The sequence below is a fragment of the Lupinus angustifolius genome, chromosome LG08 (assembly GCF_001865875.1).
Source record: "Lupinus angustifolius cultivar Tanjil chromosome LG08, LupAngTanjil_v1.0, whole genome shotgun sequence".
In the NCBI taxonomy this organism is placed as follows: Eukaryota; Viridiplantae; Streptophyta; class Magnoliopsida; order Fabales; family Fabaceae; genus Lupinus; species Lupinus angustifolius.
Genome location: NC_032016.1, coordinates 10,908,583 through 10,969,530, shown reverse-complemented (window position 1 = coordinate 10,969,530; position 60,948 = coordinate 10,908,583). Strand labels below are relative to the sequence as shown.

The 60,948-nt window shown below is 30.0% G+C and overlaps 8 protein-coding genes and 2 long non-coding RNA genes across 21 annotated transcripts; 7 read left to right on the top strand and 3 right to left on the bottom strand.

Moving 5' to 3' along the window:
- LOC109354731 (transcription factor TCP13-like) lies at positions 282 to 1,856 on the top strand. 3 transcript variants are annotated; one of them, XM_019597427.1, is made up of 3 exons: positions 282 to 377; positions 845 to 1,549; positions 1,586 to 1,856. In XM_019597427.1, the coding sequence occupies exons 1-3, from the start codon at positions 362 to 364 to the stop codon at positions 1,849 to 1,851; spliced, it is 987 nt and encodes a 328-aa protein (XP_019452972.1). In that variant the 5' UTR covers positions 282 to 361; the 3' UTR covers positions 1,852 to 1,856. The 3 variants fall into 3 exon arrangements, with proteins under 3 accessions (XP_019452972.1, XP_019452971.1, XP_019452973.1); XM_019597426.1 differs by having other exon boundaries at positions 845 to 1,856; XM_019597428.1 differs by having other exon boundaries at positions 310 to 377; positions 862 to 1,856.
- On the bottom strand, positions 18,027 to 21,390 carry LOC109354732 (biotin carboxyl carrier protein of acetyl-CoA carboxylase, chloroplastic-like). Its single transcript, XM_019597429.1, has 7 exons — positions 21,086 to 21,390; positions 19,804 to 19,857; positions 19,499 to 19,680; positions 19,057 to 19,381; positions 18,859 to 18,930; positions 18,541 to 18,606; positions 18,027 to 18,296 (listed from the first exon to the last, which is right to left on the bottom strand). Exons 1-7 carry the CDS (start codon positions 21,254 to 21,256, stop codon positions 18,273 to 18,275), a joined length of 894 nt encoding a protein of 297 aa, XP_019452974.1. The 5' UTR covers positions 21,257 to 21,390; the 3' UTR covers positions 18,027 to 18,272.
- LOC109354733 lies at positions 21,275 to 21,445 on the top strand. The gene is made up of 2 exons (XR_002108591.1): positions 21,275 to 21,357; positions 21,389 to 21,445. It is a non-coding gene; the product is annotated as an uncharacterized LOC109354733 (long non-coding RNA).
- LOC109353451 (40S ribosomal protein S19-1-like) lies at positions 24,107 to 26,117 on the top strand. Its single transcript, XM_019595734.1, has 4 exons — positions 24,107 to 24,264; positions 25,258 to 25,348; positions 25,451 to 25,634; positions 25,847 to 26,117. Exons 1-4 carry the CDS (start codon positions 24,181 to 24,183, stop codon positions 25,917 to 25,919), a joined length of 432 nt encoding a protein of 143 aa, XP_019451279.1. The 5' UTR covers positions 24,107 to 24,180; the 3' UTR covers positions 25,920 to 26,117.
- LOC109353896 (dof zinc finger protein DOF3.1-like) lies at positions 31,671 to 32,477 on the bottom strand. Its single transcript, XM_019596256.1, has one exon. It carries the CDS (start codon positions 32,475 to 32,477, stop codon positions 31,671 to 31,673), a length of 807 nt encoding a protein of 268 aa, XP_019451801.1.
- Positions 36,567 to 39,324, top strand: LOC109354730 (UDP-glucose 6-dehydrogenase 1-like). Of its 2 annotated transcripts, none has more exons than XM_019597425.1 (2): positions 36,567 to 36,726; positions 37,660 to 39,324. In XM_019597425.1, exon 2 carries the CDS (start codon positions 37,669 to 37,671, stop codon positions 39,109 to 39,111), a length of 1,443 nt encoding a protein of 480 aa, XP_019452970.1. In that variant the 5' UTR covers positions 36,567 to 36,726; positions 37,660 to 37,668; the 3' UTR covers positions 39,112 to 39,324. The 2 variants fall into 2 exon arrangements, with proteins under 2 accessions (XP_019452970.1, XP_019452969.1); XM_019597424.1 differs by having other exon boundaries at positions 36,568 to 36,726; positions 37,647 to 39,324.
- LOC109354725 (probable galacturonosyltransferase 14) lies at positions 41,562 to 47,415 on the top strand. The gene is made up of 6 exons (XM_019597412.1): positions 41,562 to 42,201; positions 43,338 to 43,393; positions 43,516 to 43,671; positions 44,647 to 45,237; positions 45,929 to 46,231; positions 46,464 to 47,415. Exons 1-6 carry the CDS (start codon positions 41,991 to 41,993, stop codon positions 46,746 to 46,748), a joined length of 1,602 nt encoding a protein of 533 aa, XP_019452957.1. The 5' UTR covers positions 41,562 to 41,990; the 3' UTR covers positions 46,749 to 47,415.
- On the top strand, positions 48,893 to 51,611 carry LOC109354728 (membrane-anchored ubiquitin-fold protein 2-like). Of its 4 annotated transcripts, none has more exons than XM_019597421.1 (5): positions 48,893 to 49,012; positions 49,714 to 49,993; positions 50,906 to 51,070; positions 51,288 to 51,370; positions 51,407 to 51,611. In XM_019597421.1, exons 2-4 carry the CDS (start codon positions 49,861 to 49,863, stop codon positions 51,341 to 51,343), a joined length of 354 nt encoding a protein of 117 aa, XP_019452966.1. In that variant the 5' UTR covers positions 48,893 to 49,012; positions 49,714 to 49,860; the 3' UTR covers positions 51,344 to 51,370; positions 51,407 to 51,611. The 4 variants fall into 4 exon arrangements, with proteins under 4 accessions (XP_019452966.1, XP_019452964.1, XP_019452965.1 ...); XM_019597419.1 differs by having other exon boundaries at positions 51,288 to 51,377; positions 51,415 to 51,611; XM_019597420.1 differs by lacking the exon at positions 48,893 to 49,012 and adding an exon at positions 49,060 to 49,239 and having other exon boundaries at positions 51,288 to 51,377; positions 51,415 to 51,611.
- Positions 52,936 to 56,446, bottom strand: LOC109354726 (EID1-like F-box protein 2). Of its 6 annotated transcripts, XM_019597413.1 has the most exons (4): positions 56,339 to 56,446; positions 53,790 to 54,566; positions 53,230 to 53,251; positions 52,936 to 53,129 (listed from the first exon to the last, which is right to left on the bottom strand). In XM_019597413.1, the coding sequence occupies exons 1-2, from the start codon at positions 56,411 to 56,413 to the stop codon at positions 53,811 to 53,813; spliced, it is 831 nt and encodes a 276-aa protein (XP_019452958.1). In that variant the 5' UTR covers positions 56,414 to 56,446; the 3' UTR covers positions 52,936 to 53,129; positions 53,230 to 53,251; positions 53,790 to 53,810. The 6 variants fall into 6 exon arrangements, with proteins under 6 accessions (XP_019452958.1, XP_019452959.1, XP_019452963.1 ...); XM_019597414.1 differs by lacking the exon at positions 56,339 to 56,446 and adding an exon at positions 56,089 to 56,316 and having other exon boundaries at positions 52,936 to 53,251; XM_019597418.1 differs by lacking the exon at positions 56,339 to 56,446 and adding an exon at positions 56,168 to 56,316 and having other exon boundaries at positions 52,936 to 53,251; positions 53,790 to 54,560.
- On the top strand, positions 54,562 to 55,972 carry LOC109354729. Its single transcript, XR_002108590.1, has 2 exons — positions 54,562 to 55,082; positions 55,788 to 55,972. It is a non-coding gene; the product is annotated as an uncharacterized LOC109354729 (long non-coding RNA).

Here is a 60,948-nt window from a genome sequence, read left to right as displayed (position 1 = left end):
GCTACTTATCTACCTTTGCTTTTTCTTTCAGTGCGGCTTGGTCGGTTCAATTCTAGCATCTTCTTTTACCAAATTTTATTCTATCAATCAAAGCACGCAAAGAAAGAAGAATGTAATATTGATGCACTGACAGTGTAAAGAATTATGTACAATTAGTGTATCATTCACCATTCATTTAGATTACTTTTTGTGAAAAGTCAAACATAATTAAAAATAAATAGTAGATAATGGAGTGACAGTGTAAAAAACTCTTACATTGTCGGTGTATACATTTTTTTTATCGGAAATTTGATATATAGATAGTTATTATAACTTTTTATCAAAAGCAAGGTGCATCTTCTTCCTTCTCTTCTTTTGGTGCATGGTATCAAACAGTGGTAAGTTCATGCATGTTTTTGGTAGATACTAATATCTTTTCATCCATAACTAGGGTTTAATATAAACCTCTTCTATTATACATGTTTATGGTGTTAAATTTACTGGAATAATAGTGTATATTTGTGTTTAATAGCTACATATCGTAGTCCTTGAACCCTTTTAATTTCTTTGACTTGCCTTAATTTCTTTTACTGAAACTATATTTCACTAAAACATTTCATATATATAATCTAATGTGAGTTTGATATCTTTTTCCTCTGATTCAAGTGTTATTATTATTATTTATTGTATATTATATTTTCTATAATTTATGCTTTTAATATTCTAGCTTATGTAGTTCCATCATAATATTCTAAATTTGAGGTTGCTTCCATCACCATTCATACATTTTTTATTATTTTTCTCTATCTTAATTACATAGTTTTCTGACAACATGAAAATTCATAGTGGAATTCATTCTAACTAGGAGTTTCATGGTTCAAGTTGGAAGAGAAGTTTGAAACCAAAATTCTACAGTGGGAAAGCATCAATGACACAAATAATATGACTAACACTCCAAAAGAAGCAGATTTTGCATTGAAAGAGGAAGGTCTAATTACAAGTGATCATGAAAAAGCAAAAGCTTCTGCCTCATCACAATGGTTAAGATTGAAAGATTCGAGGATCGTTCGTGTATCTCGCGCCTTCGGAGGTAAAGACAGGCATAGCAAGGTGTGCACAATAAGAGGACTAAGAGATAGGAGGGTGAGGCTTTCAGTCCCCACTGCCATTTACCTATATGATCTCCAACATAGGCTAGGGCTCAATCAACCTAGCAAGGTTTTTGATTGGTTGCTTAATGCAGCTAAGCATGAAATTGATGAACTCCCACCACTACCGATCCCTCCAGGGAACTTCACCCTCGGTTATCCATCTCTCGCTACTTCAAACGAAGTTACCAACTCCCGAAACAATACAAGTCAACTCAGTGCATCAGACTCTCACCTGATTAGTACTCGGGAGGATCATGAACAAGGAGGTGGCGATCGTGCTGGTGTACATGTTTCGCCGAATAATCTCTTATTACCAAGAGCAAACCATCCTTCATTCCTTGGCGTGCTGAACACTATGCCACTTGGTGGTTACCAATGGGAGCCTTCAAGTGATGTTGCTCAATTGGGAAACCATGGATTTGTAAACCAAATAGATCATATACATAGCATCAATGTTGTACCATTTCCATCAACATTGTCTTTATCAAATGGGAATAGTTCTTCTCAAATTTTGGTATGTCCTCATAGAGCAACTACACAATCATATTTCCCAGCTTCACAAATCAATCACTTTCAAATGCTGAGTTCAAGTTCTCATCAAAATCATCACTTGATGAATAATTCTCTCAATCCATCTCAACATTCTACTCCCAAACTTTTCCATTCATCTAACAGTAGTGAGAGCCAATCACATAAAGACCATGATTTTCCTTCAGAATGATTCATCTAAAAATATGCATGGATCATAAGGAAAGGTCATACGTTACAATTTACGGGATATCTTAACGGTCCGTTTGTGAGTTTGTTTTGGAGCAAAAGGAAGGAAAACGAAAAACTTAAAGTCATGAAATATACTTATGAGATGATTCTGAAGTTCTTCTCCTCCAAAACCTCGCAAATGGACCTAAGTGATAGGTTTGAGTAATCAATTTCTTTCATTTTTGTTGTTGTTGTGAATTTTGAATAACCATTTGGTTTTTGTTAATTTATGTTTCTTTTTCTTTTGTTTCCTGCGTTTAGTTATAGGTTAAGAAGTTACCCTTATGTTTTTACATTTTGTGTTGAAGAGTGGGGATCCATTTACTCCAAGACTTACTTTTTATCATAGTCATTAATTCTATGGATATCTAATGATTTAGATTACTCACTAATTGAAACCAATTGATTTCCGTGGAATTGATGGCTAAGATATAGAATAAATTTAAAAATCTTACTCTTGGAGTTGATGAATTTCTCCCTTGTTTGAATATATATTGCAAAGATCTCCAGCAATGAATTGTTATTAATTGCTGAACAATTATGTGTATGAACTATATTAAGTGTCATAAACTATCTCTTACTTTTTATTCATGATTCGATCTTTGTGTTTGAATTACATGAGATGAAATACATCGAAATAAACTTTACTTAGTTTCTCCTACAAATAATTTCTGCATATTACTTGTGTTAGAATATAATCTTTATTGTATTATAGAATAATTTGCAATACACCACAAGATTTTTTAAAGGTTTATTTGTTATTTATATTTCCTAATTTGGTGTAATGCTCCTTAACATCATCCCTTTGTACCAAGTAAAGGCCCATTTATATGGAATAAGACAGAAGTTCTATTTTTTCTTTTAATAGCAAAAATAAAAGTGTAATTTCACTATAAATAGAAAGGACATAAATGTCATTACATTTTTTTATTTTTATTTTTTAAGAATATTTGTTTCTCTATTACTAGAATATGAGTGTCACTCAATTTATATTTGTATGGAGGGATTGAGAGTTTACTTGACTTTTTAGAATAAAGTTTACTTAATTATGAAATTGTCTTTTATACATTGTGACCCTTTACTTGGTACAAATCGACCCTAAGAATCTACTAGTAATTTATACATAACTTTTATATAGTATATCTAAACAAAAATCAAATTTAAATCAACTTTTTAAACGGAATTTGGATTCCCTGATATTCATGGATGTTCTTAGAATAATAGTTCAATATAGTTGTGTTCATACAATCACACTATAAATAGGCTTAGTTCATGCTTTATATTTCGATTTCTGGATTCTTTATTAGAGAGCTGTATTATAAGTCATAGATATTGAAAAGATAAAAGAGATATTATTATAAAGAAATAGATTTAGGTAAGTCCAAATATTTGTACCGTGTCTTAATGGGTTTAAGTATTAACTTCTCTTGTTGATTTGAGGGTACGTAGGATCAAGATTTAATTTTCTGATGCTAAATTAAAGTTTTCTTGTAGATCGAGCCAAAAACATTGTGTCTTCATGAAGATTTTGGGCTCAAGGTTGACATTCTTTATTTTGGAGGATATATACAATGAAAGGAATTCATTGAATAGTTGGTTATATTAGAACATGTTTTATTACAAAAATATTCTTGAAGAAAAAAAGGTTATATTAATGACTATCAAATTCAGAAAAATACTCCAATTTGGTGAGAAGGAAAGAAGCGGATCTTGAAGTGGGAGAAGATGAAAAAGGAACTTAATAGTGTCCATAGAGCAATATATCTTAGTTTTAGCATCTTATATTGAAGTATGATGTCATGGAGCGGGGTGTATATCTGTTGTCCCACACTTAGTGTCACTTAATGTGTCGTGATCTTGTGTTTGGTTAAAAAAATTATTTTTGAGTTAAAATTTATTTTTTAAGTAACACTAAGTGTGGGATACCAGATATGCACCATGGAGCGGGGATAAGAATGAAGATATTCTCTGGTGATTGACTCTAAAGTACTAAAATGTGAGCATGATATAATTTTATAAAGTTTTGATTTTTTTTAATTTAAAAGTTTATCTATCTCTTGACTCGAAATTGAAGCAGGTTTGAAAAGGATCTTATAGTGTATAGAGTTGTGTTAGGTTAACGCCTTCTTTTTTTTCTTCTCATTGAAGTTATTTAACAAAGGTTTGCAATGATAAGGAAGAAGGAGAACAAGCACACCAACATTCTAATGGGTACACATCTGTTATCCCATACCACTACATGTGTCATCAATTGTGATTGGTCAAAAAAATAATTAATTATTAATTTTTTAACTTAAATAGATTTTTTCAATCAATGATAAGCTAGTAATACAACTTATGAGGCAACAGATGTGCTCCTCATTCTAATTGTTGAATAAATTGAGAAAATGTAGACCCTTTAAAAAATATTGATGCCATGAATAAATGATTGCTTGTTATGATCTGCAACCAAAAAATTAAGGATGAGTCCAATTAAAATCTTATTGGGCCTCTTCCCGCGAAACACAAAAACATGGAAATGGTTCTTATAACCCCACCTACTATTTAAAATTGTGGTTGCAAAGTTATCATTTTGAGACACTAACTCTGCTAAGAGTGGAAACAGTCAGACCGCATATCAGAATTTTTTGTGAATAAGCTAGACTCAGGATTTTTGAAAAGGCTATTTACTTTAATAGGCTAGGTTTTACGACATCCAAAAGGCTTATTAAGCCTAACAGGTTCACCTATATTATGCAATATATTTATATTATACAATTTTAATATATGTAATATTATAATATATATGTGATTTTAATATAAAAATGTATACAAAAATATAATTTAGTTATTAGGGTTAGAAAAGTCTAATTGAAAGTAAGAATATTAGCATATTTAAATGTATACATAATGACATATTTCAAGATTATATAGTATAATATGTCTTTAAACAGATTAACAGGTTTGGCTATGCTTTTAAATGGGTCAGAACTAGGCTTTGAATAAACAGGCTAACAGGTCAGGCTTAGACTCCTATATGCTATATAAGTTGGACATGTTTAATGCAAAGTCTGGCCTGATCTAGCCTGCTTTCACTCTTAAACTCCACTTACAAGCAATTCTTCAAGTGTCGATTTGGACATATTGTGATTGTGTTGTAATAGGAAATAATATTTGACAAATATGTATTTAATAAATAAGTCAATTTTTAATTTTATATTACTATATATGGCAATAATTAATTGATTTGATGATAACAAGGAATAATCTGTAACTTATGGTTACTTTAGTGTCTAAAACTCTATATAGAGATATAAAAGATTGGGATTTCCTTATTCTAAAGTGGGAATCCTTTAAAACCAGTAAGTAGAGCATATTCATATTTGCTTTCTTTGAGTGTAGCATAGTTTCTATTTCATTGAATCATATGAAGTTATTCTATATTACACAAAAGCAATTTAAATATAAACTTGAGGCACTCTAAGGATAAATCCTAGTCTTTTAAGTTTATACAAAAAATCTTTTTTAGCCAATAGTTAAAGATTACTCTCCTTCAAGATTAGAGATTATTTGTAAGTTTTGTCTCTAACTATAATTTTTTCATATACACTAGTACTCTATCGTTATAATCAAGCAACACAAGTATTTCTCAATTATATGGTAGGAGTTCCACATTGGTAACATAATAAATTTAATGTAATAATTAATCTATCGAGTTCTTCTACTTAATATACTAGTCCTTTGGTTTGAACTCTCTTTATGTGTTTAAACCCTAACAATTGATGTTTTTGATGAGATATGAGTCATGGAAACGTCCACCTATAGATGAGATTAAGGTCGGTGTCGGTCCTCACAATTTATAGCCCTAGTGCGTGCGAGAAAAATAATTGCACCCCTAATTTAACTATATAAAACTTGAATATTAAATAATTTAATTATGTACTATATTTACAATAAATTTTGAATAAAAGATGTTTCATACAAATGTGAGAATGCCATTTTTTTCCCCAAATTCAATTGTATTAGTTATTGAGGACTTGAGTCTAATATTTTTCTTATCTAGGTTAGATCCTTATTCCAATTATACATGAACTATATAATAATAAAACAATAATCATTACCATCAACAAATTTTTGATAATTGATAACTCAACAACTTTAAAAAAAAATTAATTACACAACAAATTTTAAAAAATTAAATAAAAATAATACCATAATTATGATATAGAGATAAAATTAGGTGTATGAGTAAAAAAATGTTTAGAGGCTCATTAATTATGGGTCTTGTGTGGCGCACTTACTGAATACCCATAAGGGTTGGTCCTAATTAAGGTATATTATTGAATAATAATATGTGAGTGAAGTCACTAAAAGAAATAGAGCTACCACAAGTCAATATCGATAAATTAAAAGTCATCATGGACGGTAACTGTTAAAAGACAACAATGTTATGAATTTCACTTTGAGTAGTATATCAAACTCAATATAGTATTTAAGTCATTAAACTTTGACCTATATTTGAAACTTTTGGGACCATTTTAGGTTTTTTAATTTTTGAGAGATTAAACTAATAAGATCGAAAAACATGAGACCAAAATAAGTATTTACTGATAAAGCAAAATAAAGTTCTTGCTTCACATCAGATAAACTTATAGTACTACTCATGCTAAGAGAGTTAAAAATTATTTCCCATGAGTGAATAGTTTCTCAAATAACAAAACATTATGTCAGTGGATCAAACATCAATAACTACAAAAATGAAAATATAAGATGCATAGGACAAAAGTACATAGTGAAAATAGGTACCCCACATGATGTTTGCAACATTTGGGGTTCAATTAGTTGAGGTTTCAAGGCCAAAATTCACAAGTGGACTTCGAAAAATTACACACACATGCTGATATATCATCAATACACATGCAAGCAACCCTTAAATCTTGGCTTTTGCACATGGGTTCATCCTCAACCTCGATCCTGTCTCCTAAAATGATTATGTCCTCGTATTTCTAATCAATCAACTTTCTCCAAGTAATATAAAATATTATTTTATAATTTTATAATTTTTCTTTTTAATTTCATCACTATATCGGTATAGGAAATTGGGACAGGTGATCTCTGTCGGGTTCATCATTGACTCCTTCAATGAACATGTCAAGATCATTACAACCCCATCATGTTTACCTATAGGGTCAGGAATGAGAGTGATGCTGTCCATATCACTAAGATATTATCTGAAAAATCAGCAACATGAGTGCATGCCCCCATTCTTTTGTAGAGTGAATGTCTTCTATGCCATGCTCTTGCACTGTCCAATTTGCTTGCATTATGTGCATAATTGCATTGCCATGAACTAGCCCATCCTCCTAAATGAACATCATAAACCTCAAAATCAACTTGAGATTACAATGAGTACCCATTGTACCCACTATTATTAATATTTGTGTGTTTTTAGACTCGTGGGTAATTGAGATTTAAAAGTTTGAAGTTTAATGTTGGATAGATATAATTATAGTGTTATATGATTAATTAATTCATAATTGTCGTAGTATTATATGTTAATCCATAAATGTGATGATGTATATTAAGTAGTGATATTATGTTATTAATCAATGTAATGTTATGTTGATTAAACTGTTCTTTCTAATTAAGATTTTCATCATAATGTTGAAATAGTGAATTTGTTCTATTTCTATGTTTTTAAATAAAAATATTTTCATTTAATGGACAATTTCAATTATGTTTAAATTTAACATACAAATTAGTCTATAAAGTATCAAACGAGTGTCACAAACAAGTATAAAAGTGGGTTATCGAATATGCTCAGACATAAAGAGAACTAGTCTTTCAACAAAATAATATTATTCTAAGTTGATTTTTAAAGGGTTTGTTTGATTGATTTTATTAACTAAATGAGAACTAACTATTAGATAAAAATGTTGGAATTAAGATGTTGGCATCAAACTTTAATTTACTACTTACTATCTATACACACTAGATAAATAATATAAATTCATTTAGCAATGATTCTTACACATTGAGGGACCTCAATAGTACTAAAAGATAATGTCTTAGTCAATTTAGTAGCTCGTGAAATAAAACTCTATGTCTAGCAACTTTACACACAAGATGAAGAATTATGACCCACAAAACATATCTTTACGCATAGTATGCATGTGAAATTGAGTTAAGTGCAACACCTCAAATGTAGTGATCGTCAATGTCTTGATCATATTAGTAGCTTATTAAACTAGCTTTATGTCTAGCATCTAAATTAACAAGATCAAGATATATGAACTGTTAAATATACCTATATGTCTATTAGTCTATGTTAACAAGTTTGACCGTTATTTGATGTTCATATTAATCTATGTCTAACAATCATATTAACACATACACACATTTAACATATTAGCACAAATCTACATCTAAAATTATATTAATAAGACGAGTTCATAATTTAGGCTCTTAGAACCAGAATTTCTTCATGAGTTCATACACTCAAAAATCATTACAAAGGATGTCGCCACTCTCCAAAGAAGCATTAAGCAAAATATAGTCAACTCATAAAAATCGATACATAATAATTAAGCATAAAGTGGAATCCAAATGTATAATCAAGTGAGTATCACATTCAATCTCAACAACTGAGAAGTCTAACTAAACATTTTCATAAAAATTGCTGTAGAGATAAAAGTGAAACAAGTACAATTTATTAATTTGCTTCTAATTTTTTATTAAACAAAAAGATGACTGTAATTCCAAATTTAGTATTGGCTTTCCTTGTTCTTCACACACTACTTGACATAAAAACTTGGTTTTGTTAACTCCTTAAATTAAGTTTCCCATTTTTGCTTGGAGATTGAAGAAGCAAAATTCAATGTAGATTGAATAATATGTTGTTATAAAGCATGTTTTAAACTATGCCTCACAATAATAATATTAAAGAAAAAAATAGAAAAATAATATATATTTTGAATTGACATAAGATGTTTTTATTGGTATGATATAAAATTTGAAATCTGATTTAAAACAATAAGTTCTTCTTAGTGCTCATACTATGGGAACCCAAAAAATTAAAATGATTACACATGCATTACATTTTCTATACAAATTTCCAACCTTTGCCATTTCTTTCCATTTTTTCCTCTACAAAACAAATTAGCTAGCCAAATCTAATAAAAGTCACAGAAGAATAAAAACTGCTAGAACAAGATCTACTATTTTTTTTCCATTTATCTTTTATTCTTCATCAATAAAAGGATAAAACAATAAAATAAAATAAAATAAAAGAGAGAGAAAGAAAAATAACCATGGACAAATATGAAGCTATAACAATATAGCATTTTCATTCTCATGGTTGTTCCCATAAAACTCAATCAGCTTCTGCATAACCACAACCCTTGTCCTCAACAAAACAATATAATCAGCAGTTTCCTTAAACAACTGATCAAGTTTCACTATGTCACCACTGTGAGAAGGGATTATTAGATTATTGAGTTCTTGCAGCTTTTGTGAGAGCTTAAACTTCATGGGTTTGAAGCTTCTTCTTCTTCTTCTTCTTCTTTGTTGTTGTTGTTTTCTAATTATTCTTGTGGCTTTTTTCACATATAGCTTGTAACTATGCTTTGTGTTTAAGTTCATAATGCTCATGGTAGTGAAAGAGAGAGAGAAAAGAAGACAAATATGTTTGTGTTTGATGTCTTGTTTTTCATAGGAGAGGGTTATAGGTTTAAGTAATATGGGATAAAAAGATTGGCTCTTGATTATGCTGGTTTACTACATAAATGCCACTGCACTTTTTTATTTTCCCTTTCCAAAAACAAAAGCTACATTTTTTTTCTGATTTAACATCAAATTTGTTTGGGTTGTTTGTCTAAGTGTTTCTTTGGATGAATTTGGAAAATTGAATTGGTTTGGGTTAGGATTGAGTTTAAAGTATTTGGTATAATTGATGTTATTTTTCTACTGCGTGGGTAAGTAATTAATCTTTTTTAGATGTGTGATTGATATTTTAACAAGTGTGACTCTTAGAAATTGAACTTTTAACAATTTTGCTTAATTTATGATCTAATAGGGCCTTATAACATTAGACAAAAGTCATATTGGTAGATTGAGTTTAAATTAAAGTTAAACCACTTCATGTTTAGATATTTTATTCTAAAATCAAATTTTGTAGAAAAATTCAGTTTAAGAGTTCAATAAGTCTTCCTCAATAGATCTAAGTAATTGGTAATAAGCACCTATGAAGCACATATACGGATACGTGTATCGGATACGATACGTATCCGATACGTCGACACGCATTTTTTCTAAAATGTAGGATATGATACGTTCAGGGATACGTGTATAAATTAATAAAAAATACATAAAATATGATAAAATTATAAGTGTAAATTAAAATATTCTCTCCTACCCTCTTTCTTCTCTTATCTGTTAAGAAATAAAGGTAAGCCCTTTATTTATCTTCTCTATTAATACGCACACATCCTCTTCTCTTCATAAACATACTAAGCGAAAAGAAACTAAGAAGAAAGGTAAGCCTTTTTCTATTTGTTCTTCACAACATACCTACGGCGGTAGAGGCAGTAACACTAAGCACCTGCCGACGACGTTATGGATCAGAAAGTACCAGCTATTCGAGGATCAATGTGGTGTGATGATAAGTTGGTATGATGTGACCTTTAAATAAGTGAGTGTCTATCGAAAACAAATCTATCTTATCATATAAACGAATCTATATATCCTATATTTATTGAAAACGAATCTATATATCCTACATTTTATTGAAAACGAATCCAATACGTGTCTTGATATTTATTTTTATTTTTTTATTTTTGGATACTCTATGGACACGTATCCTTCGCGAATCTGAGCTTATCCGTGTCGGATACGTGTCGGACACCGACACGTGATGATATTTGGCGAATCCGTACATCATAGATAAATACTACACGTATAGGAATGACATTTTTAAAAAAAATAGTATTATATAGTGAATCTAAAAATATATTTATTTATTTATTGTACTACCGAGAATATCTTTATATTATGACAAGAAATTAATCATTTTTAAGATCCTTTCCAACAAATATGATTCCCAAGAATTAAACATTTGATATTCTAGTCATTCTGAAAATTTAGCATGAACTTCATATAATTATTGTTATATGTTTTATGATGTTATTCTTGATGTGAACTTCAGAATAATATATTTTTCCAACAAGTTTTTAAAAAAACTCATTCCTTTTTTTAAGGAAATTTTTTATCCCTCTAGGTACATTTCTAGGGAAGTCTTAGAATTATGTGTAATTACAAAAATTTATATATAGTCTTTATAGTATCTACTATTAATTTTAATTATTTTGAAGAGTCAATGATAATTAAATATGAATGATGAATTATGCAGTAACAATATATAAAATTTTGTTAAAGTTATCCTTAATTGTAATTTTATTTCTACTTTATAAAGCGATTTAATTATATTTATTTTTAAATATTAGTATGCTATAAAATATGAAACTTATAGACAAAAAAATGAAATGGTTATTTGAATTATACGGTATAGTTATATGCAGGTCTTAACACCATTGTGTTTTTGGGAAATACTAAGAAACTTTCAAGGCATTATTTGAGCTAGACAAATATGAAGACAGCATTAATATATATTTTCTACAATTACTTTTAACAATAAATTAACCCATATTTCCATGAGGTAAGCTACTTATACAACATTCTCATTTAAAAAAAATAAAAAGGGTGAAATTTATGAAAAAGCTATTCAATAAAAGATATTTTATCAATTGAAATAGTATAGAATTTCCCCCGGTAAGTATGTGCAAGTTTGAACCATCTAAACTCAAGTTTGATTATATAAATGTGATTTAGAATTTGTACTAATATCTTTGAACATCCTATAATAAAATCAATTTTGCACTAAAATTGAAAGTGATAAAATATAATTTTACTTTAAGTTAAAACTTTTTTTAATAAGTTTGATAAAAACTCATTTTTAAAAAATATTGAAACATATATTTATTTATAAAAATTAATATGTTTACACAAACAAAATATAAGGTAATAATTTCTGTATATATATATATATATATATAATGCATTGTAGTGTAGAAAGTGAAATAGTGGGACCAAAGAAGATAAGGAATTATTTTTGTGTAAGAAGGTTATGATTGTAATTTGAATAGGCAGAGAATACAATTGAAAAAGAGAGACACAACTTGCAAGCCAGAGAGGCACTAAAGCCTGCACTTCTGTAACACCACATGAAGCTCCCACAACTTTATATTCATAATTACCATAATCTCATTCTAAAATAATAAGTCCCTAACATTTTGGTTTCAATTATTCACATCAACAATAATTAAATGTTTCAAACTACAAGGATAAGAGATTGTGGATCTCTTTATATTTTATATTTTAGTTATAAACTCTAATAACATTTCATTTTTTTCCAAAATATTTATAGCACCTCTCAAAATATTACTCTCAGAATTCTTACTAGAAATCGATATGATCCTTTTCCTTTTTTTGTATAAAATGCATTATGTTTTTTCGTATGGAAATAGTCGGGTAGGACATGTAAGATTTGAGCAAGAAATATTTTACATATCGCATGAGTTGGGAGCATTTAGGTTAGTACCTGAAAATATACTTTGACGCTCAAATTAGTATATGAGAGAAACACGTGTAGGGAATAGAATGCAATAGTAATAAAGAGAGCATTAGATGTTAACTTCCTTATGGGAGGCGTCACCTATTTATATGAGAGAATGACATGAAATATTCTCTAGTAGATGATATTGGTGTGGCCAAACATGCATCTTGTCTTATCGTGTCTGCCTCATACATGCATGAGTTGTTTTATCCGTGTTTGTCAACTCTAGTATGGCTATATTCTATAGATAGTTGACATATAGTATACTCTAGTTTTCATAGCCATATTCTAGTCATGTCTTTATCGCCTGACAGAAGGTGGCACATGGTGCAGGAGTTAGGCGGTATATCAATCATGTGCAAGCGGCGTGACAGGCAGATGACAGAAGATTGTGGTTCCCGATATTATCATTTGGGTCTTCCGATCAACTTTGTCCTTCCTCTGGATTGGTCGGTTGCCCAATCTTGATTGCGTGCCGTCCGGAACGGACTTATCCATGTCTGATACCTAGCTAAGGCTTGGCGGTTTAGTCGATAGAACATATTATATTTCAATATATAAAAATAATTAAAGTAACATATTTATTAAGTGTATTACATAAACGAGATATTCAATTATCTTGAATTGTGTTATTTGCACATGAATGAAAGCATGTAAATGATATGCATATACCAATAACTATAGATTTTACTATGAACTATAATTTTGCACTTAGGTTTGAGAAGGTTAAATAAAGAGTTACTTAAGCAGACTTAACATTACAAATTAAGAGTAATGGGGATGATAAAATTAAATAGGATAATGATTCTCAAATGCTATAAAAAAAGGACAAATTCTTAAACAAAAAGTGAAAAAAATCACATGATTCTCAAATCTTAGCAAGATGAAGCTTCAACTTTGAACACTAAATAATACAACAAAATTGAGGGTATTTGAGTCACTTAACTAGATAAAAAAGGGTGGCTTGGTAAGCTAGTTGTAGTATTGGGGTGTGGCTTCCCACAAAGGGTGCATGTGAAGATGATATGGGCCAGCAAAATTCCGTTACAAGAAGAGAGAAATAGTGCAAAAGAGAAAGTAGCACATGTGGAGCACATGAGGATGGAGAGTAGTCACGATCTTCTCTAATATCGAAGAGTCTAATATTGGATTTTTGACATGTGACACCAAAAAATAATTAAAGATCTAGATCTTTTATATTTTGCATTAAGTAAATTAAAGATTTAGAAGTTTATATTTTAAATAATTGTAGTCATAATTACATTTCGTTTAATTATCTATATTATATATAAAGTCAAAATTTGAAATAACTACTGTTATGAATCTATTTTCCTATTTTACTTTTAATATTTTTTATTTCTAAAGTTAAACCATATAATCATAGATGATTATAATTCATACATTTCACTTTAAATTGGATATTATAATAAATACAAAAATTATAAGATGAAGTACGTCCAATAAAAATATTCTATAATTCTCTAAAATAAAAAATACAAATTTAATATTTAATATCATAAAATACAGGTTGGCACACGAAATTTGTGTCGACACGCTATTTTGTGAAATGTGATTTAAAATATTGGAGAACATGTGAAAGGGGGGACAATGAGGCAGCATGAAATGTATATCATGTTCAGCACATTCCCTGCAAGGAACTGATCAAGTGACAGCCTCTAATTCTCTTTCTCTCACATCTTTTCCTTTCTTATATTTCAAAATTATAATAATAATAATGAGGATTAGTGAATTTGCTTCATAACATATATTATATATAAAGATTTATATAAAATTATTATATTATCCATCATTTATTTATATTATTTTTGAAGGATCAATTATGATTAAATATAAATAATGAATGATACAATAACAATATATAAAACTTTTACATTACTAATATATATCTTTCTTGTCATTGTATAATGAGGCACATGTTTATACTTTTTTCAAGCCACACCTAGTGGGTATGTGTGACTCAAATATTGCCTTTAGCATTATCCAATTGGATTTGGATTTCATAGGAAAACTGCTTCAAACCACTTTCTCCAAGAAAATTATATTTAATGAGATCTCTCCCTTTTACCAATATTCAAATTATCTTCTATTTATTTTATTGTAAGATCGATGTGTATTAGATCTATCACTAAAGTGTGCAACATTAAAAGGTAATATCCATGCCCAAGAACATGTTGTAAACAAAACTTGCATATATTGGAATTTAACTAGTTGGATTAATTTAGTTTTTAACTATTGTTACTTTTAGGAATATAATAAATCGAATCAAGCATAAAAATTCATTAAGTTAAACTATAGTTGTAGTATTAGTTTAATGGGACTAGTGTAGTTCTAATGTTCTATGAACTCATATTTTGACAAAAACAGATTTACAACTATTTCACTCATCTTAAAAGAGAGTAGTAAATAAAATTTTGTGGTTAATAGGTACTAATTAATGAATTGAAATAAGCATGGTAGTGCATTATTATTAGGCATGTCTAAGCACTTTTGCAGTGTAAGGAGCTTAAGTCATTGTCTATAGTGTACAAACATAGTTGGCTTTTGATGGATGTGAGCAACAAAGAGATATCACTTTTCGTCAAGTATGTCTCATTTTTTATTTCAGATCAATCAGATATTACTACATAAATGAAAACATAACTTCTAAAATAAAAAGTAATAAAAATCTGTTTGGTTCGGGTCATGGAATGAGACAACCTTAGAGATAAGTGGTCTCATCCGAGGAAATGCAAAGAGATGTGATGTAACATATTTTTTGTGTGTTCATTGTTCAGCATCCTTTAACTTGAATGTTTACAGTGTCATGTGCAGGTTCTTTGCTTTATTCCTTTTGTTTATGTGAAGAGAGACATTAGCTGCTATTGTATACATAAGGCATGAGCTACAATTACTGATCAGAATTCAGTGCTTCCCTTCATTTTTAGTTTAAGAGCCATGAGTCATGACCCACACACACCAACATGTTTTGTCTAACATGATACACTTTTGCTTTTGGTGCTTTCTTTTGCTGACCCTTATGACATTGTAATGATATATAGTAATCATATTGAAGCAAAATCAGAAAAAACGATAAATATTTAATTTTTTAATTGATATGACATATTTAACTGGGTACAACAGATCCTTATCTATGTGTGCAACACTAGGTCGGGTTGTATACTATTTTTGTATAACTAATGGTATCAAGCCTGAGTAAAAAACTTATTATTTTTTGAATGTGTAGTTATCTCTCTCAACAAGTATCATTAGAATCGAACATTTGATCTTTAACTTACACTAGTAGAAGAGCACATGATTGATAGGGTGTTAGAGTATTCATTCTCCTATTTGTATATAAGTAAAGGACCAATTTTCGTCCATATACCAAGATTTTAATTCGTATGTAAGGACAGTTTAAGAATTCTTACCCAATATATTATTCATTACTATTTATATGTTAATCAATCATTGTAACTTGACTCCTAAATAATACACATGATTAAGTGAATAATGTATAAAAAAATATTTCATACAGAGGATACATATATTTTCCATTTATTTGTATATCATTTTTGCCCTGGACAGGAAGCTATAACATTATTGCATCATCATTAGACATTTCATCTTCTATATGATTGAATGTTAACTAATAAAATGATGTTAACTAATAAAATGACGATATGAGAATAAATTTAGTGTAACAGAGACAAACGAAGTCTTAAATAAGTGGGTGATAAGATTCGTAGATATTTTGTTGAAGATGAATGTATAAATAGTTCAGAAAAATCCATTGATTATAATTGACAGTATGAATACCAATATTGTGTCCAACATGAAATTTTTAGTCGATAGTAAAAGATCTATTCTTATAAAGTAGGGGTGATAAAATTGGTGTAGTTGGATGATAGGATATTTTAAATAAGAAATACAAAATAAATTGTTATATTTTTATAAAAAACTTAAAAAAGTGAAATAAATATTTCCTCCAAAAAAAATTAAAAAAACTGAAATAAAAAAACGAAATAAAAGTGGTGGGCCACGTGTCATCATAGTACCGTGTCACCACTCTAACTAGTACCACATGTGTTGCTAGTTGGAGCAGTGACACTCTATCGCGGTGACACGTGACCATCTCCTTTTTCGTTTTTTTTAATTTTCAACTTTTTTTAAAACTTTTTTATGGGCCAGTTAGAAACCAACACATGTCATGACAAAAATAATTTAATAAATATTGATTGTCCCATTTTGATAAATAGTTTATTTTGACTGCCCAATTTTGATAAATATTTTTTGGACTATACACAAATTGGTAAATAATTTATGAACTGCTCTATTTATATAGTTATTTAAAAAAAATACATTATTGAGGTAAATTAGTCTTCCTTTTAGGTAGACGGCCGAGAATACATTAATTTAAATGTAAAACATCAAAATTATACATTTACTAGATTTCTTGTCTTACTAGGTCACTATTAATTTCAAGCCAAAATTTATTCTCTATAAGTCAAAGATTATTGACAATTGCAGTGACATTCTACATCTCTAAGTCGTTTAAAATATGAGCTTTTCAAGGTCCATATTAAACACTTGTACACTAACAATATTAAACTATTACATCTTATTTAAGAGATAATATTCTAACGGAGGAAATGAGAAATGGGTATTTGTTTTTATTATATTGTGTTTGTTTTAGAATTTAGATGAGTGATTGGAAAATAAATTTGAGAGTTAGAGTCTCACATACTAAAATACTAATATACTAACATTTGTTTATAAAAAGACTAACATATTGTCCTCTAAAATACTAATATAACAACATTTTCATCATCATTTATCATCCACAATTCATTTGTATTACTTTTATTGAAGAGTCAATAATTATTAAAAATGAATAGTAGATAATGCAATAACAATGTATAAAACTCAATCCTTAAAAAAAACACTTCTCATCATTCTTTTGAAGACTTATTTGAATGTAGGTATAATCGGCAAAACATGCCTTAAAATAAGTGAGGCCAAGGCTAAAGAACACATTATAAGTAAATAGTGCAATTATACCCCTATTTTTCATCATGAATTGCAATTAAAATAGTGCATCATCAAATATTGACTTAATCTTCCAAAAGTAATAATCATTTGAAAATGATATTTCATGTTTACCAAAAAAATGTTTTTATCATAAATCGTGCAAAATGAATTTTACAAATGTCTATAAAAAATGACATTTGATTATTTGTATATCTTGCTATACACATTAAAAAAAATTAGTTCTGCAACGAATTCATTTAGTTCACTATGTTCCAAACACAATGGTATTTTCATAAGAGTATAATATTTATGCACTATCGGCGTAAAGATTTATACACAATTAATATATCATCATCGTTCACTTGTATTATTTTTTTTGAAGAGTCAATAATGTTTAAACATGAATGATGTAATGACAATATATAAAACTCATAAATTCCAAATACTAAAAATATCAAAACTGATTAAAACTACAAATTCCAATGTTCATTTTGGCATGCTGAGGCTTTTTTATGTCTAAAATATCTGACAATAAATAAAGAGGGGATGGGGACAACATATTAATAAGCTAAGGATTTCTTAAAATGAGACAAACAACCATTGCAACTCATGATGTTTCTAAACAATAGAAAATCTAAATCAGAATTTTCATTGTATCCAAACAGAGGAGATTCTCATCAACTTGGAAGTAAGGTTTCTTCAGGTGCTCATGGAACTATTACAAAAAGTGGCTGCATGGTGCACAAGTATTTCAGTTAGAGAAATTAAGCTTGTAGTTTGTAGAAAGGAAGATACATAAAACATCGATAACAACCAATTCTTAATCAAACTAAGTGGAGTCTGCTACCTAGATCGAGCGACGTCGTAATGTTATAACATAAACAATGTTTATTGATAAAATATTGATATGTAAATCTTTTCTAATCGTTTCACGTATGATTGCATATATATAGAGAGAGGGGGGAGAGAGAATACCGTGTCTACGCTGACTGGTTTCCCATCCTCAACTAATACCTCAGCTATTGTTCCTGATTGATCAGCCTGCCACCACGCAATGAAAGGGAACCAAGATATTAGGATCTTTCGTTTTCGGCTAATTAGAGTTCATGCAGTTGAGAGAGATGAAAATACAGAAACAGAAATAGTTTTCTAACAGCTTCGTAAAGTCTATGCATTTGTGTTTGTTATATTATACAGATTTCTAATATATGGATGGACACGCGAACAAGATAGCAAAAAGAGAAAGTTAAACACAATATACAAAAGCAGGTAAAACAAATACAACACACATACCTCGATTTCATTCATCAGTTTCATAGCCTCAATAATGCAAATAACCTGGCCTTTCTGCACTTTGTCTCCCACCTGAAGCAGCAGCAAGATGATTAGGCCATTCATTATTTTATTTATTCATAAGCATGCCGGTAATTAGTTGAAATACGACCGAAACAGCAGATAAGTGTGCTATTTAAACCAAGTAAGTCTACATACTTTCACAAATGCAGGTTCACCAGGTGCTGGGCTCCGATACAAGGTCCCTGCCATTGGACTTTTCAGCGGTGGATGAGATGATGCGATTGCCTTTCCTGGGGAAGGTAAGGCAAGTGCTGCTTTTGAAGGTGGAGAGTTGGCAGGAGCTGCAGCAGGTGGTGCTGGTGCTGCTGGTGGTGGTGGTGGTGGAGCCTGATAAGTTGGATACGGATATTGTGGTGATGCTGGGGCTGGTGGAGGCTGCAAAGCTTCCGTTTTTCTTATCATGACCTCGCAGCCTGATTGCTTTAGTTGCAGTTCCACAATATCTCTGGAATCTACAAGTCTGCCCGAGGAAATATATTACTAAATAACAACAATGGAAACAATTCATGTCCTAATATCGATATAATAATTATAAAGAAATCGTGATTGCATGCAAATTGCAGCTGCTTAGTCTTACTTTACAAGGTCTGCAACTTGAGACAAGAAAGCAGAAATTGAAGATTCATCTGCAGCAGCAGCAGCAGCAGCAGCAGTGCCATTAGATAGTGCCCCGTTATGATTTTCTTCCTCTTTTGATGAAGTGACGACGCTAGGTCCATTGAGTACAGGTGCAGAATTTGAATTTTCAACAGTAGCAGCCTATGATATACAAAGCAAGATAACTTACAGTACAATTTTAACACAATCTAAGGAAGAAGTAAGAACACGTTTGAATAGAAGAATAATAATTTTCATTCAAAGTAAATGTCAATGTGAAGTGACCTCATTGAGTTTTGCTTGAAGCTTCCCACCAGAAATTTGTTTTCGGTTAAGGCACTGCATGAGGCAACAATAACAATGGAGCAATTAAATTACCAGGAAAAAGGAATAGCTGAAAGCCATTGACACACATTTATTACTTATTCCGTGAATTAGACACCACCTAAGAACTAAAATGGTTGCATGAATGTCAAGCACATTGGAAAAAAAACGGCTAAGCCTACATGTACAATGACCTGAATGCTTTTAGTTGTAACTGAGCACAAAGAAGGGTCAAATACAAAGAACATGGTGAACTTAAGCTAAGCACTAAGTATAAATGTGAAAAGAAAAAAAGTTGGACCCGTCCGCGATCGGGAAGCCTATACTAGACATTTGGAAGAGTGAAGAGCCACATATGAGATATAACGCCTTGAACCAAAACCTTAAGGCAATGGTTTCATGGGTTTTTTCCACTTATAAACTCTCTCACTCACTCCCTCATATCCGATGTGAGACTTCACACTTTAATATACCGAACAAAAACTAATAGATTCAAACATGCACTTTCCTTCATAAACATTCAGAAACCCTGGTGGAAATCAAATGACAAAAGGCACCGGTCTTTCAATGTTACTAAAATAAATCAATTGATCAAACACTATCGAAATAATTGGAGAAGAAATACTATGTTTTCTACTGATTACAAAATGTGTCTTCAGTAAAATGTTAGATTTTGAAAAAAGAATCACAGGCAGGAATTTAAGGAACATTTTTTTTTTGTTTTCATCAAAGGGAAAGGAAATTTAAAACGGAAAACTACAGTGTAATTTTGCTCAATATCTATTTACGCTAAAAATAAGAGAATACTATAGTGACATACACTAAATGATATGCAAAAACTGGAAGGTTGATTGTATACATAGTCGGCCACTCGGCCCTAAGCACCCCGATAAAAAGTGAAGGTTGTGTTAGTCATTTAAAACTTTATTGAATCTTTATGATACTGACAAAACATGTGATCAAAATTAACTCAAACTTTCAAAAGCTCAACCATTAAATTTGTACCCCAGTTATCCTCTTTCACTACCTAATCTTCAAGGGAAAAAGAAAGGAATAAACAAAAAGGAATAAACAAAAACAAGGACACTGGACCTAAACTTTGCATCCTTAAACTATAACTAATATACATTAACTACAATTCGTAACAGAAGATAAATAAAACAATAAATCACATACAATAACATAAATGTCAAAATTCCAAACAAATCAACTATGAATTCAAATCCAGATTCATATTCTGTACCCGAATCCCAAATGTTGCTGACTCAGAAGACATAGATCCAAATGATTGAAACTGCTTCAAACACAACAACCCACTCTGAAAAGAGAGCTTGCTAGCTTTCAATCCCAAAAGGGAAGAAGGAGGAGGAGGAGGAGGAGGGCATTTTGGGCATGGAACAGAAAAAGAAGCCATTTTTGTAACAAAAAAACCACCCCAGAAATCAAAAAATGATTTTTCTTTCTCCTTTGCTCAAAGGGGTGCTTGATCTGCAAGGAATGGTGGAAATAAATAAGGTGTTAAGAGGCGATGAGATCAAAGAAGAAGGAAGAAAAAGAGAGAGAGTGGATAATGCAATAATGTGGGAAATGAAATGAATGGAGATTGGAGAAATCAAAGGGAAGAGAATAGGTTTAGAATTACAACAAGTATATGTGTTCGATGATTACGATGCAACCATCAATGTCCACAAGGGTAGGTTTGTGTTTTACTAACTTTGAACAACATTAAAATCATGCTTATGTATCAATAATACAACATTGAAATACTACCCACTATGGGTAGGTTTTTTTTTTTAACGTGGCGCCAAGTTCTGTGGGATAAGACATTTTCTTTATCTGAACTTAAATATTGGTCAGTTATTTTTATTAATTGAATTTGGTCTTAACTTAATCCTAAATATTGATTGGGTCAGCCTTTTAAATTAGACTCAACCCTATATACAATTAAATATAATATATATCAATTTTAGATAAAATTTTCTCAATATTACTTATTATTGTGTACATGTAATTTGACATATAACATAACATGTGTAGATATATATTGTTCATCATATATATATATGATTAATGTTTAGTTAATTGTGTATATATGATGAAAACGTAGAGAATCAATGTCAACCAAAGAGAGATTATTAATTTGTACGCAATTGAATATATAAACATATAAACGTCAAGAGTTAGTGATCATGAGACGAGTGAGCTTGGATGATATTTGTCCACAACCATATGTCCCAATATTGAACTTGAAGCCGACCCTAGACTTGATGAGACCCGACCTTATTTGGGCTCGATCATTATTGTGGCAAATCGGATGAGCGGATATGGTCGGGTCATACTCACTCCTGATACTAATAAGGACATTGATGAATTATTAAATAAAATAGTTTAATAATTGAGTATAATATATATACATAGTATAAAGATTTATATACACAATAAATAAATATATATATATATATATATTATTCCTTTGGATTAATGTTTTTGAATAGTCAACAGTGATAAAATCTGAATGATGAATAATACACTAACATTATATAAAACTCATGCACTATTAATACATATATTTTTTTCTCATAATAATTTGTGCTTTATTTTCGTTTGGAAAATATTTGGAAGTGTATCGAGGATATGCTATAAATTGTATTTGTTAGTTTTAGTTTATAAACCACCTAATCTTAAATTTTAATATTATAATTTATTCATGTTTACGTATCTTAACTTAAAACTAAATATAACATAATCTATTTCGTTATGTAATATATATAAAATATTTGCATGGAGTAAATTACAAACAAAAAATTGTTTGGAGATATTTGGTTATGTTATGACTATTTTAGTTGTTTTTATAAAGTATACTTTTTTAATATTTATTATGATATTTTCTTTTTAAATTTTAATACGTCGTGACAAAGGCTAAAGATATTAAAGAAAATTACCATATAAAAATCAAAATTAATATTTAAAAACAACCTGACACATAAATAAATAAAAGTTATTAAACTTGAATTAGATAATCAACAAAATAAACGGTAAATAAATGATAAAATAAGCAATCCACAATAAAAGATGGGTCATCTTTTGCTTATTTTTTCATAAATAATATTGATATTAAATTTAGATAAATTGTCAAACATACTTATGTTACAGCTTTAAACTTAATCTTTAAAAATAAGCAAAAATTACAAACATTCATCTATACCAAACAAGTATTAACTTCTTGAAAAATGCTTAACTTAATTTTTCAATCCTAACTTTCTTTTCCCTTGATGCTTTGACAAGTGGTTCAATCAACATTAAGTTATTCTTGTTTTCCTTAACAAATGACCCACTTAGTAAGACACTATAAAAATGGGTAATTTACATTGGAAATTGTTGAGCAAACATTTATTTATAAACATGTCAGTTTTCAAGGTAGGGCTAGTAGCACTCTCAAATACATATTTATATTTCTCATTCATCAATCATAATTTAGAAAAATAAAAAAAATTAAAAGTATGATCAATTAGTTGAGAGTGTAAATGATAGTTTGGATCAATGTTATAAAACCCGAGACGATCATCAAACTGGAAGATATCTCATATTAGGTTTAACTAGTTTAAACGATTAAACTGTTCAATCACATGGAGTGATTTTATATATAATTTATCATTTTTACTATTCAAAATATATAGTTACTATTCAAAAAAATGTTTAAAAAAATTGGATGTTCATTTTTGTGGAGTGTGTATGGTTTTAATTTATAATATCATACTCATGCTTTTGTTTGTTTTACTATGGATTTTCAATGTGAAATACTAATAATGAGCAAGATATTTCATTATGCTTGGATATATAAATCCATGGTAATATATATATTCTTTAAAATATACATGAGCCTAGTTCAAGTTTATTCAATTTCCTTAGTTTAGATAATAAATTAATAAGTGTAACAACCATGATAAGCATAACATTCACAATCCAACACTTCTCAAACATTATGGACAATTCTCTTAATGTTTTATAGAAAAATAAGTTTAAAAAATATTTTTAAAAACACACACATAATTATGGATTTTAATTTTTAACATAATAAACTCATTAGCTATTTTTTGTTTGGGAACTAAGAGTTGAAAAATGTTTGAAAATTGAAGTTTACTAAAAGAAATTAAAAATTAAAAATAAACAAAATAAAGAGCACTGGGTAAATATATTAAGCCCAATAGAACAGAATTGGGCAAAACCCAAACAAGACACAGAAACCCTAATTTATAAATTGGAGGCAGTGATTCACATTGAACTCATAACAGAGAAATTGTGTGAGATTAGCATCATTCCCTATCTCTGCTTACGGCCATGGCAACTGCAAAGACTGTGAAGGATGTCTCACCTCATGAGTTTGTCAAAGCTTATTCTGCTCACCTTAAGCGTTCTGGAAAGGTTTGATTTTTCTCTCTTTATCTTTGTAATTTCATTTATTTCTTAATGTTTCATGTCTCAATTTCATTTGGGTATTTTTAGTTTTCATGATTTATGTTTTGGTTTGTTTGGGTTTTATGTTTTTTCCTTTATGATAATATTTTGATTATGTTCATGATCCTGTGGAGATTGTATTTGCTATCAGGCTGTGTTAAGTGAATCTGTTGTTTTAGTTATGTGATTTTGATTTCAATTTCAATTTTTCTGTCTGCATATGATTTGGTTAAATGTTCGTAAGTATTGTTAATTTGGATGAGTATATTAGGGTAAATTCTTAATTTAGATGTTGTGCTAAACACTGTGATTCTCAGCACAACATTTACATGGAGAAAAGTTGTGGAATTTCTTGTCACAATTGGATCAGTTAAAGCTGTGCTCCGACAAAGTAGGGGTTTTAGTTTTTCTGGTTGCATCTTTATATAGAATTTCATGTCGTCTTCTGTTACCTAGCTTATATTGATACATGGGGTCGGCTACATGGGTCGAACAATATAATACTCAACAAAAAAAGTAATAAGATCTCAAAATCATTTATTTTCAAAATTAAAGTGTTTATCTGACAGATAATCCTAAAGAAACTTGCTCTAAGTTTTGGTGTGTATTTGTGTTTCTCAAAATCATTTACTTTCAGGATTAAAGTGTTTATTTTGACAGATAATCTTAAAACAAACTAGTTCTCTGAGTTTTGGTGTGCAGTTGTGTTTCTCAAAATCATTTACTTTCAGAATTAAAATGTTTATTTTGACGGTTAATCCTAAACAAGCACATTCTATAAGTTTTGGTATGTATTGGTGCTACTGCTTCACTCCTGGATCCATAATGATGGCCATAGTGTTTATTTTGCTTGTTTATTTGTATGTCATTCATCATTTTGGTTAGTGTAGTGGCCAGTTAATTACTTTTCCACCTTAAGGTTATAGTTTCCGGTGTAATTTGTATTTGGTTTTCCAACAGATTGAGCTGCCAGAGTGGACAGATATTGTGAAAACGGCCAAGTTTAAGGAGCTGCCCCCCTATGACCCCGATTGGTATTACATTAGGGCTGGTGAGTTTACGAAAGCTTGTCATATTTTGTCATGAAAGTTTGGCAATTGTTTGTATAGTATTTTTACTTTTATTGTAACAAAATTCAATTTTGTTTACACAGCATCCATGGCAAGAAAGATATACTTGAGGGGTGGACTAGGTGTTGGTGCTTTTAGGAGGATCTATGGTGGAAGCAAGAGTAACGGAAGCCGCCCCTCACATTTCTGCAAGAGCAGCGGTGGTATTGCAAGACACATCCTGCAACAGTTGGAAATCGTGAAAATTGTTGAGATCGATCCCAAAGGGTAAGTCTTGTTGCATTTTTAGATTCCAGAAGTGCTAATACAATATATTTGCTGGGTATTTCAACTTTCGGGTGTTGTCATAATGTGTTCCATGTGTTGTCACAATATCTTTGTGATGAAAGATTGAAACACCTTTCAATCGTTTTCGCCCCTTAGTTTATGACATGGCCTATCATACAGGACATTGAACTTGTTTGTTCTTTGTGTTGCAGAGGTAGGAGAATCACCTCTAACGGTAGAAGGGATCTCGATCAAGTTGCTGGGAGAATCATTATCGCCCCTTGAATGGCATGTAATTGAGAATTGATATTGCTGCATTGCATGTTCCCTAGGATTTACTTTTGCTGGTAGTATGCATGAAGGGACAATTAAGAATTGAACAGCTCAGTTTGCAGAGCTTTTTACAATTTGTAATTTTGTTTACTTTTATGCTTTATTCTAGTTTTGGAGTTTTTGTCATTAAGGTTGATTTAAATTACCAATTCTCTATCTTCTCAATATTATCTTGAACCATATGAAACAATTTGCTTCATTTTTTGTCCTTTCTATAATTAAACCTCCTTTTGTTAAAGTGTGTGAAGATATTTGGTGATTTTATCTGTGACCCAAATGGAGATTTGATAAGATCCTTAATTTGTGATTACCCATCACACCTGTCTCTAGGGACTACTTGACAGAAATAGATTTCTTCCCAAGAGAAAGCTAACATTGAAGGAACATCATGGACATGTATGCTGCACTTTGCATTTTTTTTTCTATTTTTTCCTTCACGTTACATGTTATATGATAGAGCTAGGAAGATAGAAGAGCAAGCTTATGAACAATGATATGCAAACTGGGCTGGGCGTTTGGACCGGACCGGACCATGCTCGGCATTTGGACTTGTCCCGACAGTTGACCATCCTTGATAACGGCCTCGGTTTGTACTTGTAACTGGATGATTGTTTAAGCCGTTTTGGACTGCATAAAATCTGGTTCAACCATGATAACACAATTTTTCAAATGAACAAATTATGTTGTTTGGTTGATCAAATAGTTTTGCTTGTTAAGTTAGATTCTATATATGACCTCTTTCGATTTTGATCTACGGTTCGCTTTCACAACATTGTTTATGATACCATCACATGGGTTGGAACTTGGGAAGCTGATGTAGCTACTACATGTGTTGGAAGTTAGGTAGCTATTACCTAGATTAGAGTACTCTATCATATGAAAATAATTAGGTTACCTTCTAGTAATCTAATATTAATCACCTAATTGGAGGAATTTTAGTAAATAATTAATTAGAATTGTAAAAGGAGTGTTGAATGATTAATTATGTAATTATGAGTGCTGAGTCATGAAACAATGGTTGAACAATTGTTTTTTAGGCAAAAAAAATATGTAATATCTATGTACTATCACTTAAAATTTTATATATAATTACTATATCATTTACCATTTGTTTATATACTTTTATTTGAAGAGTCAATCATGATTAAAAATAAATGGTGAGTAATAGATTGAATGTGTATAAAACTCTTATTCTATTACTTCAGATATTTTTTTCCTCAAAAATGAGTGAATATCAACTTTGGTCCTTAAAAAATTTCTCTATATCAATTTGGTTCCTAAAAAAGTAAAAGTTCAAACCAATGTCCAAATAACACAAATATAAGTCAAAATAGTTACTATCGATTGTCATAAAAAATATCAAAATTTATACACATATATGTTCAGATGGCAAAATTGTCATTTAATATTTTTGGGATCATTTTAGATTTCTAAATTTTAATAGACCAAATTAATATACATAAAAATTGAATGACCAAAATGAATATTAGTCATAAAACTTAAAACCTTACAATTAACCTATAATATTAATTTTCTATTTTTAGGAAAAGTGTTCCTTTAATTTAATAATAATAAAAAACATGTCTATGTCTTTTCTTATCTTTGTAATATGAACATGTTGCTGGCACTAATAGCTTATATATTATTAACTATAAGAAAAAAAAGCTCATGTTAGACACGTGTCATTAGCTAAGCTATTTCCAAATCACTAATAACATATCATCACCCAACTAATTATTCGACCGATTAATACTTTTATTATCCAATATTATGATCTCACTTTTGGTGACAAAACCTTAATTCAATCCCTTCACCTCCCCTTACGTATTTGTTTATTATTACTTTAAGAATTACTATATTTTTCATCCCATCAAAACTTTGTAATAGTTTTCCAACTAAATGTTAATATTATAGTTCAGATTCTTTGGATTTTATATTTTCCCTATTATAATTAAAAAAATTAAATTTGAAATTGAAATTTTTTATTTTTTGAATATCATTTTAATAAAACAAACCCATATAGTATCACAAATTGATTTCTTTACTTTTAAAAAATTTATTTTAAAAAAAAAATCACATAGTATCATGTTTCGGTTTCCTATATTCATTTGAAAATTCAAATTCGAAGTTATCATTTATTCTCTTTATGTGTTTAAACAGACAAATACACAGGAAATACATTTGTTTTTAGCAATGACAATATATGGGTAATATGTGTACTTTAACTATACGAATGCACGAGTAATATGTGTTTTTCTAGAATTACAAAGCTACGGGTAACATATGTGTTTTTTACCATGCGAATTCATGAATCACATTTGTGTTTTAACAATACGAAGACACGAGTAACATTTGATCATGTGAATGCACATATAATATGTGTGTTCTTAATCATTTATGCACGGGTAACTTGCTAGTTAACTAATAAAATTAATATTCATATTTCTTATATTATGAAGGGTATCATCTTATCATAAAGATATAATATTAATTTATATTGAGATGTGTAACAATCACTTCCAATAATTATCACTTTCATAATCAAAATTTTCATCTTTTAATCTTTATGCATATCTAACGATATCTTATACTACTATATCAATACTTTAATGTTATACATCACCATTACTGCTAAGCCATAGTGCAATACTAAAAGCACACAATAATCAAACTTTAAAGTGATATAGTATTTAATATCATATCACTCATATGTTAAACCATGTTAGCATTCTAACGAACTCTCTTTTTTCTCAAACATGTGATTTTTTAAAAACATATCAAATCAAACAATACCTTTTTAAAATGTCATTTAGTTAATAAAAAATCATAACAATTAATGAATATTATCAGTTTATTTTAAAATAAATAAATTATACTAGATAATAATTATTTTAAGGGTATTTATGTAAATAAAAAAAATTCATCCGGATAAAAGAAATATCAATATTCACATTTTAAAAAAAAAATCTGACTAGATAATCATTTTTTTGAATAAAAGATAAGAATGTTATTTACTATGATAATATTTTTGAAATTTGGATAACAAGCTTAAAAATATATTAATTCAAAATTAACATATTTCATATCACAAACTCTATCTGCTCTTCAATCGAAAGCACATGAGAAAAACATAAGATAATTTTAAAAGAATGAGTGGAAACTTGTGTTGTCTCTCTTCCTTTTTAGTGATGCCTATTTAAGCATAGTCGTGCTTCATGTAGATGTACATTTTCATTTTATTCAATTTTATTTATTTTAGGTAAATAATTTCATTTATATATATATATATATATAAATAAATATTTTATTTATATCATTATATAAATAAATAATAATTAATTTAATAATTTTATTTATTACCATGCGAATTCATGAATCACATTTGTGTTTTAACAATACGAAGACACGAGTAACATTTGATCATGTGAATGCACATATAATATGTGTGTTCTTAATCATTTATGCACGGGTAACTTGCTAGTTAACTAATAAAATTAATATTCATATTTCTTATATTATGAAGGGTATCATCTTATCATAAAGATATAATATTAATTTATATTGAGATGTGTAACAATCACTTCCAATAATTATCACTTTCATAATCAAAATTTTCATCTTTTAATCTTTATGCATATCTAACGATATCTTATACTACTATATCAATACTTTAATGTTATACATCACCATTACTGCTAAGCCATAGTGCAATACTAAAAGCACACAATAATCAAACTTTAAAGTGATATAGTATTTAATATCATATCACTCATATGTTAAACCATGTTAGCATTCTAACGAACTCTCTTTTTTCTCAAACATGTGATTTTTTAAAAACATATCAAATCAAACAATACCTTTTTAAAATGTCATTTAGTTAATAAAAAATCATAACAATTAATGAATATTATCAGTTTATTTTAAAATAAATAAATTATACTAGATAATAATTATTTTAAGGGTATTTATGTAAATAAAAAAAATTCATCCGGATAAAAGAAATATCAATATTCACATTTTAAAAAAAAAATCTGACTAGATAATCATTTTTTTGAATAAAAGATAAGAATGTTATTTACTATGATAATATTTTTGAAATTTGGATAACAAGCTTAAAAATATATTAATTCAAAATTAACATATTTCATATCACAAACTCTATCTGCTCTTCAATCGAAAGCACATGAGAAAAACATAAGATAATTTTAAAAGAATGAGTGGAAACTTGTGTTGTCTCTCTTCCTTTTTAGTGATGCCTATTTAAGCATAGTCGTGCTTCATGTAGATGTACATTTTCATTTTATTCAATTTTATTTATTTTAGGTAAATAATTTCATTTATATATATATATATATATAAATAAATATTTTATTTATATCATTATATAAATAAATAATAATTAATTTAATAATTTTATTTAAAAAAAATACTAGTAATAAATATTTCTTTAAATAAATATAAATTAATTTATTAATTTAAATTTCTTAAAAATAATAATAATAATAAAATAAATAAATAATAATTAATTTATTAAATTTCATTGTTAAAATAATAAATATTATATTTGCATAATTAAATAATTGAAGTTAAATAATTTTAAAATATATTATTGATAATTTTTTTGAAAATTTAATAATGAAATTATGACTTGTGTTATATCTTTTTTTTTTTTTGCTTCAAATTGAGAAAATATTGCAGTTATTAGGATTGTCTTTACAACCTCTCGAAGTGGAAAACTTGGTCCTTGATCAATGTGCTTGCTTATTCTACTAATTATATTTTAATTAAAATAGTTTATTTAATGAAGTAAAAATAAAAAATTAAATTAGAAAAATATTTGGGAAACTAAAAGTGCGATTAGAAATTGGGCCATATCTTACTTTCTATTTCGAGTTGAGAAACGATTGCGATCACTATATTTTCTCTGCTATTTCTTAAAGTGGGAAGTTGATTCAAGACCAATACAATTTCTACTTGTATCAAATCCATTAATTAAATTATTTCTTTGATTTAAAGTGAAACAAATCTATTAATTAGTTTTTAACTCAGAACTATATAATTTTCATTACCTTATTGCAGCTTTAATAATTGATTTTTTTAATAAAATAAACTAATAATGCAAAGATCCATATGTTTAACCTTGATACCGTTTTTATACGGACGGACGAAAGATTAATATTGTCTTCAGTCTATAATCGACTTTCAATCTTATAACTCTAGTTTAATGACCATATTTTTATCTTTGTCATCAAACCGATTTACCCATAAAAAATCACATGAGATACATGCATTAAGTACGAAATTACCTTAATTTTAATTAATTTGCAATTTCACTTGGTTATGCCTTTATATTAAACTAAAATTTTAAATAAGATTGGAAACAACCTAGAAATTTATAATTTTTCAATTTTTTATAATTTTTTAATTACAAATGACAATTTATAAAATAAAATTTTGTAATTATAATTATGAGATATTAAAATGGTGAGTAGAGAGGCAACAATTTGTAACAAAAAGTTCAATCTTATATACATAGATATATATAAAGTTTGGAAACAACCTAGAAATTTTGTAATTGCATTTGAGACATAATAAATGTTTGAGTTGCTAATTCTCTTCTTACAATCAACTAGATTATTTGCAAATTAACCACTATCTACTCCTTCAATCTTTGGATTTTGAAGGGGTGCAACAATTGTGAAATCAAAGAAGAGGACCAAACCCTAGAAAATCAGACCATTGATTTTGGATCAAAGGAGAAGAACCAATAGAACTAGTGGTGCAATTGATATTACTATTATTTGCATTATTAGTGAAGCTTTGAGTCAAATCATTGTGAGAAGTAGCATTGATATTATTACTATTAGACATGTTTGTTGGAATAACTAAACCTTGTCTCATATAAAGAGATGCTATATCTCTTTCTGTGTTGCCCATTTGGTAGAAATGTGATGGTTGGATTTGGTTTTGAGAGGGAAGAGAATCAACAATGAAATTAGATGAAAACCCTAAATTTGAAGAATAAGAAGAAGAAGAACCAACTACATCAACACCAAGTCTTGAAGATTGAGCAAAAGGGTATGATTGTGATGGTCTCATTGTTGCCATTGAAGACAAATATCCATTATGGGCACCTTCATGAAATGGATTGATGGAAGAAACCACTATAGGAGTTAGGGTTAGTGGTTGTGGTTGTTGTGCATGAGAATTTGAAGAATTTTTGGCATGTTTTCTCTTACGACAACTACCACCAATGGGTATGTTTCTCAATGTTCCACCTTGGGTCCAATACCTTCTACATTCTTTACAAAAGTAACGAGGTTGTGTCAAGTTATAGTTATTGTAGTAGCAAAACCTTGTGTTGAGAGACTCACAACGAGGACATTGTTGAGTTCTTTGTGGTTTTTGAGGTTGAACTTGTTGTTGTGGGACACCACCTTGTCTTATTAATTGGTAATCATGAGTTTGTTGATTATTCATGTTTCTTTCTCCATTTCTTTCATGTTCCATCTCTTCTTTAAGTTCTTGTTTATTTTGCTTTGGATTATGTGTCTTTGAGTGATTTGTTTTGTAATTTATACAAAGATAGTAGCTAGTGGTTTGTGGTGATGGTTTTAACTAAAGGGTTTAATTTATGCATGTCTTAAGGTAAAGTTAAACAAAAGTGTAAGGAGTTTCATATTTAAGGAGATATCTATGAGCGCCACATGTTTATAAAATGTATGTTAATAATATCTATAAATAAAAAGTACGTTGTCTCAAACCATGGCCAATATAAATAAAAATTTATTATTTTAATTATAAAAAAATATTCATTATTTTTTTTGTTTTTATTTCAATATTATTGGTATGAGACATAGTCTGAAATATATTTTGGGACAATAGATTCTTTATCGCAATCCACTACCATGAAAACCACGGTGTTCATATTACCTTGTGCATGGTTTCCATCATCTAACCAATATAAAACAAAAAAGTGAAACAACAATTTAAGGTCTTTTGAGTAAATAGATTTCTTGCTGTGTATGTAATTTATATACATGTTTAAGTAAACATTAATTGAATGTGATCTCTTAATATGTCATTGGATTTTCATGATTAAGTATTTAACATGTAAAAAGGTTAAGATAAGAGCAAAGTGAAAATTTAAAAAATAAATTAGAATGGTTGAGGATGATTCTTTTAGCAAAAGTTAAAAGTATAGTAGTCTTGATATAGAGTGGATCATAGTTTTTTTAAGTTGTTTATAACTTTTTTGACTCAATCAATCAATCAATAAGCTACTAGAATCATTTGAAAACCAAAAAATGAAAGAATCTTGTAGCTTTTAGATAAATTAGCTTTTAGATAAATTAGCTTATTGCTTTGAAAGTTACTTTTCACAAAGCTACTAGAAGTAGTGTTTATAAACTGAAAACAACTTTCAATAATCCATTTTTCAATTTTATCCTTCAATTTTTTTACAAATTACATTAGTTACCCCAACTAAAAAACCTTATTATTTTATTGTCCCACCTTATCACCAAATAAATAAAAATATTGCATACTCCAATTAATAAATAGTTAATTAATAAATAACTAAATAAATATTTTCTATATTTTTTTACTCATTTTTCATATTTCAGATAGTTATAAAGCTAGTTTTATCGAATAACTATAGTGTGAGTTACCTTTACAATTATAATCTACTAGCTTACATTTACCTTTGCAATTACAAGCTACTAGCTCACAATTGCAAACTAGTTTTGTCCTACAAATGTATGGTATGGTTGAACAATATGAACTTGTAGTTTTTCAGGCAACTTGTAGTTTAGTGGAGATGTTCGACAAAACTAGCTTGTAGCTATAAGCTTGTATATATAAGTAGATTACTAAAATAGAGTTGTTCGGTAAAACTAACTTTATAACTTATTGAAATTTGAAAAATAACTAAAAAGTATATATAATATTTATTTAGTTATTTATTAAATTAGTAATTAGAATAATTAAATACATACATATTTAAAATCAGAGTTTTAAACTATTTATTTAATATTTTATTTATAATTTTACATGCACTATTTTATTTATTTATTTTATTATAAGATTTTTGTCGTTTTAGATATATTTTTCTATACATCATTAAAACAATATAATATGGACATAATTTATACATTTGTCTAATAGTTTAATGCAAGAATAATTTATCAAAATAATCCTATGTGTAAATAATTTATACATTATAAAAATAATTTAGCTTGGACTAACTATGTAGTTTCTTAAGCTTTTCAATTGGGAAATTGATAAAGGAATTATTGAAAATACTTTTATTTTCTAAATGTTACTTCAAGTTGCTTTCTGGAAAGTAAATTTCAAACATTACAAGCTCCTTTTTTTTTAAAAAGATATAAATCTCTTTTAATTTTTATTTACCTAACAACTCTAATAGCTTACTCATTGAATAAAAAAATTACAAGTTAAGAGCTCGAGTTGCCAAACAATACTTAAAGTATTTTAAAAAGAAACTTATAGCATTTCAAATGCTACTTCAAATAATTTTTCTTTAAGAACTTTCAATAACTCATTGGTCAATTACCCTTTTAAAATTTACGAAATTACATTAATTACACTATAATAAAACACATACTAATAATTATAATCTAATTATAAATAACTAAATATAGATAGTTATAAATTATAATGATTAGAAATAATTACTCATAATTATATCAAATCATGTAAATAATTAAATAAACAGTTATAAAGTTACTAATAAATTTACTAAATTCATAATATTTATTTAATTATAAAATTAATATGATTTTACAAAATTACTAATATCTATTTATATATCAGTAATGTTTTAATTATAACATCTTAAACTTAGATGTTTTGTCTTTTGATAGTAGCGTTTTTAAATTTGGTTTCAAAAAGTGTTTTACTGAAATTTATTTTAATTAAATAATGAAATAGTTGGTTATTTAAGAAATATTATTTATCAATTTATTTTATAAGATCAATTAGTATTAAGAGGTTTTAATGTTATTTATCTCTTTGTTTTTTAGCCCATGCCATGTTTTCTAATTCATGAGAAGTATTGGACTTTGGAGAATATAATTTGAACACCTGAGTGCACTTATAAACTTGGTGATGAACTCATAATTTTCTGTAGTTTAATTATGTGAGAAATCCATATAAATCCAGATCTAACTTTGCATGCAAGTTTACTTGATCCCACTATCTAAACTCATAAATTTGCTAACATAAAAAATTTAATAACCATCATCTTTGACATATTAATTACAGAATTTTTACACTAAGTAAGGATCAGCTCAAATTATATTCCATGTAGGGGATTTAAGGAATGTAAGAAATAAAATTAAAAAATAACTAATTAAGATTTTAGCATAAGAGTCCAGATTTCGCAGACAGAGATAATAAACTAAATTTGGGGTGAAATTGGAAAATAGTATATTATTTTAGAAGATATTTTGTGAGTTGAGGTTAAGAAGTTTTAATATTGTTTTGTTTGGAAAACTAAATATAGATTTTCATTATTTATTTAAGTTCATTACTTCCAATGTTGTGATTTAACTTTTTGAGTCTTACACATTATTTTATAATTTATTATAATTCCTCATGAAATAATAAGAACAATATCTATTTTTTTCTCATAATGACAAACATCATTTTTATTTAGGTCCCACAATCTACCTCATTCAATTCGTAACCAAAAATCTACTTTATTATTCTCTCCATGTTTTTATTTTAAACCCTAATTCATAAAATAAGAATATAAAGAATAAAGTAAAAATGTTTTTATTTTCACTTAAGAATAACTACTATAGATGCTTTTAATTAGAAAATCGTAAATTCTTTAAGAATATTGTCATGACATAATAAAAGAAGAAACACACATACATGCATCCATATGCTTAGATATTTTCCTTTGATATGTAGGCTTGATATGATGATTTCCATCAACCAAAAATTTGAAATTTTCAAGGGATTAAGAGAACAAAAAAGTATTTTGTGATTTGGTGTATTATATACCATAACCATTTCTGATATATAATATAATACTCCAACCTTAATATGTGATTTACCGATTCATGAATTTACTGAGTGTACCAACTATTAAACTTAAATATCCTTATAACATTTTATTCTTCCTTAAAGGAAGCCTTCACAACTCGAACTCATGATCTTAAAGACTTATAGTCATAAATTTCATTGAGTAGTTCCTTTAACAACTCAATGGAAACCTAAGCTTCATTTGGATCCACTCCTTAGACACTAGAAAAGTTAATAAAAATGTATTATAAGAATCATCTAACTTAGTATTTTTGTGCATGTCTCCACCTCACCATATTCAACTATTGGATTCCACTTTAACCATTTAGAAAGTATTTCAAAGTAGAGAGATAAACTTAATTTTATTTCTTAAGATATGAATCGGCTAAGAGAAATTCAATGTTAAAATTTGTAAGCTAGAAAAATACACAAAACATTATACATAATATAAGTTATTATTTCAAACATACATTTATGGAACAATGTAAAAATAAAGAAAATCTCTGACCAACCACATTGTTTTCAGTACTTTACACAAAGAAAGCATCAACTTTTATTGTAATAATAACAGCTACAAAACATGTATTTGCATTAGCTATATATACCCTTTGTCTAGTTCTTATTCCACATAAGCTTCAATTCCCTCTCTTTGCTTGATCCATATACACTTCTATTGGTTTCTTTCTTAGTCAAAGAGACTCATTAGGTAAAAACTTAACACCCCATTTGTTGATTTGTTTTGTCTTCATCATACTTTTGATAAATTTATAATCTTTATACTCTAGTACCATGTTATAGGACCATATTGTATTTGAATTTTGTCACTTTTTAATGTATATATATATGATAATAATGATATCATATTGATGGGTTTGATTCTGATTTTGTGTAAATGTGTGTAGATCTTTAGCCATTTTGTCTTTTTTGTATGTTAAGTTGATTTTGATTCTATGGTTGACTCAATATTTTGTCATGGTTTTGGTTTGTATTATAGTTCTTTGGCATTAGATCTAATGGAGAAACTAATAAGTGGTTGATGTATTAATATAAATCACGAGCATTTATGTTTCTCCACTTAGTGCTGGATCTACTAACAATTCCTTGCTAAGTTTGGTTTCTGATGGAACTTGAAGAATCAGCCCGTAATAATTCTTTGGTGTCGTTTACAATTGTTGCGAGCCGCATAAACAACAGTTTCTGAATTTTCAAAAACCTGTAGTTTTATATGAACTTAATCACCAAATCATTATTCCCTTCTTTGATGTGTTAGATCTGGATTTTTCTGAACTCTTTTATAGTTACTTGATCTGTAATTAGAAGAAAATTACTTCAATTTTTATATCATCAATGTCATGCCTTCTTCAGATTTGTATTTTTTATATAAATGATCGACAAGGTCTTGGTTCATACTAATTGAAACTCGTGAGATCGCGGTTGAAACTCGCAAGATCTACCGTTGAAACTCAATCAGATTAGGATGAATACATCATTACTTGCTAATTTTAGAGTACTCTTATCTATTATTCTGTGTTTGTAGTACTAGAAAACAAATGATTGATTGATATAGAAGATGTCAAATTGGCTTTTATGGTATACTTGCATTTACAGATTCATCTAATTGTATAGGTTTGTAATTTAGAAAAGAAAAATGGTGAAGATTTGCTGCATTGGTGCTGGATATGTGGGGGGTCCTACAATGGCAGTAATTGCACTAAAGTGTCCATCCATTGAAGTGGCTGTGGTTGATATTTCTAAATCCCGAATCGCAGCCTGGAATAGCGACCAGCTTCCGATCTATGAGCCAGGCCTTGATGATGTGGTAAAGCAATGTCGCGGCAAGAACCTTTTCTTCAGCTCTGATGTAGAAAAGCATGTCTATGAGGCTGATATAGTGTTTGTCTCTGTCAACACCCCAACTAAGACTCAGGGTCTTGGCGCGGGCAAAGCAGCGGATTTAACGTATTGGGAGAGCGCAGCTCGCATGATCGCTGATGTCTCGAAGTCGGACAAAATTGTGGTGGAGAAATCCACTGTCCCTGTAAAAACTGCTGAGGCTATAGAGAAAATTCTGACTCACAATAGCAACGGTATCAAATTCCAGATCCTTTCAAATCCGGAATTCCTTGCTGAAGGAACTGCAATCAAGGATCTTTTTAACCCGGACCGAGTTCTCATTGGAGGCAGGGAGACACCAGAAGGGGAGAAAGCTATTCAAGCATTGAAAGGTGTTTATGCTCAATGGGTTCCAGAGGAAAGAATCCTCACAACAAATCTTTGGTCCGCCGAGTTATCTAAGCTTGCCGCGAATGCCTTCTTGGCTCAAAGGATTTCATCAGTTAATGCTATGTCAGCACTTTGTGAGGCTACTGGTGCAGATGTCACACAAGTGTCCTTCGCTGTCGGCACGGACACAAGGATTGGACCAAAGTTCCTCAATGCTAGTGTTGGATTTGGTGGATCCTGCTTCCAGAAAGATATATTGAACCTTGTTTACATCTGTGAGTGCAATGGCCTTCCAGAGGTGGCAGAGTACTGGAAACAAGTCATTAAGATTAATGATTACCAAAAGAGCCGTTTCGTGAACCGTGTTGTTTCATCGATGTTTAACACAGTTGCAACAAAAAAGATTGCCATTCTTGGATTTGCATTCAAGAAAGATACCGGTGATACAAGGGAGACTCCAGCAATTGACGTGTGCAAGGGGTTACTCGGCGATAAAGCGTTTCTAAGCATATATGATCCGCAGGTAACCGAGGACCAAATCCAGAGGGATCTATGGATGAACAAGTTTGATTGGGACCATCCCATTCACCTGCAGCCCACAAGTCCTACAACCGAAAAGAAAGTCAGTGTGGTTTGGGATGCATATGAGGCTGCAAAAGATGCAGATGGTGTTTGCATTCTGACCGAGTGGGACGAGTTCAAGAATCTTGATTATCAGAGAATATTTGACAACATGAGAAAACCAGCATTTGTTTTTGATGGTAGGAATGTTGTGAATGCCGATAAGCTTCGCGAAATTGGATTCATTGTGTACTCAATTGGTAAGCCATTGGATGCATGGCTCAAGGACATGCCAGCTATTGCTTAAACAAAACAGATGACTGAAATGTTACATTCAGCTTCTTCTTTTTTGCGCGCGAGATCCTCCCTATTCGGAAATCACTCGCACGAAGACATTCAGTTCGATTCCATTTTTGTTGTTATACTTTTTTCATGTCATTGTACTGCAATTCATTTTATTGTCTAGCTCTGTATGAATTTTCTAAAGAAGCCTATTTTTGTTTGATGAACATGTTACTATTATATGAAATGCATGTTCTAAATTTCATTCACTTCTGTTTGAACAACACACAATATATCAAATACATGACATTTCTAGAATATTTAAATTCACTTAACCATAGACCCCAATGGCATGACCTCTTATACATAAACATAGAGTCGTTTAACCGGTATTCAACCGAAATTCGGGTCGCGACATATAGCAGGACCATAAACTTTAGAGTGAAAACCATGCTTTTGAATAGCATAAAAGTTTTGCAGTCATTCCATACTAGAACTTGTTAATACATATTACTACAAGTTATCTTAACTTTGTCCTTTGGAAATTAACGTAGTATTTTTTTAAATACATAAGGATGAAAATCAAAATAACAAGGTTTTAAATATTAAAACCAAAATTCAGTAAATATTTGAATGAGAAAAATAACATATTTAGTCCTAATATTTAATATCTACTGTGAGTTTCTTTACTTCATAGGAGTAATAGTGATGGAATACATATATTGATGCAATACACAATTAAAAATAGAGGGAAAAAATGTATATATTATCGGTGTAAGAATCTTTTACACTATTACTACATTATCGGCTATTCATTTTCGATCATCTACCATTCATTCACAATCTATTAAACTTAGACAAAGTCTTTTCCTCACTCATATGTAGGTGGAATATCCTTATATATAGGTCTACAACTTAATATATTTTGATGAAACTATCATTTTCTATTATTTTGCGTGTACATAACATTATACCTTTTCCCTTTTATGCATACGTATACGTATCATGATGAGAAATAATCTATCATTTTCCATAGTTTTCATGACTAAATTCAAGGCAACCACTTCAAAATTTACATCTCCTTCACTTTATTTTCTTATATATGATTTAAATATTATTTGAGTTGAATCCTTGATATTAGATTTAGAGCTCGACTTTTATTTAATTCTGATGGGTCAAAAGATTATTTAATTGTTGATAAGTGATTTTTGACTCTTTCGATAGATTTATGTAAAGGAGATAAGTAGTAAGTAGAGATTTTTGGTCGTCTATTTTATATTTTTAAATATAATTTAAATATCTATTACACTATTTTGTTATGATTTGTATTAAAATTAGAATATTAAAATAAAATTCCATGTTTAAGAATGAAATTGGTACTACAAAAGAAACAAAAATGAAAATGAAAGAATTTAGAGGAGTTACCAAAGTTATTTATTTGTCCCAATTAAAGAAACTAGACTTCCTTTCATTTATTGTTGAATAAAAAGGAATAATATATGCAAACTTTACCAACAATACTTATGTTAGAAATCAATTGAGTTTCTCAAGTTCTTTATAGAAGTTCGATTCATGTCATATATGTATAAACAAATTAATTGAAAAATACCAAATTCATTTGGTATTGTTTTTTCTTATATTTGGTACTGTTTTTTCTTATAATTCGGTTCATGTCTTTCCCATTTTGTAATACATAAATAAAACTACCAATACATTATTTTCCCTTTTATTTCATTTTCCACATAAAATATATCCATAGCACACTACAAATTTCCATGGTAAACTTCTCTAGTTCCCCTACTATTATTCATTTTATAATCTTAGCCCTTTTAATTAATAATTAAGGGTTAATTCTTTTTAGATATATAAATTATTGAATTATGTTTCATATGTTCAAATAAAAAATTTCTATATACATATTAATAATTGAATCCTTATTGATATATCTCAAAACTAGAATTGATATTGACTAACTATACCATCTTTTGTTCATATATTAGAGTTTCAATGCAAAAATAGTACTATCTCCCCGAATCTTCTAATATTTTCATTGCTATATTTTTCTCTCTTTCTCCCGTAATATTTATTATTTACCGTTTTTTAAAGAATTAATAATAATTAAATATAAATGTTAAATGATACAGTAAAAATTAAATTATATATATCTTCTTTATATGATTATTAACTATAATTAAGCACTTTCTCATAATGCTATCCACATAATGCTTTAAGACTTGACCATAAACTTAGGACAAATCTAAATTATAGGTGCAAAATTATGACCCAACTCCTAATCTCAAGGTCAAACATACACTAACCCCACATTTCTCTATTCTCTCTAACATTACACGGTTTTGAGTTTTGACTCACAAAAAACCTTTTCACATTTTTCTTCTTTCTTCCTTCATAAAAAAATAAAATATATTTTTCTTAAAAATAAAAAAATAAAATTATAGATCGGACCAATCAGAAAGCTCCACAGAAAACTACAGAAAAAAATAAAAATTAGACAAAAAATAAAATAAAATCTTAAACACACAATTTTCTCTCTCTCTCTTCTTGATCTCCATTGAGAGAAACTTTTCTTCACCTGAACCCAGAAGAAAGAGCAAAGTTGAATCCTTTTGGTGAAAATCTGAATACCCATTTTGTTAAAATCTCCAAAATGCGGTCTTTTACAAAGACCCAAGAGAGATTCATATTCGTAGAACATAACCCAGATTGGTGGATCTGAAATGTTGTGTGTTTTGAAGCAAAGGGTGATTATAGATTCGTGTTTAACTTCTAAAAGGGTTGTTTTTATTGCTACCAGATTTGTCTTTGTCTTTGTCTTTGTCGTTGTTGTTGTTGTTGTGGAGTGTGGTGGATGCAACAAAACGACATTAAGGGGCTGCATAAACGACGATGCAGCTTCACTTCTCGGCTAGCATGAGAAGCATCACGATATCAAGTAACAATGGGTTTATTGACTTGATGAAGATCAAGGTCGCAGCTTGCCACATTTCTTATCGAACCCTTTTTCACACTATTCTTATCCTTGCTTTCTTATTACCCTTTGCCTTCATTCTCACTGCTCTTGTTACCCTTGAAGGTGTCAACAAGTGTTCCTCTTTTGGTAACTTCATCATATTCTATATCTCTTTTATTACTTACAATATGTTGTATTATATTTGGTATTGTTATTATTATAAGGTGCATAGATCCTGATTTGAATGTTGGGCTATGCTATGTTTATTTATGTATTAGAGGCTTGGATTTGTTTTTATTACAATTGTTTCGGATGTGCATGATTCGGGTGTGGACATGATTTATGACAGAATATTAATGTGTTTCTTTGATCCATGTAGCTGATTCCAACTAGTGGGAAAATACGTGGTTGTCGTTGTTGTATAAATTGTTTTTCTTATGATTAGAAGAGGTTTCTAGCTAGATCACATTTATCTTCATTTCAGGACCTCAAATGTACTTATTTCGCTTCCGTAGTTAAACTGCTTTTGAACATAGGATTAGTGATGATTATGATGTTTTCTTTACATGTATTGCTGAAACTTCTGAGGTAGATCTTGATTTGAATGTTGGGTAAGGGTTATTATATGTGTGTGTATTAGGGGCATGAAATTATTGGCGAAACTATTTAGAAGGATTTATATGTCAATGATTTGTCTATAAACATGATTTACGATAGAATGTTATGGTGTCTTTTGATCAATGTAGCCGATCTCACCTAGTGGGAAAAGACTTGGTTGTCATTGTTAGTGGTGTATAAATTGTTTTCGTTATGATTACGAAAGTTTTCTATCTAGCTAGCACTTACTTTCATTTCTAGATCTCAAGTGTGACTTGGTAATTTAAGCATTTCATTTGCATGGTTTAACTGCTCTTGAACTCTGCATTAGCGATGATTATTATGTTTTCTTGACATGTATTGCTGAAATTTATACCCTGTTTTGTTGATTCTTTGATGTCACAAATTGATACATGCCTTGATATCCCGTGTGATCATAAATTGATAGAATCTGGGCCAATATTTGTAGTTTTTGAGCACCCTGTCTAAACGAATCTGTGTTACACCGTTGTCAGTTCTTCGTAAAAGTATCGATGTATCTATCCCGTTGTCTTGAAACTTCATATCATTTGTTTTTATCTTGCTTTTCTCATGTTACTCATAGTAGGTTCTGAAAGTTCCTTGATCATTACTTTTTTATGTATCCCCTTTTGCTTCCTTGATTAATTACTCGTTTTGTGCTCCAGATTGTTTTGGTAGGCGATTAGGACCACGGCTTCTTGGCAGGGTTGATGATTCAGGGGTAAATAACTTCACATATTACTTGAAATAGATTTTGGATTACATTATTATATTCATTTAGTAAAGTTTCGGTTCAAGGATATTGTCTGATCACTTCTCATGATGATGTTAATGGTGCAACAGAGACTGGTTAGAGATTTTTACAAGATCCTTAACGAAGTCAATACCGGGGAAATTCCTGCTGATCTAAAGCTGCCAGATTCATTTGATCAAATGGTATCTGATATGAAGAATAAACAATATGATTCGAGAACATTTGCATTCATATTAAGAGGAACGGTAAGTTGCTTGTCATGTTTACTTATTGTGTATTTCTTGATTAATTGGTATTGAGTACGGAATGTATTTTATGAAACTGAATTATGTTGATATCTGCAAATCGTAATAAGTTATAACACATGGCGTAACATGAAAATACACTTTTATCGCGACACATGTCGTTACTGAAATTTGAATATTAGAAGATTGAGATTAGGATACCTGATGCGTACTATTTAGGAATGTTCGTGTAGAAAAAAGTTTATAATAAAGACAAATATTATGTTTAGATACAATGCTTCAGCTTACATTACATCCAGATTTTGTTATCATTATTATTGTTTTTTTATATAATATTTATCATCATTATTATAATCTCGATTACATTTTACAACCTTAGTTATTCATGAATGATGGCTATTGGTTTATGCATCCCTATAAGGAGTTCAAGAAATTGTTGTGCTGTGTGTATGGCTATATGCAAGACTATAATGTAAAACTTAGGGAAATTACATCGACCATCCTTAAGGTTTGATTTAATTACCCCGTCTTGTTCTAAAAGTTATACTCACCTCCCCTTAGGAGAAATATTATTTCATTCACCTTTTGGAGGAACCACATATAACAAATCCCAAGAGGAGTGTTGAGTGTAGTTAAGTCAAACCTCAGGGATGGTTTGTGTAATTCCCCCTAAAACTTACTGTAAGCATGTTCATGTACCTAGTTTATGATTGTGCAATAGCATGCAAGAAAGTGAACTTTGATGTAACGGTAAGGTTGCTGCTTAGTGCTAAAGAGGTTACGAGTTCAAATCCTGGAAACAACCTCTTCACTTGCGAGGGTAAGGTTGTGTACATCTATCCTCCCCATACCTCACTAGGTGGGAGCCTCGTGCAGTGCGCCACTCTTTTAATAGCTTTGCAGTTCTTGTGTCAAAAGTGGTGGAAAATGATAATTATATTGATCTTTGTTACAATTGGATGCTTCTTTGGACAGATGGAGAAATTTGAGAAAGAAATTAGAGACTCTAAATTTGCGGAGCTGATGAATAAGCACTTTGTAGCAAGTTCTATCCCTAAAGGGATTCATTGTCTGTCTTTGCGTTTGACTGATGAATATTCGTCAAATGCCCATGCACGTAAACAACTGCCTCCTCCCGAGTTACTACCTGTGCTGTCTGACAATTCTTACCAACATTTCCTTCTATCAACTGATAACATCTTGGCTGCTTCAGTAGTTGTTACTTCTGCTGTGCAGTCATCTCAGAAACCCGAGAAGATAGTTTTCCATGTCATCACCGACAAAAAAACTTATGCGGGTATGCACTCATGGTTTGCACTGAATCCTGCCTCCCCTGCCATAGTTGAAGTCAAAGGTGTTCACCAATTTGATTGGTTGACTAGAGAAAATGTTCCAGTGCTTGAAGCCGTAGAAAATCAAAATGGGATCAGGAATTACTACCATGGGAATCATGTTTCAGGAACCAATCTCGCTGATACTGATCTACGCAAATTTGCATCTAAGTTGCAGGCTAGAAGTCCAAAGTACATATCTTTACTCAACCATCTCCGCATATATATACCCGAGGTAAGTTGGACTCAACAATGATCACACTTCCTGTCTTCTTTATCCATCCGTCCCTCTTTGTCTTTAATTCACTGAATAAAATTTGAAATGAATGATTGACTAAGACCAACACCATGCCTTCTATGCTGGGTCAGTCAAAGAAGAATTTTTATCTGTAGAGGTTTGCGTTTAATCCTTTAAAAGCATAGAACTGAATTTCTGTGGTAAATCACTTTCTTATGAGTTACACTAATCGAAGATAACGTGAAAACCATGTACTAAAAGAGAAGAATTATGTTGAACAATTTTGACTAAAATGTTTGTCAATTTTTCTCAAATTGGTTTGAATGGAATGTGGTTAATCTTTTTTTTGGGTATAACCAAGGGTATCCTCTCACCCGATGGGTAAGGAACTGACCCCTTTCGGGATGTATGGCTGTCCCTCCTAACAAAAGTCGCTCCCATGAATTGAACTCTTGACCTTTTGGTCTACCCGGGGATCCAGTGGGGCCTTACACCATTAGACCGATGTCTTGTTCGTATGTGGTTAATCTACTTGCTTGTGCAAGTGGATACTTGTAATTTGTTGCATATTTGCAGTAGCATTTAGCACTAACGCACCAACTTTAGCACAAATTTAATCATTTTGCGTTTCGACAAAATTTGTTCTCATATTCGTACTGATTATGTTTGTCTCATGTATTTCGAACAGCTGTACCCAAACCTCGACAAGGTGGTCTTTTTGGATGACGATATTGTGGTTCAGCGTGACTTATCTCCGCTTTGGGAAATTGATCTGAATGGAAAAGTAAACGGAGCTGTGGAAACTTGCAGAGGGGAAGATAAGTGGGTAATGTCTAAGCATTTTAGGAACTACTTCAATTTTTCCCATCCCCTCATTTCAGCGCATTTGGACCCTGATGAGTGTGCTTGGGCTTATGGGATGAATGTCTTCGATCTGCGTGCATGGAGAACGACAAATATAAGAGAGACATATCATTCCTGGCTAAGAGAGGTAATAATCTATTTATACCAAAGATTAATAGAATCTAGTTATTACAAAAATTTAAGTATTCTATACATGTCGATAATTTGAAGTTCCGGCAAAATCTGGATTTTAGATTAATCCTGCTATACTCCAACTGATTGATTGAAGGGGTTGGGGTTGGAAAATCTTGGGCATTTGGTCTTTCTTCATTTTATTCTTTTCGGGAAAAAGTTATTATTGATGGCTTTTTTTATGGCAGAATCTGAAGTCGAACCTTACGATGTGGAAGCTCGGAACCCTACCCCCGGCTTTGATTGCGTTTAGAGGGCATGTTCATCCGATCGACCCCTCTTGGCACATGCTTGGCTTGGGTTATCAGAACAAAACCAATATTGAGAGTGTCAAAAAAGCAGCTGTTATTCATTACAATGGCCAGTCAAAACCCTGGTTGGATATTGGCTTTGAACATCTTAGACCATTTTGGAGAAAGTATGTCAATTATTCGAATGATTTCGTTAGGAACTGTCATATCTTGGAATCATAACCTGCCAACATGAAGCACTACGGTTTTCAACGACGGTGCACGGTACGAAAGAAGCGAGTAAATACAGGTTTCGTCTAAATTTTGTGTTGCGGTTTTGAGTTGAGATTTTCTTCAAAATGAATTCGAGAAAGCAAATAGAAAATTGGTTGATAGCATGGTGGTTGGATTTGCTGCCATCCCCTACATTTTTTGAAGACACGGTCGCCATCCTGACATGGCCTTGATGAACCGTTGAGTCTTGTGACATAAGAAACACGTCGTCTATATTTTGGTTGGTGAAAGGATACTATTAATATCCTTATCACAGCAAATATAGCAAAGATTCCTTAGCGAATATCGAGAATAAACTGAATGATGAAAGATACGAGTGTCACTCCTGTGTCATCAACGTAGTTTGCTAGAGCAGTTAATTTCTCTGAGGTTCCCCCCGCACTAGTGCAGCGTTTTCCGGCCATCATTTTTTAGTTTGTTAAGTTTTGTTAGCATCGATTTTTATCTTCGCCATATTGGATTCGATATCATGATGGTGAATTGTAGGAGTAGTTCATGAGATTTCTTTGTTATATGTCCATTGAATTGGGGAACTGTTTGTAGGACATACATTGCTATTCATTGTGTATGATTACCAGACATTGGAAATGTGCAGATAATTCTTTTTTCCCTCCTCTTCATCCTTCTCATTCCTCATAATATATATTTACATGTTTTTTTTTTGTGAAACAATATGTACCCTTCGGGAAAAGGAAGGCTTGAAAGTCATCTCACAAGTATATCTCGTGACTTTGAAACCTTCTATTTTCATTCATTTCCTATCTAAAATTCAAGTCGTAAATGTCATGCATGCAGAATCTTGATGCATGTCAAAGAAATAAACTAAGAGTGGAGCATGTAGGGTATTATTGTGCTTACCAATCATTTATATTACTTATATTTTGAAGTTGATGATAATAAAATATGAACGGTGGATAATGCAATGATAAATTAAAAAGCTCTTTTTTAGTCAGTCTATATATATTTTTCTGTATTTATATAGTGTCTTGTGAATGTGTTTTTTATTTCTGAATAAATGAATTTTATTGATTTCTTTCAATAAAGGTTCTTGAAAATGGTGCTTTGAAGAAATGAAAGAATATTATAAAAATATTTCAAATTTTATGGTGTATGCAAGCATTAGTTTAAAATGGTGCTTTGAAAACAAAACCTTCAATGAGAGCATAACCTTGAGAACAAAACCTTAAATGATATATGTAAATATGTATTTAACTTATTTCTACTTTGAACATGTCTATGTTTTATTTAAAACTTTTAAATAGACATGATTTTAAAATAAATAACTCTATATTTTTATATGATTTTAAGGAATATAGTTCCATCATTTAAAATTGTTTTCATATGTTTTGATATCTAAAGGATGAAAGTATAATGAATGTTATTGAGTTCTAACTATCTAGTCATATTGGCGATTTTTATATGGTATGACGATTGTCAAACTCTTTTATCATTAAGGATTTATGTATCTAAGTTATTTGAGATCGATCTTATATTTATTACATATCATTAATGACCAAGAAAGTATAATCGACTAGACAAATTATATGTCATCATTTCTCTTTACCTTCCTTATAATGAACCTAAGTCATTTTATATTTTTCATAATTATATCCTTATTTATAATTCATTTTTACCTTATATTTATTTGTATTTTCAAAATAGTGCATGCAAATTTAATATTTCATATACCAATACAAATTAAATGAGATGTTTTATTCCAATTATACCAAATTTGTATATCATTTAATATTTCTTAAATTATGTTAAAGTTCTATATCAAAATCAATAAACAATAAGAGAAGTCGTAAGAGTGTTCAAACCACATTTAGAAGAATAATACAAATGATTCTACACCAAACAAAATGTTACCTTTAACCTAAGATAAAATGTTTATCCGATTACGAATAAGTTAAATTGTAACTCTAATACAAAGTTAAGTCAACAAATATTTAAACTACATCCAACATTACAAAATGACAAATGCAATATAGTATTTACTTTCTAACAAACTACATATATAATCTTACACACACAAAAATATGAAATGGATAGTTATCATAATTATATAAGAAAGTGCTTAGAACATGTCTAATTCAAATGTTCCTGACACAGAATGAAAGTGATTGTAAAAATTGTCATGAGAGAAAAATTTAAGAACATGTTTGGTTTTCCATATCTTTATGACATGTGGATGAATGAGAAGAAGGAATGGAGTGAGTGATTGACCACATATTTTGATTGAAAATTCCGAAACACACTCTTTATTTCATATATCAATTATTAGTAAGTAAAACATCATCATCATCATCATCTTTATCATCTATTTCTTATTCTAATCTTCTACCTCTTTTTTTACATACAAAGTTCTCTGATTTACAAGCATAATTGCCACCTAGATCAGTGACTGATCCAACTTAGAAAAAAAGAAGAAACTTTTAAGGTTTTCTCTCTCCACTTTATTGTTTTTGTTGGAGTTTTTGATGATTTTGGAGGTGACCCTTTTGTGAATTGAAGATGATTTTGTGATTTGATGATTTTGATGCATACCCTTTTGGATATTGGTTTGGTTTTTGGCTGCAAATGTTTTAGATTCCTTTGTCAGTGTGTTGAATTCTATTATGATATTTTGTTTTTTTCCCTTTTAAGGATTACTTGTTTGTTGGATGAATTTCAACCATTTTATTCTGTTATTTTGATTATTTATTTGGATAGACTTAGTTCAGTTATTCTCAAATTTTTTATTCATGTTCTTTAAGCAAGGAATTTTAAGTAGAGAATCTATATTAACATCATGCAAACTCTTCTTAATTTATGATGTCCTTTTTTGGTTTCCAATGTCAGATTCTGCATGTTATTTAAGGATGAATGTGGTTTAAGAGGACTCAATTTACTTTTCTGTGTCAATTTTTTGCAGAATCCTTGAGTGAGATGCTTTGATTGTATTCCTTTTGTTCATGAACTGAAGAAAATTGAAGTGATTCACTGGATTACTTTATTTCTTCCTCATAGTCTGAATCTGAGGTTGAACTGAAGCTATTCGATTTCGGAATTTCTGTTGAGTATGGCAGTGAGCCAGGATCAGTTTGAGATCAAGTTTCGGTTGAGCGATGGTTCGGATATCGGTCCCAAAAGTTTTCCTCCTGCTACCAGTATTGCAACATTGAAACAAAGTATTCTTGCTCAATGGCCAAAAGGTTAGTTATTTGTGTTGTATTGATTCATTTTTTGCCCCTTTTTGTCTACCCTATAAATGACTAAGATATCAAATTGAGAAGGTGTTATTATGTTGTTCTTGTTTGTCATTACTAATTACAAAGTACTATAGCATTTTCAATCCATATCATTGAGATTTGACAAAGTTTTACGTTGGTTGTGGACTGCCTAACACAACTTTCCCGTTTTATCTGGACTTATGACTAGCTATGTATAGCTTTGAAACAAAGTGCAACGTAGGTGAAACTGTTAGAAAGGATTAAAAGGTCGATAACTTTTCAATGAACATGATTTATGATAAAACGTTATAGTATTGAATGATCCATGTAGTCAACTCAACCTAGTAGAAATTGTTTTTATAGTTGTTGTCATTACATAGTATGAACAATGAACTATAAATTAAGAAAGATTGGTGAGTGGTTCAGGATTGCAGCCTCATAAGTTTTACTTGAAACTTACAAGGATATATTTATATGTTATAGTATTTTATCAAATCCATATTTCCTTGGTAATTTTCAACCTCGCGTAACGATTTAACTGTCCATGACTCCATATCATTGGTCATCCTGAATCTCATTTGATATGTCTACATTCTACGCATACGCAGATATTAATATACTTTCACTTAGAAGTAAGAACTGAGCTAACCTCTGTCATATTCAGTGCAACTTCCAGATATATAAGATATAAAGAAAATCGCATGTTCTAGAATACTAAAGATGCATCGGCCGAAGGTAGGAAGACTATAGTAATGATATCTTAACTCGGCACTATCCTGTCATGCATTCAAATGATTGTTTTATTGGTTTAATATATAATGATGTCTCGCTTAACCTTTCGTCATGATTTTCAGTTATATACGTGATCCGAAAGTTTATGTTTTTGTTTTGAAGACAAGGAGTATGGCCCGAGAACTGTAAAAGACGTGAAGCTAATTAGCGCCGGGAAAATATTGGAGAACAACAGAACAGTTGGGGAATGCCAGAGCCCATTATGTGATCTCCCGGGTGGAGTTACAACAATGCACGTGGTTGTACAACCGCCTAACGCCGAAAATGGTCTGCTATTTATATCTGTGATGTGCTGAATGTTACTTCTCATTGCTGATTGTTTTACTTGTATAAACAACTTCGGAAAAAATGTTCCTTTCAAAACCGTAAATAAAAGCCGTAAATAAATGACTACTTTGTTGCAAACTTCCGCAGTTTTGACTTCATTTCATTTTAGTATTTTATACGATCCTTATCGATTTTCTGGTTTTTCCTCTTGTAACAGAGAAGAAAGTAGCAGGTGAAGCAAAGCAGAACAAATGTGTGTGTGTAATATTATAGGATCCGGATTGAATAGAGGATATCATCTGCATAGGTGGTTAATGTATTCGTGTGCCTTATTCTTACTACAGATCAAGAGTACCCGAGCTGCCGAGAATTGCGAAGGCAGTAGTTTCCTAATGTATTTGCAGCGGTAAATTTCGCATACAATTTTCGTATGAGGGATGGTTGTCTGGTGGTCTCAGTATCTAGCTGTTGCCTCATTTTCCACTTGGTATACTTGTTTGAAATGAACTCTATCAGTTTACTCTCATCATGTCTATGCTTTTTTTTTCTAGAAAGAAAAATCATTGTGCCTTATGCTTGATGCAACTAAATGCATTAATTTCAGAGTTGTAAACTTATGCACCAATTCTTGATTTTTCAAGACTAAAATGTTCTCCTTACAACCTTGTTTTTGTAAATGAATTCAGCATTGTGAGGGGTTTGGATTCTTAGAGTCCCTAATGGTTAACTTTGCAAAAGTCAGAGTTACACTAAGTTCTCATCTAAGTGGTCCAGTGTATGAGGCTCCTATCTCGTGACGAGTCTGAGGAGGATAGATGTGTAGAGCCTTGCTTTAACAAGTAAGACACCACGTCTTGAACCAAAACCTTAAGGCATTAGTTCCATGGGCCTTTCCTTCTTATAAACTCTTTCATTCCTCCCCGCATATCCAATGTGGGACTTCACACTTGAATAAACCCAACATTACGAGACCTTATCATTATGTTGAGTCTCACATTTAGTTATCATCTAAAAATTGGAGTGTGAATCAAGCAATGCTTTAATCTTAATGTTTTAAAAATCAAATTAGAGTCAGACACATGTTTGATAGAAACAAATAATAACATTCATTATTTTCTTTTTCATGAATCAAATGATTGATATTATTTATGTTTAGACCGCATTTAAGTTTGACGCAATAGTAAGGTTGTTGACTAGTTATTATGGAATCATAGGTTCAAATCCTGAAAACAATTTTTCCGCTTTTAAAATAAGATTGTGTATATCTATCATTCTCATACTTCAATAAGTAGGAGTCTCATATATTGGACTTTCTTTTTTTCTTTTCTGTGCCAACTTTGCTTTCGAGATTGAATTTGGACCGTTAAAATTTTAACGTGGCTATGATTAGACTTATAGTGTTGAAATTTACTCTGCTAAGGAAACTAAAAATATTTTAAACCATATTTTTTTTTTCATTTTTTGTGCCATAATACAATCATATATGAGCATTTTGAATAATAAATTGTGAAAGAAATGGAGGTATCTAAGTTTTATAATTTGTTCTACAAAATAACATAAAAAGTATCACTCCAACTGTTTTTTTTTTGTTTAAAAGTGTTTTAATTACACTCATCATCCATTTTTGTTTAAAATATTATATTTGTTTATTTCTTATGCAGAAGTAGTTACTAATATATTATATAAAAAAAAGATAAATAGTTTATATAATTTTACTAAAACTCAAGAGTGTGGGTCTAATTTACTTTTTAAAATAGCTTATAAGAGCATAAGCATGGTTATTGAAGACAAAAATATTAACCTTCCATTGATATAGAACAACACAAGACAAAATCTGATACAACATATCTTTGTTCGTCCGAGTAAATCAGAATGACACTTAGACAAATATGAATTATTACACAACCCAAAATGTCATTAAGGTAAAAGATATCCACACATAATATACATACATGTTCATGATATTATAAAGTTTATACTAACACCCTTCAATTTGATTAATTGGAAGAAAAAAAATGTTGGTAATATTTCTATCCTCCATGGAAAATGCAGCATCAAGCTCAATGGCCTAGATTAAATCATAATAGCATAGTAGCTGCTTCAAAGCAAGATATTACAAATTTTTTGCAATGATCAGAACCTTAACTTCATAGATTAATATTAAGTCTGATAAAATGATATATTACCTGATAGAAAATATTCAAAACAAATTTGTTAACAAACTTAACATATATTACATGAAGCTAATAATTGTTTTCTAAAACATATAAATATTTATAGCACATTTTTGTTCCATCATTTCATACTTCATGCACCAGAACTATACTATTTGCATTCATTTATTTCACACTATTTACATGTTCCTATAAAATATCAAACAAACTGCATGAAACATAATCAATGAACTAATTCATAATCTTTATACTTGTGAGCATTTCAATTTACAGTTAACGATGCATCGTTCAAATACGAAAAACCAAGCCTTAATTGCACTAGGTGATATATGTTTACGGATTTAAAAGTGGAAACCTTGTATCAAATTCTTTATCCAGTTTTAAACACTATAATTTTCAGCAAGCATGGTTAATATAAAATCAATAAGATGTTGGATACTTAGGTAAGTACTAACTATAATTTCATGAACATGGGTGGAGTTCTACTTCTTAAGGGGGGGAAATAAACAAGAGAGAAAGTTATGATTTTTCGGATAGACGAAAAATACCTGAGAATCATTGACATCTTACTCCTTCTCGGATGCGTCTTCTGAATCAGACAAAGGTAACAGGGTGCAGATCCCCAGCATGTGACCGTTAAGGCATACAAAATACTCGATACAATCTTCATAGGAACCCAACCTGCAGCTAGCACTCTGCGGGATCATGTTCGCCTGCAGCATGCTCCACAGCTTTGCCTTACAATAAGGGCAAACCTCTTTCGGATGGAGCTTGGCGCCTTTGTTAATAAGCATCCTCCGAACATTTGTTGTCGCAAACGACTTGAAGATTCCACGGAAGAATCCTAAATCTCCTTCCTCACTTTGGTCAAGATGCTCACAAGGATCAGAAACATATAAAACATCAGTTCTGCATTGTGGCAAAAGAAAGCTCTTCCCCGATGTTCTAGAAAATCGAGTCCGATAAACAAAGTGACCAGGGACCTGAACGTTATTGAACAAGCCACCTTTCTTGCATCCTGAACAGTATATGAGCAGCTTCCCTAAGGCCCTCCAGTTCCCATCAACGCTGTGACTCCCGCTAGATTGAAGATCGAGCATCATCTTAGGAGCTCTTGTTCGACAAAACTCTTTCCATAAAAGTCGTTTCGCAAGATCATCAAACCATTTGCACGCACAGGACAGTGTAGCAATTAACTTGGGGTTCCAATTCAGATGGTTAAACACCAAGAATAGCACGAGTTCGCTTAAATGCCCCGTAGTACATCGACAGCTAGATGAGTGTATGCATCGGTACTGCTTTGTCAGAATCATTTTCTTTACCTTGCAAAACACAAAATAATTATATTTTTATAGCAATTTTCAACTTTTATAGGGTATTCATATACTTGACAAATCCTAAAAACCAGATTTCTTAATTACTTCAGGGGAATCACCAAACATCAACTGATGAGTTAACTAAACCATACAACAACAATCAAGTCTTAATCTCACTAGGTGGGGTCGGTTATATAGATCGAATGACGTCATAATGCTTTATCGTAAATCATGTTCATCGACAAAGCATTATCTCTAAATAAAAAAAAATCTTAATCGTTCCGCCTATGGTTTTTATTGGCTTCCCTCTTCCTCTAGGAATTATACTAACCTCCATTTGATATACTATCCTTACGAAGCTTCAACCAGTCTCCTCCATGCATGACCAAACCACCTACGACGCGATTCTATCATCTTCTCTACATTATGAGCTATTCCGACTTTCTCCCTTATGCATCCATTTATAATAATATCTTGTCTAGTGTGTTCACTCATCCAACACAACATTCTCGTCTATGCTACGTGAGCTTTATTCTCTTGTTGATGTTTTACCACCCAACATTCATCAGTTCTATCTTCAAGTTGAAAATGAAGGATGCACATTTCTAAAGGTCTATAGTTCCAAATACTTAGACTGGAAAATAACTAAATTGCTTGAGTGTTATACAATTAGCATACATTTATTAATACACATAAAAGAATACACAATTTGTATTTACAAGAACAATAGCCATGAACCATAACTCTAATATTTCCTATGAACAAGAGCTTTCTAAGACACATGGTGCCCTCACTTCAACACTAAGCGTCTGTTTGCGAGGGATTTTGGAGGGGAAGGAAGAGAAAGGGAAGCATTGGGAGTCATCTCACAAGTGTATTTCATGGCTCCCAAGTCTTCCATTTCCCTTCTTTCCCCTTCAAAATCCAACTCGCAAACAGATCCTTAAGGATGCACAGATCGAAGATCCAGGCTTAAAGTGGTCAATAACATAAAAAAAAAGCATCTATAAGTTCAAAAGTAAAAAACTTCACAAAATCTACTCCTCATCTATAAGGTGATCAATACATAAAGAAGAGACTTAAGCATAGTATAAAAAGCTCAACATTCTGAGGAACATGAAAATCAACATTTTTTATTCATTTTCCAACAATTTAATCTCCAACAGCCACAGTAAAAAAAACAAAGTTCTAGAAGCCTCATTGCATCAAACATAGCACATAAACTAGTAAACATGAATTCCTTGATACAAATAACCAAAGTGACCCTTCACTAGATTTCACAAAATATCCACTCAACAAATAAAATTCACCCAAAAAACCTCCTAAATTAAAAAATAAAAATCAAATCCTAACTATAAAAAGAAAAATGGATCACAGTAACTTGAAATTAGATAAAACAAAAAACAAACAAACCCAGATTGTCTCTTATTATCAGCTTATGGAACCAACTTTGGGCATAATCCACAAACCCTAGAAAAATAAAAACTCATCAAAACATGCAATTGTATAAAAACAAGGAAAAGGGTAACTGAGAAAACATCAAATTCAACAACTAAAAAGGAAAAAGCAAGAAACTTGTTGCAAGAAAATAATCTGGTAATTTTCACCTCTCAGCAGGGGCAATTTGGTCAAAGAATATAGCAAAGAACACACACTGAGAGCATCAATGTCAGCAAAATACAGAGAGAATAAGGCTTGTGTAACAGAAAATGTAATATATTTGAAGACAAAAGCATAGAATCATAGCTTCAGTGAACAAATTTCTGTGAAGGACAAACCATAAGGTGACACGTTTCTATGATGTCATGTTTGTTCATGTGGAAGTGGAAGGTCATTTTTGTAAAATTGTTCATTGTTTTTAGTGTTCCTTTTTTATGAAAGGAATTGTTCCTTAAAAATATCAAAAATATCTTTGTGAAGATTTTTCATTCAATCAACTTCAGTTTATAATCTCACATTGGTAGTTTCTGTTTCCAAAGGCTCTAGCTCCATTCACATTCCCATAGGATATATAACACAAAATATGGGACAGCAGATGTGTATCCTTTATTTTTCAACCAAGTTGTTTTTCTCCTAACATAAATTAGTATTTTATATTATTATGGATAATGTTATTGGTTAAAAACATGAAGACAGAATCCTTTTAGGACAGAGGTTCATTTTCTCCTCCCATTCGGGATTGGTTTAGTGTTATAAAGTTTCACTATATACCCGGACAAACCAAAAGTTAAATGTTAAATTGTTAAAATACACACTTCTTAGTAGGGATACTTGATAGTACAAAAAACATTAACTAAATTCTCTTTTTCATTTATAAAAATAGACATTTTTTGTTGGACCGTCCACGATTAGAGAGTCTCCAACTATTAGGGAGTTCAATTATTATCGAGTATGAGAAGAGCGTAGAGTTAAACACCATAACACTAATGAAATAATTTCATAGGTATTTTTCGCTGACTTCCTTTTATATCTATATAAGGTCAAACTTTTTTACCCATTTCAACTTTTTTCTGTTACATTTGCACTTTCTCTACTTATTTTTCACATATTTCATTATTCAAGTAACAAATACACAGAATTATCATTACATAGAGAATATGCAACTTGATGATAAATATTGTGGAAGGGTCATTATAAAGTTTTGCTCTAATTCAAAAAGCTATAATTTTTTTGTATAAGTGTTTAATCTATATAACTATCATATATAAATCTGTTGTCCCAGTTTTTGTACCACTCTATGTACCACTAATTCTCATTGGTTGAAAAAATATTTAATTTAAAATTATAATTATTAAATATTTTTCTGACCAATCATAACTCCTAGCACATGTTGCAGTACACAATAATGTGACAAAATTAGAGCTTAGGTTTGCTAAAAATATAGTGACAATAGATTAGCTTTCACTATATGGTGATATTGCAGATATGTGATATAATTTGTGTAAAAGTGTGTACATAGACTGATTTATTGATACTATACCTACTTAAAAGGTTGCAAATGCATTGGTGAATTGGGTAAAAACCAACCAAGGAAATTCCAAAGAAGTAGTCAAAAGTTGAAGGAGATATTGAAAAGTGACTAGACAATGTGCCAATTACTCAGAATCAGAAAAGAAGCAAATGAATTAGAATAGTGGCAGGCACAAAAAAAAGTATAAAATGGAGACATAAATGTAGAATAAAGTAGCTTAAGGATGGTGACTAATAAAGCTTTATATCATGCTCAACTAGTCCAATGTAATGCAAGAAACATAATAATATTTTAACTTTGGGCAATAGCAATGGTCATGAGAAGAACGAATAAAGATCATTTCCGATAATGGAGAGGTTATGATCCTCTCTCGTAAATGGGAAGGGGAGTGCATAAAAAATAAAGGGGTGAAGTTTTATGATGTGACAGTTTTATCCTTTAGATTTTAGATAGAATGTTTTACTTTTAAATATAAATGTAAAATCAATAACCTATCTCTCCAAATAATGTCACTTTTTATTTATGACTTAGAAGCATATACCAATCTATAAAGGGTAGACATATGCTATCCCAAAATAATGTATCACTTCATGTGTCGTTGCTTGTGATTGTTCAGAAAAATAATTAATTATTAAAATTTTATGACTTAAATGTATTTTTTCAACCAATCATAACTACTGACACATTGAGTGACACACATTATGGGACAAAAGATGTGTTTCCATCTATAAAATGTTTCAATTTTCCAAATATGTTAGGATTGCATAGGCATGGAAAATGCTTAAATTTTGGCAACAATTTGTTAATTTGTATATGGTAAGAGAAATGATAGAGTTGATAGATATTGTTAATTTGTAAGTATATTATTGGTTATGTTTTATATCTAATTACATTATAGAGTAGAGATGAAGCAAACTTATAGTCGTATACAGCTTCGCGATCTCAAGTGATGATTTCCGTGACGACCCAATCCAGACTCGGGTATGAGAAGTACAAGATGAGAAATGATGGGAGAGCAAACAGAATTGTAATAACTATGTACAGAGCCAAAATGGTTGCACTGGCTGGTATTGCATATAAGACTAATGATACAATTTTTACAAAGGTGTGCCAACAACAAAAGTCTCTTCATCGGAAAATTCTGATGCAGAATGAACTGAACCAACTTGGTATTCATTCGAAACTCGACTTATTATTTAGCTCGACATAAATACAGTAATAAACATGTAAACAGAGGAACTTCATATCCATACCAGAATGGCTATTATGCATGCTAAAATCTCATAGATGGCACAGCATTCAGTAATTTTTTAATTTATGAAAACAGCTTAAGACCTTCTAACAAGCTCTTTTTCAGCTTATTTCAATAAGCTTGTCAAAGATGTTTATGAGAATAAGTTTCCTTTTAGCTTTATTTCAGAAAAAGATTATTGCATAAGCACTTAATTAAGTTGTTTACCCATACACCCTAAAGCAACTTATATCAGAACATTGCATTGTTGTGAGAAATAAGACGCTTAATATGAATATTTAATCTTATTTGAACACTCAAGATTAAAATATACATGAATATAACTATCATGCGACAAATAACTCAACTTTCAGGAAATTTGAATGTGGAAACTAAAGTGGTCAATTTTAAACGAAAATGAATTGCAAATTGTAACCTCGCAAATTTTGAATTGGAAAATAAAAATAATTAGAAACGAAGAAAGTGGAAAGAAATGAGATGGAATTTGAAGAAGAGGATGATACCTATTTACGCAAATGAGAAAATGCTTCTATTTTTATTTTATTAAGACAAAATGTTCTATTACCCACCAAAATATATTTTTACATAATCAACTCACTTTATTTCATATTTATGCACTATCAATTACAAATTTGTATTACTTATATTTGAAAATTAACCATAATTGAATATAAATCATGATTTATATAATGATAATATAAAAACATTTTGAGTACATATATTTTTGTACAAATTATACCTGAGAAATTTTGCTTCATTTAATTAGGTGATTCAAAAAATGTAATGTCATTAAATATATAAAAACATAATGTCATTAAATAAAAAATTTATAATCATGAAACTAACACTCAAATTTAAAGGAATGGCAAAAGGATGAAAAACTACATCCTTACATTCCTCCTTTAAAATGGATAAGGAAGACTAAGGATATAAGCGACTCCAGTTTAAATCATGGAACCAATGAGACTGAATTAAATCACAAAATATCATTCGATTTGATTTCAAATTCAATTTGAGTTTTTTTGTTAAGGAACGATTTAAGTTCGTTTGATTCATGATTTTCGAAATTTAGTAACTATTCAAACTAAATTGTATCACATATTAAAAAATAAATACTTTAGAATAATGTTGTAATGTTGTTTGACTTTTTCAACTAAATTTATTGTATAAATGACCAATTTTGTATGAATTGTAATATTATATATGTTACTACTTAGTAAATTGTTGTATATGTGTGACTTTCCTAGTGTCTTGATAATTTGGAACATATTTTTTAACTTTAAGTGATATTGTGTTTGAAACTAACATATAGTATAATGTTATATAAGTTATTGTTAAATATTATATTAATTGTTATATATGTTGATAAGTGTGAGTTATATTGTTATATATGTTATTAGTTGATATATACGTGTTACTAAGTTGTTATATAGATTATTAATTGTGAATTATACTCTTATGTATATTACTATTGTAGATTGCAATGTTATATATACATGACCATTGATTTTCTTCTTCCTAAATTACATAATTTTTATATATGTTACTAGCAAACAATTATGAGTTTTAAAATGTTTATTTTTATATTTATGATTTACATTTTCTAATAAAAATAATAATATTTTTTTTCCATTTATGGACAAAAATGTCCTATGAAATACATTTGGAACTTCCAAGGATTTTCGGGAAAAAGAAGAAGATGAAAATCGTGAAATTAAACCGAGTTATTTATGATTGGTTCGGTTTTTTTATTAAATTTGATAGTTAATTAAGATGAATTAAACCTTGTTTTTGTGATTGATTCGGTCATAGAATTGTATAAAAAACCGAACTAAACTTTTACACTAATAGGAAAGACGAAATAATATAAGAAAGGGTACCATAAGCAACAAATTCGTCAATGATAAACATGCATTAACCATCGGGAGGAAAGTACCAAAGCAATGTAAGATGAAAACTCGTCACAGTCATGGGAATAAGACTCTAACTCAAAGAGAATAATGACAATTATTGCCAAAGATGAATATTATGGATATTTCTCATTATTTGATCAAGACATGAGAAACCTTATTTATAATACATGAATATATAACAAATTTATTTAACTAACTAATTAACAAACTAATAAATATATATTGTAAAACAATTCAACATATATAAAATGT

What these genes read in the sequence shown, in the direction of transcription:
- LOC109353451 (XM_019595734.1), top strand. Translation starts at nt 24,181, where the DNA reads ATGGCAACTGCAAAGACTGTGAAGGATGTCTCACCTCATGAGTTTGTC. An exon ending in TTGGTATTACATTAGGGCTG is followed by an intron (nt 25,349 to 25,450) that starts GTGAGTTTACGA and finishes TTGTTTACACAG; the next exon opens with CATCCATGGCAAGAAAGATA. An exon ending in GTTGAGATCGATCCCAAAGG is followed by an intron (nt 25,635 to 25,846) that starts GTAAGTCTTGTT and finishes TTTGTGTTGCAG; the next exon opens with AGGTAGGAGAATCACCTCTA.
- LOC109354730 (XM_019597425.1), top strand. Translation starts at nt 37,669, where the DNA reads ATGGTGAAGATTTGCTGCATTGGTGCTGGATATGTGGGGGGTCCTACA.
- LOC109354732 (XM_019597429.1), bottom strand. Translation starts at nt 21,256, where the DNA reads ATGGCTTCTTTTTCTGTTCCATGCCCAAAATGCCCTCCTCCTCCTCCT. An exon ending in CAGCAACATTTGGGATTCGG is followed by an intron (nt 19,858 to 21,085) that starts GTACAGAATATG and finishes TGCCTCATGCAG; the next exon opens with TGCCTTAACCGAAAACAAAT. An exon ending in CAAGTTGCAGACCTTGTAAA is followed by an intron (nt 19,382 to 19,498) that starts GTAAGACTAAGC and finishes TTCCTCGGGCAG; the next exon opens with ACTTGTAGATTCCAGAGATA.
- LOC109354726 (XM_019597413.1), bottom strand. Translation starts at nt 56,413, where the DNA reads ATGAACAATTTTACAAAAATGACCTTCCACTTCCACATGAACAAACAT. An exon ending in TAGAAACGTGTCACCTTATG is followed by an intron (nt 54,567 to 56,338) that starts GTTTGTCCTTCA and finishes GTGTTTTGCAAG; the next exon opens with GTAAAGAAAATGATTCTGAC.
- LOC109353896 (XM_019596256.1), bottom strand. Translation starts at nt 32,477, where the DNA reads ATGGAACATGAAAGAAATGGAGAAAGAAACATGAATAATCAACAAACT.
- LOC109354728 (XM_019597421.1), top strand. Translation starts at nt 49,861, where the DNA reads ATGGCAGTGAGCCAGGATCAGTTTGAGATCAAGTTTCGGTTGAGCGAT. An exon ending in TCTTGCTCAATGGCCAAAAG is followed by an intron (nt 49,994 to 50,905) that starts GTTAGTTATTTG and finishes TTTGTTTTGAAG; the next exon opens with ACAAGGAGTATGGCCCGAGA. An exon ending in ACCGCCTAACGCCGAAAATG is followed by an intron (nt 51,071 to 51,287) that starts GTCTGCTATTTA and finishes CTCTTGTAACAG; the next exon opens with AGAAGAAAGTAGCAGGTGAA.
- LOC109354725 (XM_019597412.1), top strand. Translation starts at nt 41,991, where the DNA reads ATGCAGCTTCACTTCTCGGCTAGCATGAGAAGCATCACGATATCAAGT. An exon ending in GCAGGGTTGATGATTCAGGG is followed by an intron (nt 43,394 to 43,515) that starts GTAAATAACTTC and finishes ATGGTGCAACAG; the next exon opens with AGACTGGTTAGAGATTTTTA. An exon ending in TCCGCATATATATACCCGAG is followed by an intron (nt 45,238 to 45,928) that starts GTAAGTTGGACT and finishes TATTTCGAACAG; the next exon opens with CTGTACCCAAACCTCGACAA.